Below are 72,089 nucleotides of genomic sequence, written 5' to 3' on the forward strand. Positions count from 1 at the left end.
GCTCATCGGAACAGACTCTTGAGCACAGTGGAACCAAATTCAGCTCTACTCCTAGAGGCCACATCCAATTTATAATGTGAAATGAAGGTATGAGGGGTGGCCCATGTGGCCACCGCACAAATGGCTTCCATTGGTAGTCTTTCTTGAAAGGCTACCGATGTAGCTAAAGCCCTAGTAGAGTGGCCTTTAGGTTTAGCAGGGAGTTCTTTAATCCTCAACTGATAAATAAGGGTAATAATTGAGGACAACCACCTGGATAAAGCTACTTTAGACACTGGTCAACCCTGCTTGCCCTTCACATAGGACAGGAAGAGTTGGTCTGATTTCCTTATTTGCTCAGTCCTATGCAAATAGAAACGTAATTGCCTATGAACGTCCAACTGGTGTAATTTGTGTTCAGCTTTGTTGGAATAATTTGGAAAAAAGACTGGTAGATCAATGGATTGATTCAAATTATTTTTGGAGGTGACCTTAGGAAGGAACGAAGGATTAGTCCTGAGTGAAACCCTATCCTTATGGAAAATTAGGTAAGGAGGACAAACACATAGGGCTTGAAGTTCAGAAACTCTCCTCGCTGAAGTAATGGCCACCAAAAAGAGGGTCTTCCAAGAAAGCAATTTCAAGGAACAGGAAGCTGCCGGTTCAAAAGGAGGCAGTATCAAGGAAGTTAGTATCAAATTCAAGTCCCACGGGGGTGGAGGATCTCTCACTGGAGGCCTGAGCAAGATTGTTCCTTTAAGAAAGGCTTTGCAAAGTTTATGGGACATGATGTTGGTTTCTGACAGGCCCGTATGGAAATTTGAGATTGCCGCTAACTGAACTCTAATGGTGGCAGAAGAGGAGCCCGTTTGAAAAAGTTCTGCTAAAAAGTCTAGGACGTTATGGACAGGGGATGTAAAAGGATCTATATTTCTAGCCTCTGCCCAGAAAGAGAAACGTTTCCACTTACTAGCATAAGTCTTCCTGGTTGTAGGTTTGTGCGAAGAAAGGATAATCTCACACACTGAATGGGAAATACTGGGAAGCCTGGCTAAGGTTGGAAGTGGAGCAACCAAGCAGTGAGGTTGAGAGACTGAAGAGATTGATGCAGCCAGCCCGACTGATGGATCAAGAGGTCCGGAACTGGGTCCAGATTCCAAGGCTGCTCTAGAAGGTGATGGTGCAGGAAAGGGAACCAGATTTGTCGAGGCCAGTAGGGGGCAATGAGGATCATCCTGCACCCCAGCACAGTAGCTTTCTGAATTAGTTTGGGAATTAGGGGAAAGGGTGGGAAAGGGTGGGAATGCATACAGAAGTCCCTGGGGCCAATCATGAACTAGAGCGTCTCTGGGGGAGTGTCCGGGAAGAGGGAAGAGAGTGAAGAAACTGTCGCACTTGCTGTTGAGAGGAGTTGCGAACAGGTCGCAGCAAGGCTGACCCCATTTGCGGAAGATTTTGTCCGCTACTGTCTGATTGAGAGACCTCTCGTGAGGCATGAGAATAGCTCTGCTTAGCCTGTCCGCTATGACGTTGGACTTCCCAGGGATGTGCGTTGCTGTCAGAAACTGTTGAGAGGAGATCACCCACTGCCATAGTCTGAGTGCTTCTTGACATAAGGGATAGGACTTGGTTCCACCCTGCTTGTTGATGTACCACACTACAGACATATTGTCTGTCTGAATTGCAATGGTCCCAGTGGGTAGAGAGTTCTGAAGAGCTTGCAACACTAAAAGCACCGCCCTCATCTCCAAGACATTTATGTGCAAGTGGTACTCGTGGGGTTGCCAGGTGCCCTGGACAGTCCTGCTCTGAAAATGCTCCCCCCACCTGATCAGGGAGGCATCTGTGGTCACCGTGGCAACTGGAGGAGGAAGGACAAATGGTCTGCCCTGGGGTACTGATGGGGAGACCATCCACCAAGTCAAGTGGTCTTTGCATGACTGTGTGATTATTATCTTGTGAGACATAGGGAGTTGTTGAAAGGACCATTGGGTGAAAAGCATCCACTGGAGAATCCTCATGTGAAAGCGAGCCAGGGGAACTAATATGATTGCTGCTGCTATGAGACCCAAGGTTTTTAGGATGAATCTGGCCTGAATCTTTCTGCATCCTAATAATACCTGTACGTGTCGGCGAATGTCTGCCACTCTGTCTATTGGAAGTCTTGCGGACAGATCTTTCATATTTAATCTTGCGCCTATAAAGGTTAAAGACTGACAAGGTGACAATGCAGACTTTTTGAAATTTATTGAGATACCTAGGTTGGAGCATGTTTGGATGGTATAATCCCTGGCTCTCAGCAATTGATGTCTGGTGGTAGCAGTAAGGAGCCAGTCGTCTAGATATGGAAACACCTGGAATCCTTGCCGTCTCAGGTGAGTGGTAACCACTGCCATACATTTGGTGAACACCCTGGGGACTGTGGTGAGACCAAAGGGCAGGGCTCTGAACTGGTAATGACTGGCTCCCAGCCGGAAGTGGAGAAACCTTCTGGAATGCCTGTCCATTTTGATATGGTAGTACGCATTCTGAAGATCTATGGAGCACATCCAATTGTCCTGACCCAAAAAGGGTAGAATGGACTGAAGCATGACTATCCGGAACTTCATTCTTTGAACAGACTTGTTTAGTCTGCTGAGATCCAAAATGCGTCTCCAGTCCCCTGTCTTTTTTGGTACCAAAAAGAACTTTGAGTAAATTCCGGATCCTTGCTGGTCTGCTGGGACTTGTTGGATGGCCCGTTTTTTTAGCAGTTTTGAAATTTTTTGTACTGCTTGTTCCCTTTGACCAGGTGGAACATCTGGGATAGGCTTGTTTGCTCTTAAGGGGGTGTGGACAAAAGGGATTTTGTAACCTCTGGATATGATAGACCGTACCCATCTGTCTCATGTGATGAGACGCCAGGCTTCTGGGTACAGAGACAATCTTCCCCCGACTGCCTCCAAAGGCTGACAGCCGGGCAGCCCCTCAGGGGTCCTGGAAGGGCTTGTCAGAGAAAGATTCTCTGCTGCCCTAATTCTGCGGACCCCCTCTGCCCTGCGGGCGGTGTCTATTGTTGTTCTCTCCTCTGTCTCTGGAGGGAAACTCGCCACGTGTGTCAGGCATGGCTCCCTGGGGTTTCTGGAACCACATCTTTCCACTCTTCTGACCTTTAGGGTATGGTCTAGAGGGAGTGGAAAAACGGACTCCCACGGCAGAGAGAGTCTTGCCTTCCTGCTCACACCTGGTAAGGGTATCTTTCACTTGTGGTCCAAACAAAGCCGAACCATCGAAAGGGGTATTGGTGAAAGATGCCTTGAAGGGATCAGCAAAGTTACATAACCACATTCAGGCATGTCTTCTCAAAGCCACGCCTGTGCCTGCGGCCCTACTCGCCCCATCAGCCACATACGAAAAGAGCTGCATGGAGGAGTTGACGATTGAATTAAGAGTCACCAGCTGGGAGTTAATCTTGTCTTGAGTCCCCGCAGCTGATGAATCTTGAAGGGTATCTCTTATTTCCTTGAGGAGATCCCTCTGGAGACGGGTGAAGTGGCACAAGTAATTCAGCGACTGCATGAAGGTCGCTGAAGAAAACATCCGCTTCCCGTATCTGTCCATCGTCCTAGAATCTTTATTAGGGGGATGGACAGGTACAGAAGTGTCAGCCAACTCCTTTTTCGTGGCCGCTGCTACCACCATGGCATCAACAGGGACACCCTTTGTCAAAAACCGTTTATCTTGAGGGGCCGTAATAAACTTAGTGGGCCTGTGGGGGGGTTGGTTCCAGTGTGTCCAGGGCTGACCACGCCTTCCGAGCCACCACTTCCATCAATGGATCGAAAGGCGGAGACACCCAGGAGGTGGAGGGGCGAGAACCAAATGCGTCCAGGAATACCGACTCGTCCTCAGAAGGGTTAAGGGCAGTCCAGTACCCCCCCTGCCTAAGGATCTCAAGGATGTCTGAGAAAGAGATATCTTCAGAGGGGGATCTTGGGGACCCTTTCCGAATCCTCCAAGTCGGTATCTGATGTGACAGACTTGGGGGAGTCAACATGTTTCCTCCTACATTTCCTCTTTCGAGGGGGCTACTCTGAAATTTCAGGGGAGGCCTCGGAAGAGGAAGATACACCCAGTGGGGTGACCTGGAGCATTTGATCCCCTCGCTTGGGGTCTGGAGGAGGGGCAGTGACTGATGTAGGCACCCTGGGGGGAGGAGCCGAAGGGGTTGATCGAGGTGCAGACTCAGAAGTCAGCATGCTCCTCATGACCTCGAAGGCGCTCCTGTCTGGCAGAGAAGAGGGTCTCTGCTCCGAAAAGATGGGAATCCTCCCCGGCACCGAAAGGGACGGCTCCGAGGCCGATGTAGGAGCCGAGCTTACCTGCGCCGAGGCTCCGAGAGGGAGAACAGGGTCGGACAAGGGTCCGATGCCACTCACCCCCTTGGAGCCGACGAGGGAGTCCCGGCGCCCAGATCCCTCCAAGGACGGAACCATTGAAGAAATCGGAGCAGACAACAGAGCCGAAAGGGGAAGCATCGGCGTCATTTCCAAGATCCGAGCCCCAACAAACTCCGGCTCCGAACTGACAGGAGGAGTTGGAGGAATAACTACTTCAGAAACATGAAGAGCCACAGCCCGATGAGGAGGGCTAGTTAACATTTTAGCCAGGGCCTGCGATTTGAGGAGTCTACTAACCACCCTCTCCAAGTCATGATCGGATAGCCTCGAGGACCGAGAAGAGTGGGACCGATGGCTCCATTCAGATTGTAGTAAAGGCGACCCTGGAGCCGAGCGAATCGACTCTAGGTATGGAGACAGAGATCGCTTACGGCTTCCTGACGGTTCTGACACCAAGGTTGGAGCCGAGCGAGATTCAGATACTTCGGTTCCGGCCGAAACAGAAATGGAAGCAGACGCTCCACCTGGCAACGGCTCCATACTGGGAGCCGACGGCTTGGTGGGCTTAGGGGTTTTCGCTGGCTGAGGTTTCGCCGGAGACCCCTCGAGTTTTAGTAACCCTCTAAGAATCAACTTGTTCCTATGCTCCTGCAGGACTCTCGGACTAAAGGCATGACATACCGAGAAAGAGTCCTGCAGGTGTAGGGCGCCCAAACATTAAACACAAGAAGTGTGACCGTCTGTCAGAGACATTTTCTGACAGCACGAGTCACACTTCTTGAACCCTGGTACCTTGGTATCTTTTGATATGCTCAAGAAAAAGGGATACCAACAAAAGTATACTAGACTAGTGTAAAGAAAAACACACACACACATACACACACACACACACTAGTCCCACACATTCACACAAAAAATTTAAAGAGAGTAACAATACTAGAAAAATAAACAAGAAATTTATCTTTAACTACAAAGGCTAAACACTACTTTTTATAAAAGGGAAGGGGTTAGCCGCTAATTAAAACGACTAGTTTAAGGGAGATTGGGGGGGAGAGAAACTCTCTAAGCAAAAACGAGTTTCCTAAAGGAAGAAAACACAGGGATTAAAGATAAAGAGGGTACTAACTAATCTAATGGAAATACACTACTAAAAAAGCTTTAAAAATATACTAAATTCTGACAACTAAGTATCACAAAAAAGTTAAATCCGACCTGAGCCAGTAAAGCGCAACCTCGTAGCTAAAGCGGCAAACGAGATCTAGGAATCTAGCGCCAGGCATTGTGGGATATAGGGAGGCCTCGAGCCAGTAAATAGCTCTCGAGCTTTAGAAAATGGCCGAGTCGGAGCCGAAGATCGTCTCCGAACCCAACCAGCAAGAATGAATGTGAGAGAGACAACTTAACATTCAACGTTATCTGAGGCACAGTTGTCAGCTCCACGATCCGATGGGCTGGGCTCGACAGGGCTCGGGTCCGGAGCAACCTCTTCACGACCTGCTCCATGTCATCATCTGATAACTTGGAGGATCGAGAGGAATGGCTTGACAAATTGTGGCTACCTGCCACAGACTGTAACAAAGAAGATTGCGGCACCAAATGAACAGGCTCCAAGGATGGTGACCGACTCCTTTTTTGGCTCTGCAACAGTTCCGAGGAGACAGATCGAACTGATGGAGGACCAAATTTGTCGGAATCGATAACTTTCAGATTTGAGGATGCTGTATCTTTGAAACTGCTTGACGGCTCAGACACAGGAGCCAACAAAGCTGCCTTTTTCGACTTATCTAGTTTTGAGGTCTGATTAGCTTCAACTTTCAACAAGCCCCTTAAATTGAGCTTATTTTTTCTCTCCTGTAAGACCCTTGCACTGAAACTATGACAAATGGAGCAAGAGTCTTGGAGATGGACTGGTCCTAGACAGTAGACACAACTTGTGTGTCTGTCTGTTACAGACATTTTCTGGGTGCATGAATCGCACTTTTTAAACCCAGATAGTTTGTGCTCCTTAACAGATTCTTTAGACATGTTAACGGTCAAAAAATAACACAAGAGTAATTTAAAATTACAACCAATATAAAAAGAAGAAGCAAGACAGAGAAGTTTTTTTTTTTTTTTTTTTTAACTAGAAAAACAGAAAGGATAGGGAGGAAGAGAAGTCTCTAAATTAAATGACAATCTCCTCCAACCCGAGGAGATGACTCTAATTTAAATGGTGACTCGTTAAGGGAGGAAAAGAAGCCCTAAGGAAAAAAACGGGCTAAGGGGAAAGAATCCTCCAACTGAAACAGATTATTTAACTAGATAAGGGGAAGAGAAAAAAACAAGGCCCAAAGACAGCTGCAAAAAAAATAAATAAATAAAAACAGCCAAGAATAATACAATCACAGAAAAAAGCACTGTACTACAACTGGGAAAGGTAAACTAAAATGTGATAGTAAGTTTTAGGAGAAGTTATCCAAAAAGAGAGTATAATACGAAAAATTACTAGCCTGAGCCAGCGAAGACAATCCCAAAGCTTCAAGTGCCAAACAAGATCTGGGGAACAGCCGCTAAACACCATGGGATAGGTTGTAGCCTCGAGCCAGTGGAAGCTCTCAAGATTTGGTATGCGGCCGAGTTGGAGACGAGTTTCGGCTCCGAACACAACCAGCAAGAATGAAGGCGAGACGGGACAACATAACGTTATATCTTAATAATAACATGATGTACCTTTCAAGCTAAGGTATCTTAGACTGCTAACAGTTACAGTGAGCAACTGGGATGGTCTCAATTTTGATTTTGCAAGGTTTATAGCTGTACCCAGTGAGTGGAATAAAGCAGAGACTCCTAAGGTGAAGCCAGGTTTTAAACAGATGGAATAGTCAGGAGACAGTCATTCACACAAGGTAAATTTTGTTTCCTGGATGGTTTCCACAACAGGTGTGCACTTGGGTAAACAACCAGGGGTTAAGGTAAGGTCATATGCAAGAGCCCTAAACTGGTAATGACTGGTTCTCACCTGGAGCTGCAGAAACCTCCAGGACTCCTTGGTGATTCTGATGTGGAAAGCATACTTTAAGTCAAAATTCACATTCAACTGCCTTCAGGTAGGTATGAGGGGATGGACTGCACCATAACCATTCAAAAATTTTGGGGGGGATAATGGTGTGTAGGACACTTATAAATACATTGCAAGGTGAGGTCCTAAGTCTTTTTGTCACTGAAAAAACCTGGAACAGGATGCATGCTGGTGTCCAACCATAATACACAGACAAATTTATGCATGCATGTTTTTTTTGAGAAGGCAAGGCACACACAAGTTTATGTGCAACCATGAAGTACAGCAAGAAACTGGATAACACTCACACCACATATATATATATATATATATATATATATATATATATATATATACATACATACACTGTGAAACCAGTGCTCTGTGCTCCTGCTCCAAGCAGCTGACACACACACTTTGAGATTTGATTTTCACACACACACACACACACAAGGTAGTTACTGCCACCAGACACTCTAAAACCAGCTACTTTAAAGCTCTTACAAGGGTACTCAATTATACTGAGTGAAATTAATACTAATACAAATTACAGTGTTTGACCAATGCAGTAAGGCTTTCAGGAGTGGCCACAGTGTTACCAAATAAATATAAGTACTCTCAAAGGTTGAAACATTCTCTAAAAGACCAGTCACAATGAAATGTTTAAATATATTTAATAATAAATAATAAAAGAACAAGAAAATACTAATTATCTATTTACAATAAACACCAGAGTTTCATTCACAGGAAATATTAAAATAGCAAAGATGTAGAGATTCACACAGATACAGAAAAATGGTACTTAATTAATTTTAATATATTTTCCTGACTGATCTAAAGAATTACTATTCCCTGGTTACTTACTAAAGCAAGGCAAGATGAAGTCGGTGAGTGATCCATCTATGTCAGGTTACAAAAACATACAGCTCTGAGACTTCTGTCTCATCTGGTATTAAAATATCATTTTAGTCCTTGACTACAGAATGACATCACATACATCTGGTCATCTGACTCTGGTTTTCATATGACCCCCTTTCTTAGCAACTGAACCAGAATCTAGCACATACGTGTCACTAATACACACACATAGAGCCTTGCTAAGATGTGTTGCAGCTTCTGGAAATCATAAAACAATTTCAAAATTCCACCCTTCCACAGTAGCAATTAGTTCATCCCCAAGGATAATACAGAAGGCTTCCGAGTACAGACTTTTTGCCTTAGGCTGCACTGAGACTGTGAGATACAATATTTGTGTGTTATACCAAGTAATTTAATTTCAAACTATTTTTCAAAGTTAGCTGTACTGAGATTAACCTCTTCTCTTCTAGTATCCTCTGTTACAATGCATTCATTTCAATAGTTTCCATACAGTCTGACATACAGGTATACTTTTTCTGTCCAGCAGGACCCACTGTTGGTACATTTTTTAACACAAGTATCTTTACAAATACATTTTCAACACAAGCATTTGTACAAATCAGTTTGATATACAAATGACACATAATTATTTACAAAACTCCAGCTACCTATATTGGCATATATTATACATCCACTGCCCTACTTCACCTGGCACAGCTGACAATACCTCATATCATCACTGGGAACATTATACTCTATTACTGGCCTGAAGAGGGAAGGGTACAAGGGGATTATAACCTCCTTTTTTCCTGGAAGCAATGCTCTTACTTATGAGGTGAGCAACACAGAATGCCCTTCTTACTACTGTGGAGACATGGTGATCAAAGGTAAAGTTGCTATCAACCTGTGTGCCCAGGTCTGTCACCAGTGACTGAGTGATTAAAGTAATGCTATTTATGGAGTAGTTTGTAGGAACATCACCCTTGCCAAAGGGACTGATCATGATTTTTTTTGCATTGAGTGTAGCTCCATGACTTTGGCACCAATCATTAGTCTAAGTTCTTCTTGCAGGATAGAGACATCATTAGGAGACAGAATGACCACTCCTAGTTTGCAGTCATCAGCAAAATGTCAGCCAAAGACCTTTAGTTTTTGTCTGTATTTCAGAGAAGTATATTCTGAATAGTAGGGGCCCCAAAACAGACCCCTGTGGTACACCACTGGTTACTGGTCTGCCGGAGGTAGATTCTCCTATTTTGACTGTATGAGTTCTAATGGTGAGCCAGTTTGCAACCCACCTAACAATATATGGTTTGATGGCCAGCTGCATGAGTTTATCAATAATGCCTGAGTGAGGGATGGTATCAAGGGCCTTAGCTAAGTCCAGGTACACAGTATGCACAGTTTTACCTTCTTCATGGGCTTTAGTGATTATCTCAAAGAAGTCCACCAAGTTTAACAGACATGATCTCCCTTTGACAAAGCCAAACTGGGTAAAGTCAAATGTTTGTAGATTACCCATATATATGTTGATAAGGTTCATGATGATACACTCCATGGCCTTGCAAATAAGGCTGATTAGGCTTATGGGTCTATAGTTCCTGGGGTCCATGGATGTATCCCCTTTATGCAAAGGGATGATGGTAGCTGTTCTCCATTTAGCAGGGATGAAACCCATACTAAGGCTGTCATTGAACAAGGTACCCAGTAGTGTTGTTAATTCCTGTTTTAATCTACTGAGAATGCAGCCTGGGATGTTGTCTGGTCCCATGTGTTTTTAGCCTTGGAGAGGGCATTTAAGAGTTGCACCTTGGAATTGGGGACAGGTGGTAGGGATGCTTTGTATTATATGTAGCAGGGGCAAGGGATTGAAGTTTGCACTGAACCGGTCAGCCAGAAGGTTGGCTATATCCAGCAGTTCTGTATACGTAGTACCATTAACTACAAGTTCTGTGCAAATCGGGATTTTTCCTTTGAGGTTTCAAATGTAGCTGAAGAACGCCTTATGGTTATCCTTAGCTAGGGATGCTAATCTGGATTCATAAGTAGCTTTAAATGACTTTACAAGATGTCTTATTTGCCTATTTAAGTTGAGGCGGGAGTGCTTCCAGGTTTGAGACCATAATGTCCTATTCTTAGAAGGCAATTTCAATCTCTTATTGTATAGCCTGTTAATGGCTGATGTCTACCAGGTGGGTTTGTTCTTCCTTGAGGATCTTCTTTTGGTCGTATCAGGTACGGCAGAGTTAATACAATTTTATAGCTGTTCATATAAAGCAGTAGTGTATATCCCAGCATAAGTAACCTCTCCATCAGTGGGTATGAAGCTGTTTATGCCACCATGTAAAAGGTTGTAATTGGCCTTGATGAAGTTTTCCAGTCTATTTGCTACTGGGGGGGGGGGGGTCTGGTATTACTTTTACCTCCAACGAGACTGATTTGTGGACAGACATCACCAGGGAGGGAAGCACACTTTGGGTGGTACAACGATCCTCCATGATAGTGAGCATCAGATCAAGAATGTTTGAGCCCCTCGTGGGGGTGTCAACCAGCTGGTCCCGGGCACTGGAGTTAAGTCCAGGAACCTTTGTGTGAACGGCTTAGTACAAGTATAATTAACCCAGTCAATGGATGGGTAATTAAAGTCACCCAAAACCAGAGTGTTTGGTTGTATTTTGATCAACTCAAGTAGATCCAGGTAGGCTGAGTGGGTGTCCTGGTTCATGGAGGGAGTCCTACAGCTGCCAATGATTTTAAAGAGGGGTCTTACCAACAGTTAATTGCACCTGGATTAATTCATGGGAGTCGCTCTGTTTAACCAATCTTGAGATGAATTTGTCTTTTATGAATACTGATAGACCGCCTTCCTTAGTTCTCACACCTTCAGTTTGAGGTCTGAACGTGTAGAAGGAATTGTAACATGGTATGGTTGGGATGCTTTCTACAGCCGTAAACCAGGTCTCTGAGATTGCACAGATGTCAGCATCTTCCGGAGTAAGGACTGCTTCCAGTGAGTGCAGTTTCAGATTTAGACTCCTAGCATTGAGCAGAATAACCCTGAGGTTGTTTTTATATGGTATTATTATTTTGGGAGTTTTGTCCTTGTGACACTGCCTAAAAAAGGCATAATGGGGGTGGCAAGAGCTTAGCCTGTAACCAAAATCCCAGAGGTGGCAGATTAAGACCATCTCTGGCAAAGCACTGAGGTCTGTCGATCATGTCATTCCAGGCTGACAGGTACCGGATCCCCTTAGAATGACACCAGAAACTAAACCAATTACCGAAGTCCATCATTTTTTGTGTGAAATGAGGCATCATCCTAGGTAAATGTAAAATGCTGCTTAAGGCTTGGGACATATGCCTGGGACACATAATTAGAGAGCTCAGTGATCTCTCTTTTCATATAGTCCAGTGAGGTATACCTCAAGTCATTCACACCAACACTATGGACTATGATTGAGTCGTAACAGTACCTGCTGTTGAGTGCATGTGATGTGGTGGATCCTCGCACCTGACAGACACCTGTGATCTTTTTCTTATCCAACCTGGTGAGTGGGGCATCTGTATGTCTCACAGTGGATTTGCCTATTACTATGATGTTTGGTTTTGTGTTCTGCCTGTGGGAATTGTCTGGAGAGACACTGGCGAGTGACCTATTATATGTACTGTGCTTCAGAGGAAGTATTATGTGAAGCATGCTTGTGTTTGGGAGGTCTCTGATGTTTAGGTAGGTTTCTGATGAGGACCTCTGCAAATGTAGGTATGTGTATTGTTGGGTTTGGGTGGTGACGGAGGTGAGGTGTGCATCCTGATAACCTGCTCGATGTCAAATGTACTGACTGCTGTGTGGGACAGCATGGATTCTAGGTTCTTAATATAGATGCATCTCTCACATATTGAATTTGTGTGAACTAGAATAAGAGAGTTGTCAGTGTACATGAGGCAATTGCTACACTGCCTCAGGATGCCCTTGTCAACCAAGCTGGCTGGAGAAACTGTGGGAAATTGTCTGTCCATAGTACAAGATAAATCAATGTAGTCAGAACAGGAAGAGGACAGGAAGGACAGGTTAAGGTAGATGGACAGGAGAAGTCTAAATAAGGAGGGGGTAGTGGGTGGGACTTGTGATGGTACCTCAGCGGCTGCACCTAGTGTTCCACCTGACAGTGGAATTAACACTGGGCTAAAGGAAATTTAACAAGCAAGTAGTCTATGCGTATAACCGCCAATGGTACCCACCCCTACGCAGAGGTGCACTACATGCAAATAAGAGCAAAGCAGCCAATGCAAGGAAACCAATGAAAACGCTCATGAAACACACACAAAAAAATCTCCAACCATTCAGCGAACTAAAACTGTGTTGCAATGGACAGAATTGGAAAATCATGCTAACAGACAAATCAAGTCTGAAAATTGGAATATACTGCCAAAATAGTTGCAGTTGAGAAGTATGTCTTGAGGTGTTACTAATGGATGGCAAGTGTATAGAAAACAATATCAATGCAAAGAGGAAAACTGTAACATGTAGAGATGATAGAGAAACCAACACTGTATACTTTTTCCGTGCAGGAAAATACGCATGCAATAGAAATACGTTTTTCAGATAACTGATGCACAAATTCAAATGAACACAAGCTGAATAAAATGAAACTCTTACACAACACAAGTTAAATACATCTTGAGTATAACAGCGTTTTCAGTAAACAATGCAATGTTTCTAGCAGCTGTGGACTTAAGTATCAAAAGTGTTAAATGGGAAAAACCTGAAGAGACCAAGCAGGGTTAATATTAAAATGTATGTACAAGGAACAAAAGTAGATCGATCAACTGAGCATACATTTACAACTGTATGTAGAAATTAATGTGCTTTAGTCAGTATCTAGCTCCCATATCACTTTGCCTTCTATGGATGCTCAAACCTACTACAGCTTGCACTGTGTATGGGTCTTAGATTCAAATCACTAATCAGCAAAGCACAGAATACACAGCATTAGAAGCACACAAAAGTGACAGGAAGATATACTTCTCTTTTAATTTCCTAAAGGATACAACTCAAATGGCAGAAATGTCTCTTTCCATAGATTCATGGGTAATACTAGGCTATCTGTCCTTGCAGGCCATTTGAACCTAGCCATTTTTCCCTTTTAGCACTTCCTATCCCATTTGGTGTTAGACTGGACTTGCCATTCTAAGGTTGATAATTATGCATCACTTCTAGTCAGATTAACTGGGATCATACCATGGGTAATTTCAGAGGACCCATGTGTGGGATAAAGCATTTAGGATCTGCCTTTCTTCATCCTGTTTTAACAGCTTGTTGCGGGAAATGCGTACAGATACCACACCACCTTACTCCATAACTTAATGATGTCATGCCAACTATTCAGAGATAGGAATTACACACATATTCTCAGACCATCGCTCCCAACTACTAAACCCAGACTCCTGGACTTTCATGAGCAATTGGGTAAAAGCAGGGCCACAGTTTAGCACCTTATGCCTGCAGTACAGTGGAAAGGTACAGTTCTCTTTTTTTGAAAGGTGCAGATTTTATGAAAAACTATAGTAATGGAATCTCTCTCTCTCTCTGCACACTGGTGTACCCAGTCTTCAATCTTCACCAAGTTATTACACATTGGAAAGCAAGCACTGCCAGTGATATTCCTATATCAAAAAAATCTGAACAGTGCCTATGCAAATGTAGCTTACTGTTTTGAGAATCTTTCTGCACAGAGACAGACAAGAGGCAAATATGAAGACTTGTAGTTTAGTTTTATGCCACAGACCAATTATCAATGTGTTAAAAGTGTAGTTCTTTAAAGAACATGATTATTGAATGTGAGTAAATATCTGCTTGAACTGGCTGGACAAGTAAATTGTATTAAACTACACTCTGCAACCATTCATTGTTCTAATGAGAAAAGGCAGATTTATACTACAGTTGTCAGTGCGTTCATTTCTGTTTTACTCATTACAAAGAATCAGACATAAAAAGAAAAACTGCAAGCCTCATTGGGCAGTCTGTCGTACCGTCTGCACTATGAAGGAATAAGGGTATTAAAGGTTACATGAAGAATATACCTTATGTAGATCATCAAAGCAAAGAAATTAAAAACACATCTCTTCTGGTGAAAGCTAGAGAATCATCTGTTTTTGTTTCTTTTCTAATCAGTTAACGTAACAGAAGTCAAGGAAATGAATTTGCCTCAGAGCTAACAAGCAATACCTGACACTCATCAATCAAAACTAAACTCCCTCATAACAAATGTCAATTACAAGGCAAATATCCACAGACATGGATAGCATAAGCCATAGAATAACTTCCTTCCAAGAAAATCAATGCCTAGCAAAACATGAAGGCAGTATAAACTACTCAGTCTGCCCTACAAGAAGATCAGGCTTGAACAACTTTTTTTTTTTAACTTATAAGCATAGCTCTTTACCACACCAAATTTAGTTTAGGGTTATACAAATTCCTTCACAATTTGTAAAGAAATATAACATAACATTTTAAAAGCCAGGACATGCCCATAATGTATACACAGTTCCTGAGTTCCGCCGTAAGCAAGTCTTTTTACTAATTCAATCATGCTCAGATTTCATCCCTTTTAAAGATCATGCTCCAAAATATTTTCATTCTATGTAGTACACACATCTATACACTTTCTTCCTGCAATACTATGTGTATATAAAATACATGATTTTTACACTACTCTCATTAAAATGACAGTATTATTTAAATGTGAATCATGTTATAACTTTAAAATGAAATATCTTCACTTGTGTGTACTTCGCAAAATGCACTCCTGCGTAAATCTGCAGTGGTACACTACAGAAGGGAATGAGATACTCAAGGAAAAGTACAAGGACACACAGTATATACCTATGGTATCTGCTGGATGCATATTCAAATGGCTAAAGCTAACCATACAAAAAGTTTATTCGAAGATTTAGTTCAATTAAGCTTGAAATACTGCACAACAGCAGTCCATGCAATCCCACATTACAGCACTGTTCACAGCAGGGGAGGAACATTAATGAAATATTCATCACTATAAAGGCTGTGCGTAATACAAATACATGACTTATTTGCTACTTAATATATCTATAACACTGAACAAACATTATTTATAGTTCAAGAATGTCACTTTAGTTGCAGCAACCAGGTTAAGTTTTAAATACTTGCATTTATCAATAAGGGTATTAGGTAGTGGCTCAGAAATTTGGCAGCCATGCAATTCAGGCGCATTAGATTTTTAGCAGTTACAAAACAAACTGAAGAGCTTAAAATGGGCAGCAACTACAGAACACACCTTAGGTACTCAAACCATTACATTAGTAGGTTTTCAGAACACATAGTCAAAATATGTAATTACTCTATTTGTGTTCCTGAGTAATCTGGTCAAAACTAAGCACGACTGAAGACAAATGGGACAAAATATTGCATAAATAATTAAATTATACTTTGTAAAATAGTTTGAGCTATATTTTCAAAGTCTAAATATAAAATTTACTAGTAGTACAATAAGAATATTTTCTTTAACTTTGGTTTTGGTTACACAATCAATACATCAAAATATGCGCTATTAAATTTACTTGCTGTACACTTTTTATGGCTATATGTGGGTAAATAAAGGGTAGAAATAATATGCATGTGAATCTCTTATTTCAAATTAGCATTACAATTTTTTTTTCAGGAGTACACTCTAGTCACAAATCAATGACTTGTCCTGGTGTAACAGCATCTTGAACCTTGAAAGCTTACATTCATTTAACTTGTGTATCAATACTGTACAATGACAGATTTAATTAGTTTCCTGGCTTAAAAATCTTTTTTTTTTCATAAAAACCGATAATAAAATTATCGGTTAGGCTATGCCAGTGTCTTACTAACTGACTTCTAATGTGACATCTTCCATTACAAAGGTTGGTTCACGCTATACTTATTTATTTCCATCCTGCCTAAAATTATGATGAATGGCCTGAGCTCCATTCAATTATTTAAAATGTGCAAAGAAACAGAAACAATGAAACTGGCAAACTATTCTGCATTCTTAGGAACAATTTAGGCTAATTAGCATCAACTTCTCTCCCATTCATCATACTCCTTAAGAAATATAAACAAACTGTCAACTCTAACGTAACAAACAGATCACTGAGCTACTTAACACAAATTATTCTTACATGAAAAGCTCCTTCTCAGGCAATATTCCCCTCTAGGGCATCTGGGGAACTGCATTATTAAAATTGAAGACATATGTTTGAGTCAAACTTAACTCCCACAATGTAATGAACACTGTTGTGACAGTTTTTATTCAGCATGCATGATGTTGGCAGCCACTGTAATTTAAACTCACATCAGCAAGACTGGACTGATTAATATTATCACACAAAAATAGAAATAGATACATTACTTTTGTAGAGTTAAAATAAATTAGTGTATTCATTACTGGCATTAGATGGTATTACAAAACTAAATAAGCACCCACATGTTAGAGGCCCTTTTTACAGGGAAGCCCATCCAAGGGTGTCACTAAAACAATAAGACGGCAATATGCAAACAACAATGCCTAACAGGTTGGGCATTACAGGAAAATAATAGGCCATCCATGACTACTGTGAGGACCAAAACTGTAGACAAAAGGCCTCCACACCAGTGGAAAGTCCATTATTTCCCTGTAATGCCCAACCTAGAGGGCATTACTGACTTTGAAAAACGGGTGATCTGTTAAGCTATTTTGTATTTGTTTTCTCTCTCTACACACACACACACACACACACACACACACACACACACACACATGCATGCATATATACTTTTTATGTAAAATAGTAATTCCAGCAAATACAGGATATGTAATTGTTGTTGAAGTAAGTATTTTACATCCAAACTATAAAAGTAAGGTAAGCATTTAACATAGATCTACACACACACACGTACGCAGACAGATATTAAAGCATGACTCCATGGGTATATCAGGATTTGGTTTAATCATGAGGGTGAATCTGAGTTATTAAACAAAGCCAACCATGGGTAAATCCTGATATAACCACAAACAGGAGTGGAATATTGCTTTTATACAATAACATTACTTAAGAAAGAAATTACTTACCTTTATTAAATAATATGATTTTATACGGAGGTTTCTGTTTTCTTCCGCATTGTCTTTGCTATTCTGATATACTGCGCATGCGTATGGGACTTCTGTTCCTACACTGGCACAGTACATCAGTGCAAGCGAAGTGACAGAGAATACAGAATCTCAATTGCTGGTTTTTTTTTTTTATTTTTTTAACTCTTGAAAAACAAAGAATTATAGAGATACAGTAAAAATATGAGGAAAATCAGGTATGTTTCTGTTTTAGTTTTGCAGAACGTACCTGATTTTTCTCGTATTTTGGTGTGTCCTCCAGTATATACCAACAGAAAACACTCAGTGGTACTCCACCACCTGGACTTTTTTCTACTCATACATGCTCGATTTACAGCGGGCATGTTGGCTGGGCTGTCCAGTCAGTATGCTCATTTTTGAACAGCAATGAGTCGTTACTGTAAAAACATGCATATATATATATATATATATATATATATACACATACACACACATACACACACACAAACAAATGCAAAGGCACATACACAAAGTCTCACACACACATACAGAAACTGAAACACACAAAAATATGGAAGAACATACTTACACATACAAAGATGTATGTGCGCATACACACACATGCAAAGGCACAGACATACTGACACATACAAACATAGAAACACATGCAGAGGTGCCTACCAATCACAACCACTTTGTGCAAACCTCAGACGTCTGATTATAAACAAAGAATGAACAGATGCAAAATAGCCTCAGTAAAATTTTTACTTGATGCTGTCAAACACGTACAGTGCAAACCATTACAAGTCACCTCAATGCACATACATGTGCATGTGTAGCAATTTTGCTCACTGTTTAAACCTCAGTTGTCTAACTGGGAGCAAACGAATGAATACACAAACAAGAACAATAATGTATTTTGGCTTGCATACACTGCAAACAATTACATCCTCTTCCCTGGATGCGTGTGTGACACAAACACACACAAGGATGTCACAGCAATTGCAAAGTCAGTGTTTTCACTATCTCCAAGCAGCTGGTATTTGTAACAACTACTGCTGTTGTACTTGCTTCCAAGACTGCTGACTTTCTGCTCACTAACTCCTACTTGGAAAAAAAAAAAGGAAAAAGAAAAAAAAAAAACAGAATTGAAATGGAACATTGTAATCAGAGGAGAGGTAAGTCTCTATCTGTCCTCTGCTCGTACTTTTCCATTTTGGTCTCATTTCTGTTTTTAAAGCTGAGGTTATTGAGCAAAAAACAGATGGGGTGGGATGAAAAAGTATCGGTCATGGTAGTGGGCTTTTGGGCTGTGAACACACACACTTGTTTTTGTCTCAACTGTTTGACAGATTCGTTTCAGAATGCTGAGTGCCCAACTGGCATTTAGAGTGATACAATCCCATTTTTCTAAAGCCAAGTAAAACATGCAAATAACACAAAAACTGGATGTGCTGACCTAGTACTAACTAGAGCTTTTTGTACTGAACACTCCATAACTAAAAAAAAACAAGCTATCTTCCACAAACGAAAACTTCTTAGAAAGAATCTGACAATTAAAATGAGCAACTAAAATTAATATGGCATAGTCATAATAATTCCTAAATGATTAAACTGCTACTTTTGTTAGGGTACTTGATAAAAAAAAAAAAAAAAAAAGTTAGGTACTCACCAAAACGTTCCATCTGTGTTGCCCATTTTCGTTATTCCTCAAAAGATGGGCTTGGATTCTATCCCTCAGATCAGACTCGGCCACTGCCACAGCTCGTGGCCACTAAGAACTCTCGATGTCTTCCCTTACCCACAAAGCACCAACCCCAATTACCTCAGATCTTGTCTGCTGACTTTAGTAGAAATGAAATATTGTTATCCTGAGAAGGAGGAGGAAAAGAAGGCTAAATCTGGAGATAAAAATACAGGGCAGAAAAGACCTGTAACCACTCATTCTTCCAGAAGCATTCAAGGATGGGGGTTGGTAGAAGGCAGTTGATATGAAAATGGGCAATACAAGTGGAACATTATGGTGATTACATAACTTCATCTGATGTTGTCAATTTTCATTCTATCTTTAACAGATGGGACAAAGTTCCCAAATACCTAAAATCCAGGGTGGACTCTAAGGAAGGATATTCCTGAGAACCATTGAGCTAAATGATGCTCTACCTCTGGAGACCAGATCCAGCATGTAATCAGTAAGAAAGGTATGGGGAGTAGCCCAAGTTGCTGCTGCGCATGTATCAACCATGGACATTTTAGATTTAAAAGGTGAGGAAGTAGCCATGGATCCAGTGGAATGGGCCTCTAATGATTTTGGTAGAGTAATGCCCAATTTGTTATAAACAAATAAAATACAATCAATCAGTAAGCCATCTAGATAAAGTAACTCTCGTAACCAGTTTTCCCAATTTGATTTCTGTAAATGAAACAAACAATTGGTCAGTATTTCTGATGTCTTTTGTTCTATGTAGGTAAAAACGTAATTTCCTATGGACATCCAATAAATGTAACATGTATTTACCCTTGTTAGCAAATTTAGGAAAGAATACTGGCAAATTAATGGACTGGTTTCTATTACATTTTGACACCACCTTAGGAAGGAAGGATTCATTAGTACATAATGTAACTCTATCCTTGTGAAAAATCAAATATGGTGGTTCAGAGGACAAAGCTTGAATCTCAGAAATTTGTCTGGCAGAGGTGATAGCTACCAGAAAAATTGTCTTCAAAGAAAATATTTAAGGTCACATGTAGCTGCTGGTTCAAAGGGGGATTGACTAAGAGTCTGCGGTACCAGATTCAGATCCCATGGGGGAGTAGGATCTTTGAAAGGGCATTTCAGCAGAAGAGCACTTTTCAAGAAGGCTTTACTCAATTTATGAGATGCCACAGAAGAACCATCAAAACTAATATGAACATTTGATATGCCTGCTTATTGAACTTTAATGGTTGATGAACTAGTTCCTTCTTTAAAAAGATGGGTCAAAAATTCAAGGATGCTATGCATGGGGACTGACAAAGGTTCAACATTATTTTGATGAGCCCAGTGAACAAACCTCTTCCGTTTTCTAGAATAGACTTTTCTGGTAGAAGGTTTATGGGAAGACAAAAGTATCTGATGGACAAGAGAAGACAGCATAGGTTGTCAGAAGTCTGATCCGGAATCCAAAGATGGTGAAGCAAGTGAGGCCAAAGGAAGGGGAACCAAATTTGTCAAGGCCAGTAAGGTGCAATCAGGATGACTTTCCTTTTTAACATCACAGCTTTCTGTAGGAATTTCAAAATGAGCAGAATGGGTGGATGAGTGCAAAGTAGACCGCGGGGCCAATCATGAAGTGGAGCATTCCTCAGTGATTCTCCCTATAGGGGGATTAGGGCAAAGCATCTGCTGCATTTGTTGTTTAGGGAAGAAAAAGAAATAAAGACTGCAGCAAGGCTGCTCCACTGACAGAAAATCAATTCTGTGACATTCATGTTGAGGGACCATTCATGAGGTGAAGAATGCACTTGCTCAGTTTGTCTGCTATCACACTGAACTTCCTCGGTATGTGCTTTACTATAAGAAAGCTGTTGGATGAGATCACTCATTACCACACTCTGACAACTTCTCAGCATAAGGGGTAAAACCTGATCCCTCCTTGTTTGTTGATGTACCAAACTACTAACATGTTGTCCATCTGAACAGCAATCATCTCCAGAGGGAGAGTATCCTGGAAGGTTTGCAATGCTAAAAGCAATACTCTCTTCTCTAGGACATTGATATGCAAGTTGGCCTCTTCGGAGGAACAAAGTGCCTTGGACTGTTTTTCCCAGAAAATCCCCCCCACACACACACACTCCAACTGGGAAGTATCCATGGTCACTATGGCCTTGAGCTGAGGGGGACTAAATAAACGGCCTTGTAGAACCTGGTCTGATTGAATCCACCATCTGTGATCTCTCCTGCATATCTGAGTGATTCAAATCAAATAAGACACGGACTGGTGAAGCACTGACCATTGTGTGGCTAGCATCCATTGAAGAATTTTCATGTAAAATCTGGCTAAAGGTACTAATGAAATTGCTGCTACCATTCAGCCTAGAGCCTTAAGGAGCAGATGGGCTGAAATTTTGATACTGCAGATTATCTTTCTGACCTGTGATCTTATGGTCTGAACTCTTGAAAAAGGTAATGAAGCTATGGTTGACTTTGTGTTGAGAATTACTCCAATGAACTCTACAGTCTGAGCTGGCTGAAGTTGAGAGCTCTTGAAGTTTATGGCTATCCCCAGAAGAAAGCATGTCTGAAGAACCCGATGCCTTGCCCTTATCAGTTGATGCCTGGTCAGAGTGGAAATAAACCAGTCTAAATATGGAAACTGCAGTCTCAAGTGAGCTGCCACAACTGCCATGCACTTGGTAAACACCTTTGGGGCTGTGGTGAGACCAAAGGGCAGACCTCTGAACTGGTAATGACTGGCTCCCTGCCAGAAGCATAAATACCTTCTGGATAGTTTGTTCATCTTTATGTGATAGTATCCATCCTGAAGGTCTACAGAGCACATTCAGTTGTCCTTGCCCAGAAATGGGAGAATGGACTGGACCATGACCATCCAAAACTTGGTACACTGAACTGAACTAAGTTGCTGACATCCAAAATTGGTCTTCAGCCCCCGTTTTCTTTGGCACTAAAAAGAACCTTGAGTAAGTTCTGGACCCTAACTGGTCTGCCAGGACCTCTTCGATGAACATTTTTTTCTAATTACCTTTGTATTTGAATTGCTGCTTGTTCCCTCTGACTGGGCAGAACATTGGGGATATTTCTTGATATTGGAGAAGGAAGGGAAAATGGAATTATATAACCTCTGGATATAATACTCTGCACCCAAGTATCATTTGCTAATTCTAGCCAGGCTCGCTTGTGCAGAGAAAATTGACCTCTGATTGCCTCCAGAGGTAGACAATCTGCCCTCCTTTCAGGAAAGAATCTCTGGAGCCTGTTTTTGTGGGTCACCTCTGCTGCAGGGGCATCGTTGTCCATTCAAGTTCCCTCCTCTGCTTGCAGGGGACTTTCTTCCAAGTGTCCTCAAATGGACCCTGAGACTTCTTGAACCACATCTTATGACCACCTCATTGATTCCTAGTAAAGGATCTTTGAGGGGTCGATAAACATATGCCCACAGCAGACAGGGTCCTTCCATCCTATTTACACCTGAATATTGTGGCCTTAGCTTTGGGGCCTAACAGACACATGCTGCCAAAGGGGGCATTGACAATTGATGAACTGAAGGGCTCCACATAATCACATAAGCACATCCAGACATGCATCCTAATGGAAATGCCTGTACCAGCTGCCCTTGAGGTTCCTTCGGCTACATGCAAAACTAACGTCATGGAAGAATTAGAAATGGACTGCAGGGTAGCCAACTGAGAAGCCATAGATGACTGAACTTCTTCAGGAACAGATCCTAACAGGGTAGTTGACAGCTCTTAATAAAATCCCTCTGAAGTCTTGTGAAATATGCCAAATAATTCAGTGACCTTAAAGTGAAGGTCGCTGAAGCACAGACACACTTCCCAAATCTGTCCATCGTGAGAGACTCCCTGTTGGGGAGATGGACTGTGGAACTTTCCTCAGCAAGTTCCTTCTTTGTGGCCACTGCTATGACCATGGCATCAATGGGCACCCTTTTTCTCCAAAACTGTCTGTCCACAGGTGGTACCATAATCTAATGTGGTCTCTGAGGTATGGGTTCAATGGTGTCAGGTTCCTTTGATGCTCACTGAGAGATCAACTCAATGAGCACATCCTCAGGCGGAATCACACAGATGGTAGATGGTCCAGTACCAAAAGCCTTCATGAATATGGACTCCTAAGCAGATGGGTTGCTGGGTGTCCAGACACCTCTCTGCATAAGGATTTCTAGGATGTCTCCAAACAAGACATATTCAGGAGGTGAACATGGGAACCCTTTACCTTTATCGAAATCCATATCTTCTGTGATAAACTCCTCTGGAGAGTCTAGATGATTCCTCTTGTACATCTTCTTCTTAGGGACCCGCTCAGTGGGATGCTCTGGAGAGGTGTCAGAAGAAGAAATCAAGATTCCCTGTGTGGAAGCCTGGGGTCTTGGTACTGGCTTTCCTTGTGGAAAGAGTTGGTGAGGCTCCGAGCAGACAAACATCAAGGCTGTAGATTTTGGATTAGGGGGATGGATCCATTCATCCTGCAAACGCAGAAAAAAACTCTCTTCACAGCCTTGAAGGCAGACTGCCCTGGAGAAAAGGAAGAGCTTGGATCTGAAAAAGTCAGCTTTTGGACTGGAGCCTTACCCCGCTTTAAGGGCAAAATGCTAAGGTGGAAGCTTGAGCCGAGCTATCCAGTGCCAAGGCTCCAAGGTGCAGAGATGGCTCTGAAAGCTTTTGAGCTGACCTCAACACCTCAGATCTGACGGGGAAGCTACGCCTCCAAGAGCTCTTTGGATTTAATGGGATTGGAGCATGCAGAGCAAACTTCAGATCTGAGGAGCAAGAGACAGCCAGACAACTAGGATTCAGGGACTCTGAAACCACAGAGTGAGTCAGAGGAGGAATTTGTAGTGAAAGTATAGCAGAAAAACAGACCTCCTGACCCAGAAGGGTAACAGCTAAAGGAACACCCATCTGTCCCTATGTCAAGAGAATCTTCTTCACCACATCCTCTTCTGTGAGACTTCTGGAAGAGAGTTTGGAAAGGACTGAAGGAGAACTAGGTCTCTCCAGAAAAGGAAAAGGAATCCTAAAGTGTACTAGATCATACAACCATGAATACTGAGTCCTCGGAAAACCACTTACTGAAGAAGGTCCACAACCTGTCTGATCCAACTTGGATTGCGTTGGGGCTGAAACGGTTGGGTCTGGTCATTTTGATTTGCTTAGATCTGAAGTAGACAGATCAGACAGCTTTGATTTCTTTGGCTCTGAGGTTGAAGTTGGATTCTGATGAGGTCTTTTCTTTGAGGAATCTGAAGCAGATGAGGATAAGAAAGGCCCCGGATACATTGTTTTAGAAGATTTTGCTTATGTTTTGGTTTTGGGAGATTTATCTCCTGGTATAGCCTCTCCAAAGTAAGATGGCAAAGGCCTTTGATGATCAATTTGTTTTTGCATTCTACTAATGCTCTGGGATTAAACCCATGGCAGACTGAACAGTCTTCCTGCAAGTGAAGCAGCCCTAAATAGTGGACACGCAGTGCGTGCGGGCATCTGAAAATGGTAGCTTATGCCCACATTTAGTACACTTCTTAAATCCCTGCCATTCTGCACCACAAAAATACAAAAGGAAAACACTAAAATGAACACTACTTCAAACAATTTTTTTTAAACAAGATAACATCAAGAGAAAAAGAGAGAGAAGAGAAAGTACCAGCAATGGTATTAAGGACTACACCAAACTGCAGAATTACAGAAAAGATACTAATAATAGTATAGAGTGGTACACAAGTACAGGAAAGCAGAAGGATGTCAACTAGTGTGATAGGTAAGGGAGAATCTATATAACCAAAAATAAAACAGAATGAATAAGACATTGAAGAAATATTAATAACACTTAATCTTACAAAAAATGCTTGAGAGTGTTGGCAACCACATCTTTCACTAAAAGAGGCAAACGAGATCTGAGGTAATTGGGATTGGTGCACTAAGGGTAAGGGAAGAGCTCAAGAGTTCTTGGTGGCCACAAGCTTTAGCAACGGCCAGGTTGGATCCGAGGGATCGGATCTAAACTCATCTGTTGAGGATAGAATGAAAATTGACAACATCAGATCAAAAGTTATGTACTTGCCATAATAACAGATCCTTTTATTCTAGTTTGTCTGATTTGCTGTGTGTATCCTTGAGCAGCTTGTCAATTCCGACTTAGCAGGATCAGTGCTCAAGCCCCTTAAAAATTTTCTTTTCCATAATGCTCCCTTCCCCTTGTTACCTCAGATGCTGTTTGAAATCTTAAGAGCTAGGTACAACTATTCTGTGCCAATAAGGACCCAATGGACTGTAACCGGAGGATCACTCAAGCTTTATAGAATAGGGAAGGGGGAAAGTGAGTGAATTGTTATACTGACTAGACTAAAATGGAAGGATCTATCCCTATAATAAGCATTTAAGTTTTGTATTTTATTAATTCGGTAAATCCCATCAGACGCACATGATGGAATCCCAGGCTATGGAGACCCCAAGGTGGCCTCACTCAGGATGGCAGCACCAAATTACAGTTTAGCTATGGAGGTATAGTCTAACTTATAATGTTTGATGAAAGTGTACATGGATGTCCAGGTTGAAGCATCACAAATATCACCTAGTGAATAGACTCTGAAAAAGGCTGTAGAAGTTGCCATGGCTCTAGTAGAATGATCTCCTGGCTTAATAGGAAGAGTTTTTTTATTTCTAAGTGTATGACTGAATGTGAAAAGCATTCCAATAACCATCTTGAAAGTGATACCTTACACTCCTTTTTTCCCCAAATCAGTTTTGAGTAAATGAAAAGAAAAGCTGCTCATCTTTTTTGAATTGTTCTGTTCTGTGAAGGCAGAAATGCAACTGAGTACATCCAATGTATGCAGTATGTATTCTTCTTTGTATCCTTAATTTGGAAAAAGACAAATAGGTGAATGCGTTGTGAAATATTTGACCTGAAAGATACTTTGGAAATAAAGGATGGATTTGTTCTTAGACATACTCTGTCCATCTGAAAATCAAATAAGGAGGAGAGCAGGACAAAGCTTGGAGTTCTGAAAGTCTTGTTGCTAAAGTAATGGCTACTAGAAAATAGTTTCCCCAAGAGAGGTATTTAAGTTTTAAGATGCTGGCTCAAAAGGGCTTTGTGAACGCCTCCCCATAAACAGTTCTGGTCACAAGGAGGAACTGGATCTCTAATCAACTTTCTTAATAAAAAAAATGTTCCTTTAAGAAATACTTTGCATAGTTTGTGTAAGGTTAGAGAAAGTTCCTGAACCCCAATGTGAAAACTAAAAATTACTGCCAAGTGGGTCTTATTGGTGGAAAAACTAGAGCTTGAATTGAAAAAAAAGATGCAAGAAAGCTTAGGATTCTGATACAGAAGTTGAGAAAGGATCAATGTTTTGTGGGCAAGCCCAAGACACCAATCTTTCCCATTTGCTACGGTAGATTTTTTAAGTGAATGTTTTCTGGGGAGCTGTTAGAAATTTGAATACTTCCATGGGAAAAGAATAATCTTTAGCCATCAGTGAAACTGGAGAAACCAAGAGATTAGATTCAAACTGTGCAGGTCCTGCTGAGGCTTCCCAAGGTGAGAGAACAGATCCAGAATGGAATGATCCAGGAGTCAAGGAGGCTCTATCAAGTGAGGCCTAAGAAGGGGAAACCAAAACTGCTGCCTTGCAACTCCAAGCCTTCTTCAGAAATTTGGACATTAGGGAAGAGGTGGGTAAGCACAAAGTAGCCTGGAGAGGGCACTGCTGAGTCAGAGAATCCCTTGTTGGTTGTCCTGGATGGGGGATCATGGCCAAATAGCTGCTGCATTTGGTGTTGTGTGTGGAGGCAGACTGCAGCAGGGAGTGCCACAATAAGTGATTATCTTCTTGGCTGTTGTTCGATTGGGGGGGCACTTGTAAGGCATTAGGAGACCCCTGCTGAACCTGTTCACAAGGCAGCTGAGTACCCCTGGGATGTGCATGTGTTGCAACCAGAAAGTGGTGGGAGGCTATTGCCCATTGCCAGACCCTCATAGCTTCCTGATATAAAGGCTAAGATCTGGATCCCCCTTGTTTGTTGATGTGTCAAACTAACATAATGTTGTCCAATTAGATGGAAATCATGCCCAGTGGAAGGTGTCCTGAAGACTCTGCAATATTAAGAGGAAAGCCCTCAACTCCAAGACATGTAGGTGAAGATTGGTCTCGTTGTCCGTCCACAGACCTTGAACCATCCTCCCTTGATAATGCCCCCCCCCCCCCACACACACACACACAGACACAGACACAAGAGAAGATGTGTCCGTGGTTACTGTTGCTACTGGAAGTACTGCATGAAAATGTATTCCTACCTGAATTGTTTAGAATTGTAACAACTGCTAACAATGCCTTTTGGATGATTATGTAATGATTTACAGAGTAACCATTTGAAATGCTGAGACCTGCTAGACACGGTCTCAAAACACAGAAACTGAATGGCTGAAAGATTTGACTTATACATACTAAGTCCAAGATGCCATTTCTTGGAATATTTTGTTTTCTTTGGGGTATAGCAATCTCAGAGTTGGTGTACATAAGTTCAGGGTGTGGGGGGTGCAGGGGGTGCTAAGGAGAAGAACGATGTTTAAGATCTGCTTTTCTCCTGTGTTTCCAGTTTCTTTTTTCAGCTTTCCGGCACTTGGCATTTCGAGTTCCATCATTTCAACCGGGAGCTAATTACCAATTTTCGTCTCTTAAATCTCATTCCTCATCCAAAACATTTGTTCTACATGTATTGCTCCCACAACTCCATTTTTATATGTAATTTACTATTACCATTTTCTAAAGATCCCACTTCCTATTCTTTTATCTCTGTTAACAATATTCACTTATTTAAGTATAGTTGGTTTAGATTTTCATTTCCATTTTCTAATAACCTTTCTGGCAGCCACCAGAATTCAACTTAACAAGGCCTTACTAGACAATTCAGATCCGTATCCCAGCTCAAAAAAATAATTACCTTAGTTACACTCATTTGCTCACCCAGTATTCCTGACAGAGTACTCTGTAGGGAATTTTTAGAGTGCCAACTCACTACACTACCAAAACATATGTTCCCAGTTACCATTTTCTTCCCCATCACACCTCCAACATTTGTCATCTATGTCAGGACAAATTATTTGCAATCTGCTTGGGTATAAAAGTATCTATGCAAACATTTCCAGACAAAAATCCTAAATCTTCTAGACTTTGTTGCATATTTGGAAGCAATACATATGCTCTCCCATTGTTTCTTTGTGAATTGCATATCTAATCTCTCTTTCCATTTTTTTCTGCTCTCTTTTGGTTGATTCCTATAGTTATTGTGCAATATTTTGCATGCCCTACTAATTTTTCCTGCAGCTTCTGTTCTTAATTCAATTAAAGTGTAGGTCTTTCATTAAGGATTCCCCTATCCTTTCCTTTGTGTCTCTATTCTGATATCAGTCTTTGATAAGGAAGGCAATCACTAGCTTGCAATCCAAATGTTTTCTTGGCCTCTTCCCATTCTATTACCTTTCCTTCTCTAATTATTTATTTCCAATACCTTAGTTCCTTTGCTAGCTTCCTCTTATCTATTCTCTGTACCCCTAATTGTAGTCATCCCTACTGGCAGAATCTTCTTTCTCCATTCCCATGTTGGCTTAGTTTCTTTTTGCTGCTTTATGAACAGAATATTCTGTAAGACTTTTGAGTCCAAAATCCCATTCTTTTTTTTATTTCTTGTATTACCCCCTGCTTCATTATCTCTTTCCACTTTGAATTGCAGCTTTCTGTTTGCATTATATACAAGAGCCTTAACTGTGTACCTCTTAAATATCCCTTCAAATCAGATAATACTAAACCTCCTTGTTGTGTTGGGAGGATCAACTTATCCCACTTGACTCTTGCTCTCTTCCCCTCCCAAATAAAATCCTTCAACTCTTTATTAATAACATTTTCCAACTCAGTTGGTAAAATATGGAATCAACTACCTCAAGACCTCACAACTCTAACATCTCTCCCACTATTTAAAACTAAACTAAAACTCTTCTTTTCCAACCACTGGCTTTGCTCTTGCAATAACCCAGACTAACCATTCTTTTATCTCCTTGCTATTTGTCTCCTTACATCCACTCTTTTTCTTATATCTAACACTCTAAATTATCCTCTATAAAACTGTTTCTGTTACTTATTTTCTAACAAAGGCATATAATCACTACTTTTCAACTTCTTACAAAGAAGTAATAGGGTAACTAAGTAGGTACTTTACTTGTAGTTTTCTACTTTACTAAACCTCTTATTGTACTCAAATGTTTTTACTTCCTGCTGTAGGTTTAATGTACATGTTTTTAGATTTTATTTGTATATGTTGATATATTATTGTTCATTTTTTGTTTATTCTTACTATAGTAGTATTGTAGAGGAGCTTTTCTCCCCGGGCCTCCACTGAAAATGGGCATGTATCCAGTTGGACTAGCCCGGTAAACAAATGTAAAATAAATAAATAAAAATAAAATAACTGTCCATAATTTCTCCTCTGGTTAATAAGAATATGCCTGACCTGTGTATACAACTAGAGAGTCTAAAACCATTTTTACTGTTTGTATTTTACATGCAAGAACTTCCAGTATCGCAGTTTTTGTAATCTTTTGTTTAGTCTCTTCCCACATACCCTTAGCTGCCATAACCAAATCCTTTTTAATCCATACTCCTAAATTCTTCATTTTATCATGTCCCCATAAATATTGGTATTGCTGGACCAATTTATGTGTGGGTACATCATTTATAGCCATAGCCTTTGTTTTATCTTCCTTAATTTTATATCTCGAAAAAGCCCGGAATTGTCTCCAAATATTCCACTTCACTGAGATGTCCTTTTCTGTTTCCACCAAGTACAAAATAATATCATCTGCAAATAATGCCAACTTTTCTTGAACACCATGCCAATTATATCCTTGAATTTCTAAGTCCCTTACTTACTTTGCCAGTGCTTCTAAATATAAAGCAAATAAAGGGAAAATATGACACCCTTGCCTAGTTCCTCTGTTCAGACACAACTTATCAGAGAGGAATCCTCCCACTTTGATTCTTGCCTCTGGTCTCTCATATATCCTTCTAATTAACCTTATTATTGCATCAGGAAATGCAAATGCTTCCATTCCCCTACTCATAAGATCCCAGCTTACTCCGTTGAATGCTTTCTCTGCAGCAAGACCTACTAATAACAGCAGTATTTTCTTACATTCTGCTTCCCTCTGGATCATCATTGTTCTATTAATCTTGTCAAATGTTTGCCTCCCCTCCACAAAAAGTACAGTTTTGTACCTACCATAAATGTAGATGTTCGAGTGTTCACACTGCTGCAGTCATCACACTTGGGTTTTCCTGCCGTCAGGCAGTCCCGCAGTCGGCCAGAGTTCCAATGTCTTGGTCTGGTGTTGGTTGCTGTCGTTTCTTCCCTGACATCAGTACGCCAGGGGTATATAATATGCATCCGACGCCATTTTCTTCGTTTTTTCTTGCCCCAGATGTCAGGTGCCCCCAAGTGGGTAGGCAATACGTATTGCTAATCAAAAATATACATATAAAATAAAAACAATACCTTCAGTTACCAGCAAATACACCCCAAAGGTTGTATAGGATAGAAGGGTATAGATAAGTCCAGCTAGTTCAGAGGGGATGGAGGGAGGGTAACATGGACTGCAGCAGTGTGAACACTCGAACATCTACATTTATGGTAGGTACAAAACTGTACTATGTTCATCGTGTTACACTGCTGCAGTCATCACACTTGGGTTGAATCCCAAAGTTAAGTTTGGGTGGCTGGTCTATAAAGAATTAGGATTGGCTAAGAGGCCCTGCAGAACTGCAGTGGCAAAACCTGCTCTGGATTTAGAGTAAAGAGGCAGGTGGTAATGCTTGGTGAAGGTGTGCACTGAACTCCAAGTTGCAGCCTCCAAAATTTCCATGGTAGGTACTCCTCTGACAAAGGCTGGGGAAGTGGCTGTTGCCTTGGTGGAATAAGGCCTAATGTTATTAGGGACTGATTTTCCATGCTGTGTGTAGCAGTACCGAATACAGTGTCCTATCAATTTGGATATAGTCTGCTTTGAGATAGCCTTGCCTTGTGATCCTGCAGCATATGCTACAAACAGCTGTATTGGCTGGCTCAAAAGGTGGTAGGGTCAGTTTTTCCAAAACGAAATTGAGGTCCCAAGTTGGTGTTGGTGCTCTCCAGGGCGGTCTTATGTTTTTAGCCCCTCTGAGGTACTGCTTTAGCAAGGGATGAGAGAATAAAGGAGGATCCGTGTTGTAATGTGCAGAAATGGCAGAGGCGTGAATCTTAATTGATGAAAAGGATAGGCCTCTGTCCAGCATCTCAGTTAAGTATTGTAAAATCTGAGGAATGTTTGGAACAAGAGGGTCAAGGCTGTGAGCTTGGTTCCAGGTGCAGAAACTCTTCCATTTTTCTGAGTAAGCTTTCCTGGTGCTAGGCCTCCTGGCCTCCAAAATGACATCCATAACAGCTTTAGAGAGAGGTGTTGCCCATTTGACTAAAGTATCTGCCATGCAGCCAGGTTTAGGGTTTTGAGCTGACCGTGCAGGATCTGATTGTTTTGTTGAGTCAGAAGGTGTGGAATTTGGGGCAAAATCCATGGTGGGCCCCGAGCCAAGTTCCTTAAGATAGGGTACCAGTGCTGGCATGGCCAGTCTGGAGCAACCAGGATCATCTGTGGTTTTTCTTGTCTGGCTTTTAGAAGTACCTTTGAAAGGAGAGGCAGTGGTGGGAAGGCAAAGACTTTTAGGTTTTTCCAGCTGAACAGAAGAGCTTCCACTTTCCATGCTTGTTTGTGATAAGTCCTTGTGCAGAATTTTTGTAGTTGGCAATTCAGAGGGGAGGCAAAAAGATCTATGTCTGGGCATCCCCATTTTTGTGTTACCATGCTGAAGATTTGTGGATTCAATTTCCATTTGTGAGGGTCCATGATATTTCTGCTTAGGTCGTCTGCCAGAGTATTTTTCTTTCCTGGCAGGAATTGTGCTTGCAGGTGAACTTGGTACGTTAGAGTTGTGCTCCACAAGGTCATGGCTTGCCTGCATAGGGGATAAGAATGAGTGCCCTCGTGTTTGTTTATGTAACACATTACTGTGGTGTTGTCTGTCTTTAGTAATAGTTGTCCTGGATGTAGACAGGCGCAGTAGATAAGCCAAAGGGCAGTGCAGAGAATTTTTAGTGCATTGTACCAGCTTTGAATCGGAGGTATCTTCTGCAATTTTGTCTGATAGGGACATGCAGGTATGCCTCTTTGAGACACAGAGTAACAAGCCAAGCCTTCTTGCCCAGCATGGGTAGAAGCTGCTGTAATGTCAACATTTTGAATTTCGGAATATCCAGGTAAGTATTCAGAATTGAAAGGTCCAGTATAGGCCTCCAGGCTTTGTCCTTTCTGGGGACCAGAAAGAGTCTTGAGTAAAATCCTTGTCCTTGTTCCTGTTGTGGTACTTTTTGTATAGCTCTCATGTCCATGAGGGCTGAAATTTGTTTTTGTGCCTCTGCCCATTGATTTTGTGGCAGGTCTGGCATTCCTTTTAGCTTTGGTAAAATATGAAAGTGGAATCTGTAACCTTGAGACACAATATTCAGGACCCATTTGTCTTGGGTGATTGTTTGCCAGTTTTGAGAAAAAAGTGCTAGTTTTTCTCCTAAGGGGGCTTCCAGAAGGGACGTGCTTGGCGTACGCAAAGGAAAGCCATTGTGACTGTTTCCTGTAAGGATGAAACTTGTCCTCACCTCCTTTTGGGGTTGAGGTGCCCCACTATCTTTGTCTGTTTGAACCTTGGGGTTGAGATCTGCCTCTTGGGCGTCTGTATCTGCCTCTCTGTGGCCTGTCTGACACTGGAAAGGACCAATTTTTTGTTGGCCAATTTCTGCTAAACCGAGGTGGCTGTACGTGTAAGAAATCCTTGACTGTTTGCATAGATTTAGCTTTATCCTCCATTTTCTTTAACACCTCTTCTGCCTTAACACCAAACAAGGTATCATGTTGTAAAGGAGCATCCAATAACTTTGCCTTAACATGATCAGGTAAACTCTGTTCTTTTAACCAAGCATGTCTTCGAATAACAGAAACAGTTAACTGTGGCTCTACAAGAGGCCTCTAAAGAATCAAAACCACATTGCAGAGTATGTTTTCCCACCTGTTCAACTGCATGCAATAAATCCTGCATTTCTTTACAATCAGGAGCTTCTGAGCTAGCAAGCATTTTCTGTTTTAACTGAGCCATTAAATATTGTTGGTACTTAAGCATGTGAAACTGGCAATTTAATGTTCTTACTGCTGAAGTTGCAGACGTGTATACTTTCTTCCCCCATCTATCCAAAGCTCTGGAATCTCTGTCAGAGGGTACTGGATTTTTTGCAATGGAAGCCTTAACCCCTTTTGGACCCTGGGAAATAGTTTCTGGATCAGCAGAAGGGTTTTTGTAAAGAAACTTGTGAGAGTCAGGGACTCTATAATACCTATCTGGCTTGGCTGGAGCAGGGGGCAAAGAGTCAGGAGATGAGCTGGATTCAGAGAACGCATCACTCACAATGTCTAGCACAGGCGGAATAGCCAGGGGCCTGTGCTGAGGCAATAAGAGGAAATACCTGAGCCTTTTCTTGGATTCTGAGTATTCCTGACTTTCCCAATGGAAATGTTCCCTCATGGTATGTAAAGTTTCCCCAAAAGAGTAATCCTCAGGAGGAGAGGCTGAAGGGAAAGATTCCTCAGCATCAGAGTCCTCATAGGGGGGGGTAAAGAGTATCCCTGGTCTGAAGAGGAATCAGAGGAAATGGAAACCTGATCAGAGGAGTCATAGTCTGTATCCTACCTAGGCCTTTTCTCAGGAGGGGGATGGGAACCCCTGATTAGAGTAATGAGGTCTTCGGCCATTTTAAGCATCTGTTTCTTAGGCATGGAGGACTGTCCAGGAGAATGCTGTACTTGTTTCTTTGTCTTTAATGGTACCTTTGTCTTGGCTGTTGTTTTAATGGTAAGTTGTGAAGGCTGAAAACACCCTCAGAAGCCGGTGCCTGCTCAGCGGCTCCGGACCCATCTGAGGGATTAGTTTCCGTAGGCCCAATACCTTGAGTTTCCAGAGGCCTAGATGACTCCACGTGGGAGTCGGAAAAGGCTTGTGGCTCTGAGGTAGCGGGTGTCAGGGGCTGCAAAAGAGCCTCATTGAGAACTGGTGAACCGGCGACTGGCCTAGAGGAGGTTTCGTTGTCGGTTTTGGACCTCAGATGTTTGTCTTTATCCTTGTCTTTGCTTTTTTCATTATTGAGGTCATCAGCTGATCGACAGCATGGTATAATTGAACCTTCGGCCAAAGTAGTGTAAAGCAAAATCAAAACGTCTCTTTATAGTGTGTTTGTTGAATCTAGCACAAAACCGACAACTAGTGACGTCGTGATCAGGGCCTAGGCATGGAATACAGTAAGAGTGGAAGTCCTTATGAGGTATTTGCTTCCCACAAGAAATACAATTATTAACTTTTTCTGACATCGGTCTGAGGCAAGAAAAAGGTTTCCCCAACAGGGTACTTAGCTTTATTGAAGACTTCGGATCTGAAATTCGACTTCGGATCTGAAATTCGACTTCGAAAATCTCAGGAGTCGGCCGACCGGCACTTGCGAACTGCTTCTGCTACGGGCACCGCGCGGCAAGAAAGATTGTAGAAAATGGCGTCGGATGCATATTATATACCCCTGGCGCACTGACGTCAGGGAAGAAGTGACAGCAACCGACGCCGGACCAAGACTTTGGAACTCTGGCCGACTGCGGGACCGCCTGACGGCAAGATAACCCACGTGTGATGACTGCAGCAGTGTAACACGATGAACATCCACATTGGTCCCTGTCAATTTTGGCATCACCTTTGCCATTGTTTTAGCCATTATAGATATAAACAGTTTATAATTATGGTTTAGAATTGAGATGGGCTTATATGAAGCTGGATCAGATGGGTCTTTGTCATTTTAGGAATTACAGCCACTAATGCTTTTTTTTTTCAGGTCAGGTTTTACTTTAGGGTGCATTTGAATTGTTGCAGGTTATTTAAAAGCTTGATGTGGTTTGGAAGTTTGTTCCATGCCATGGAGACAGTGACAGGGAATAGTGAGTCACTATTGTAATTATTAGATTTATTAGCAAAAGTTAGTTTAAGTACTGAGGATCTTAGGGTTCTATTTGGTACATGCCATTAGATGAGATTTGACAATGAGTGTGTTTTAAGTAGATGGTGAAGTATTTTGTGTGCTGTGAGTATCTGGGAAAGGGTGATATGTTGAGGAAGTTCAAGCCATTTGAGGGTATTGAGCACTGTGCAGTGATGGGAGCGGTTTAAGAGGCTGCAGGCAGATTTGCTAATTTTTCTGTAGATTTGCTTTCTACTTTGTGTTTGATGGAAGAGTTGAGATTTGTGATTATTGTTGAGGCATACAGGAGGGTAGGAAAGAGAAGTAAGGTGGCAGCTTTTTTAATATGATCACTTAGCAGGTTCTCTACTCTGTAAAGAAAGACTAGTTTGCAGTGTGTCTTTTTGACTGCAGTGTCAATGTTCAGATCAAATTTTAACTTGATAGCACCTAGCAATTTTGTGTACTTGTGACACTTTTATTTTTTGTTTTGTTTGATGAATAATTTTAAGGTCAGTGTTGTTTTGATTTATGTTTTTAGGAAGGAATAGGAATAATTTGCATTTGTTGGAGTTTAAGAGCAATTGATATTTATTTAACCAGTTTTCTATGGAGGTGAAAGCTTCCTGTGTAATGGTTTCTGATGTGGGAAGATTTGGGGCTGAGCAAACTACAGTTGAGTCATCAACATAGTGTATTACAGTGGTGAGTTTTGTTTCCTTGTGCGTGTCATTAATGAAGATTTTGAAAAAAACTGACCAAAGTATAGAACCTTCCGATTGGAAGGAATGTAGGTTGGAATTCATTCCATTTTACAGACTGAGAGGGATTGTTTAGGTAGCTGGTGAACCAGCAAGTTGAGGGAATTGTGAAGCCTGTAAGATTTAGTCCTTGGAGGAGAAGTTGATGTGAGACCATGTCAAAGGGTTTTGACAAGTCCAGCAAAAAGATGCAGAGAAAATAACCTGAGTTTTTACTTTGATTAATGGTATCTAAGAAATGTAGCTGGGTAGTTTTGGTGCTGTGGTGGGGTCAAAAGCCATTTTGGTAGGAGAAAGTAATTGGTTATCAAGTAGAAAGGCTAGGAATGCTGATGCATGCAGTTTTCAAGTACCTTGGAGAGAAAAGAAAGGATTGCTTTAGGGTGATAGCTTGACAGTTTGGTGGATGTGAGACCTTCGCATAATGATATTACAAAGGAAGCTTTCCACAGGGCTGTAATGTAGTGTTCTGTAAATGGATCGATTAATTAGAACAGATACATGGTAGCAAATGCTGTCAGCGGCTTTACAGAGGTATCTGGATGGCAAGTTGTCAAAAGCTATTGTTGTGGGTTTCAGTTTTTTTAGTGTATTCTCTTTTGGTATTTGTCTGGATGGTTGATAGGTTGAGTTGGGTTGTGGAGCTATGGTCAGGGGCAGTTAGGTGTTGTGGGTGTAGGTTGTTATTGTTTTGAGTTAAGCAGAATACTGGATATGAAGTGTTTGTTGAATATTATCTGCAGGGTCCCTGATGGTTTCACATGTAAAATGATTTGGGATGGGTTTTCTGACTGGTTTTAGGAGGTTGCTTACATTTTGCCATTTGTATATCATAACAAACATGTGCCTTTGTGTTGTTTCTGAGGTACTGATATCAGTCTAGACAGGATTGGGTTCTAGTTTTGTGCCATGGTTCACTCATGTTTCAGTGGGGCTTGTTGGTTTAGTATAGTTAAGAAGGTGTTATGAAGTAACAGGCTGCCTCATCTAGATGCAGATATTTGGGGGGTTCCCAGTCACATTGTTTAAGTGCGTCATTAAATATGGATTTATCAAAATTCGTTAAGTTTCTCACAGAGTTGATGTATAGGGGTTTGGGGTGTCTTTTGGTATTCTTTGTTAATGTAGATGGGGTGATTGCTGAGTGAGTCTGGGGGGGGTGCTGGCTAGTTTGATTTTTTCAGGGTTGTTTGAAAATATGCAGTCTAGTATGATTTGTTTTTATACTTTGTCATATCAAGTTGGTTGTTAGATCAGTTGAGTGAAATAACAGAGGCTAATATTACAGGGGAGGGGGTTAGGGCTGTTTTTTTTAGATGCCCCATCTATGTTAAGGTCACTGAGTAAGACAGCTTTTTGGTTGCAAGTAGATAAGTAGCCAAGTATGTTTTCAGTAGTCTTTGTATGTTGGGGAGCAGGGATGTAGGCAGCTACAATGATTATGGATTTCTGACTGTTTAGATGGAGTTTGGCTATTAGTAATTCTTCACTGCTGTATTGCAGAATACTTGGTAGGTGGGTATGGATTTATAAGGTGGCTTGAAAGATGATGGCCACACCCCAGCTTGTTTACCAATTCGGTATTTCCTAATGATGGTGTAACCTGGAAGAATGATTTCTTCATCTTTAATTTCAGGTCTTAACCTTGTTTCAGTTATAAAGTACAGTTGTGTACACTTACCATAAATGTAGAAGTTCGAGGGTATTCACTGTTGCAGTCATCATACTTGGGTTATCCTGTCAGGGGTAGCCCTCAGTCAGCCCGAATACCAGAGGCTTAGTATTTCTGCATCGGTTGCTGTCGCTTCAGTACTGACGTTGGTATAAAAACAGGCATCCAATGCCATAACATCGGTTTTTCTTGCCCCAAATGTCAGGAGCCCCTAAATAGGGAGCTAAGTTATGGTGGAAAAACACCACCAGTAAAAAGTAAATACCAATAGCCCTGTAAGGCGTGAGGAAGAGAGAGAGTGAGATACAAGAGGGCTGGAGTGTGGTAAACCAGGACTGCAACAGTGAATACACTTGAACATCTATATTTATGGTAAGTGTACACAACTGTACTATGTCTTCATGTTTCACTGTTGCAGTCATCACACTTGGGTTGATTCACGAAGCTGAAGAATTGGTGGAGACATTCAAGAAGAGCTGGGGCTGGCTAGTATGCCCTGCAGGACCGCTGTTGCAAAGCCCACCTTGGATTTGGAAAAGATAGGCAGGTGGTAATGCTTGGTGAAGGTATGAACAGAACTCCAAGTAGCAGCTTCCAGAATGTCCCTGGTAGGGACTCCTCTGAGAAAAGTTGTTGAGGTTGAAGTTGCCCTAGTGGAATGCATTCTGGCACCCTGAGGGGGTGGTTTCCCATGGTGTTTGTAACAGAAATGGATACAGTGTGCTATCCATTTGGAGATGGTTTGTTTTGATATGGCCTTGCCCTCTGCCCCTGGTGCAAAGCTGACTAGTAACTGGTCAGATTTCCTAAAGGGTTTAGTCCTATCAAGGTAGAATCTGAGCTGTATGTGCACATCTAAAGAGCACAGGATCCTTTCCTCCTTATTTTGAGGATTAGGGAAGAAGGTGGGTAAATGGACAGATTGGTTGAGAGCCACACTGGACACCACTATAAGCATGAAAGTTGGGTTAGTCCTGAGGGAGACCCTGTCAGCATGAAAAATAATGAAGGGTTCCACAGCCATAAGTGCTTGTAGCTCAGATACTCTTCTAGCTGAAGTGATGGCCAGAAGCAAGGCTGTTTTCCAAGAGAGGAATTTTAACTCTGCTTACGCTGCAGGCTCAAAGGGGGATAGTGTGAGCTTTTCCAACACAAAGTTAAGGTCCCAAGCAGGGGTGGGGGCTCTTCTTGGTGGCCTTAAGTTGTTAGCTCCTCTCAGGAACTGTTTGATAAGAGGGTGAGAGAAGAGAGGTGGCTCAGTGCTGTAATGAGCAGAGATGGCAGAAGCATATGGAGGAGGAGGAAGAGAGGCCTCTGTGAAGTAAATCTGCTAGGTAGTCCTCGATGAGAGGCAAGGAGGGCTGTGCTGTATCTGCTCCTTTAGTGTGAATCCAGGAACAATACCTTTTCCACTTGTCAGCATAGGATTTCCTTGTACTGGGTCGTCTGGCTTCACGTATGACATCCAGTGCCTGCTTGCTTAGGCTGGCCACTGGAGGAGAAATCAAGGGATAAGCCAGGCTGCAAGGTTCAGCATTTGCAACTGAGGATGCAAGAACTGTCCCTCCTGCTGAGTCAGGAGAGTAGGGATTAGGAGTAGTAGGTGCCATGGAGGCAATACTGACAGACTGCACAGTAGTGGGTACTAGTGTTGGCGTGGCCAGTCAGGGTCAATCAGGATTGCCCTTGGTCTTTCCTCCCTTATCTTGAGTAATACTCTTGTAAGAAGAGGTACAGGGGGAAATGCATAGATTGAGAGGTTTGCCCACTGGAAGGATAGGGCATCCACTTTCCAGGTCTTGTTGTGAGGTACCCTGGTGCAGAATTTGCTGAGCTGGTGGTTGTAGGGGGAGGCAAATAGGTCCACCTTTGGAGTACCCCATTTTTGGGTCACAAGGCTGAAGGTGTGGTTTAATTGCCACTCGTGTGGGTCTAGGAGATTTCTGCTTAAGCTGTCTGCCAGAGAGTTTTGGTTGCCTGGCAGGAATTGAGCTTGCAGGTGAATATGCATGGCTGAGGCCGTGTTCCACAGGGTCATGGCTAGCCTGCAGAATGGGTATGAGTGCACCCCAGGCATAATCTGATGCGTCTGTGGTTAGGGGGGTTATTCTGATGGCATATTGTACGAAAAACCAGCCCCAAAAAATTCCTCTGCAAACTCCGCCCGACATCTAAGAGTGCGTCGGTTGAAGGAAGCACAGGCTGAACAGGTCGAGACGTTGTGGTCTGGGCCTAGGCAGGGGAGGCAGTAAGAGTGGAAATCCTTATGAGGTATTTGTTTCCCACAAGTTAAGCAATTATTAACTTTATCTGACATCGGCTGAGGCAAGAAAGAGTCCCCAACGGGGTACTTAGCTTTTGAAGTCTTCGGTAGCTGAATTACAGGAGCTGGCCGACCAGGACTTGCGAACTGCTTCTGCTTCGGCACCACGCGGCAAGAAAGACTGAGGAAGATGGCGTCGGCTGACGCTTTTATACCCCAGGCGCTCTGATGTCGGGGAAAGGGCGACATCAGCCGACGCCGGACCCAGACTTTGGAATCCGGACGACCGAAGGGCTGCCTGAGGCAGGACAACCCATATGTGATGACTGCAGACGCATCCTTGAAGGACATCCCACATTTCAGGGTATGCTTGCTGACTTGCCTTGCAGAATGCATAAGCTCCTGTAATTCTTTATTTTCTGCACAGTTAGGAACGGTAGATAACTTTTGCTTAATAAGTTCCATAGTATGTTGCTGGTATTTCAGCATGTGGAACTGGCAGTTTTAATGCTCTAATGGTGAGAATTGCAGAGGTGTATATTTTTTTACCCCATCTGTCTAAAGCTCGGGAATCCCTGTCCGAGGGGGTGGGATTCTTAGCTGTAGTTGCTTTTATTCCTTTAGGTCCTTGGGAGGTGACCTCTGGGTCAGTAGTAGGATTTTTGATGAGAAATTTGTGAGAGTCAGGGACTCTGTAGTACCTGTCAGGTTTCCTTGGAGCAGGGGGTAAAGTATCAGGAATTAGACTGGATTCCATAAAGACATCATCCACAACATCCAGAACAGGAGGGATAGCTAAGGGTCTGTGCTGTGGTAGATCTAAAAATTCCCTGAGTCTCTTTGGACTGAGGATAATCCTGGCATTCCCAATGGAAATGCTCTCTCAAAGCATGTAAGGTTTCACCAAAAGAAAAATCCTCTGGAGGAGAGGCATCTGCATCTGAATCCTCATAGGCAGATAAAGGCATGTCTTCATAATCAGAAACCTCAGAGTCGTTGGGAGTCTTGGTCAGATAAAGCTGCTGGAGACAAGTCTCTCTTTCTTTTGGCAGGAGACAGCTGGCTTCCCCTAATCAGCATGATCAGGTCTTCTGCCATTTTAAGCATCTGAAATTGTGGCAAGGAAGCAGGTGCTTGAGATTGGATTGTCGGTTTTTTTAGACGTAGCTCGGACTCTTGGTCTTAGAAACTCAGTAGTTTTAGAAAGAACTGAAGACGTGAAAGAAGTTGTCGGTTTGTGTCGAATATCGGTAGTGTGAAGAGCTTCCTCAAAAGCCGGTGCCTGCACAGCAGCCCTGGACCCATCCATGGTATAGACATCTGCAGGTTCCGTAGTCAAAGAAGAGTTTCACGGCATACCGGACTCTGAACGGTTCTCTGTAGCGGCCTGCGAATCCATTAAAGCGGGCATTAGGGGCTGCGAAAGCGCCTCACTGTGTAACAGTGAAAATTTTGGACCTGTGTGGTCTGTCTCTGTCTTTATCCTTACATTTTTTTGGGAAGATCGATAGTTGGATGGCTTACCGAAGCCATTTCAGAATACGGAGACTGAAAACAAAAGTATTTAGCTACAATAAGGGCCCGATGATGAATAGTTCGGGCATTGAACAAAGCACAAACCGACAGCGAGGCACGTCATGGTCTGGGCCTAAACAGGTGACGCAGTAAGAATGGAAATCTCAGTGTGGTATTTGCTTTCCACAGGTAAGACAATTGTTAACTTATTCTGGCATCAGTTAGAGCAAAAAAAAAAAAAAAAAAAGGATCCCCAACGGGGTACTTAGCTTTAGAAGACTTCAATATGATTCAATTTCGGAAGCGAAAACTCAGGTAGCGGCCGACCGGCAATCATGCGAACTGCTTCTGCTTCGGGCTCCTTAGCAAGAAAGACTGATGTAATAGCGTCGGCTGCCTGTTTTTATACATCTGACCACCTGATCTCAGTACTGAAACGACAGCAACTGACGCAGAAATACTACACCTCTGGTATTCAGGCCCACTAAGGGCTACCCCTGGCAGGATAACCCAAGTATGATGACTGCAACAGTGAAACACGAAGAACATCTAGGATGTGGGGGTTGATGGAATTCAATTCATGCATGAAGGTCTGATAGCTTATTGCAGATGATTTGGGCGCTGAGGTTGTATATTTTTTGGCTGCACGAAGAAACTGGGATTTGTTGTGTTTTACAAGATTGTGGAGAGAGGAGTATTTATGCAGGGGAGGTTGGGCGCGTTGGGTTTGTTTAGGTGTGGCTAGTTTTGGGTCACGATTGGGGTCTATATCTTCACCCTCAATTAGTTTATTGGGGTGGGTGAAAGAGCTTTTGAGGTTATGGAGAAGTAGTTTTGGTACTTGTTTGCACTGGAGTGTGGTGTTTTACATTTGCTGTAGGTTAGTAATGTACATTTTTTGAAATTTGTCTATGTTTAATAGGGATTGCCAATTAAGGAGTTGTACCTGTGGACAGGGTGTAAGTAGCCTTGAAGGCTTAGTATAAGTCGAGGCACCAGAGTGTTTTATAATAAAACAGGATAAACTTGACTACGAGTTGTTTTTGATCAGGTTTTTGTGCAGGACATGTTTTGACTGTAGGTACAGCATAATTCATAAATAGTTACTTGGCTTAGTATAGTTAGAGCTCCTATTGGGGAAGTAGACATACACTGCAAGATGAGAGGTTTGAAACAGCTGTATAGAAAGGACACTGAAGGAAGAAAACTACAAACAATATTAGGATGCACCTATTGGGTAGTGGGTTGATAAGAGAAGGAGGGGTAAAGACAGTTGTTTCTCTGATTTGTAATTAATTGTTTGGCTATATTGGCTGGTATGGGTAGTGAAGAGTCAGGTGATATGTTTTGGCCAAGAGAGTCAATGATAAGAGGGTACGGTGGGTCAGGTGATATGCTTTGGTCTATAAGTTTACTGATACTGGGGTGTATGGGGAATATACTGAAACTACTTGTAGCGTGGCTGAGCAAAACAGGGCTAGTTCCCACAGAAGATTCAGGTCCTGAGCTATTGTAATATACAAAAAAAAAAAATACAGCTGTGTAAAATCTTAACAGCTGATGTGCTTCTCTTCACTGCTGTAGCATTCTTTATATAAGGGCTCTCGAGCCAAGGATAGCCCAATGTTCATACAGGACACCAAAACCTTTCGATTTTATAGGCACTGTATGACACAAGTATGCTCCCCACGTAAGGAGTAGGACATAAAGGTGACGTATGGATGCAACCACTCAGAACTGAATTGCCCCAGGAGGAAAGGAATACCCTCAGAGGCAAAGGAGAATATTTACATCCAGAAGAAAAAAGGGCAGAAGGAAAAAGGAAGCAATGGCCCCATGGCCAGGATGGCAGCAAAAGCAAAGGGAGAAGAGCTAGGAAAGAGGGGGAAGGAGGGAGGGACCGAATACTGCAACAGTGATGAGAAATACATCAATTGTTATGGTAAGATTTTACACAACTGTACTCTGCCTCTCCACATCATTGTTGCAGTACCTTTACATAAGGGAGAGTACAAAAGCTAAGAAGAAAGCTGGGAGGAAGAAGACATAGAACAGCCCTCGCAAAACTCATGTAAAATATCCCTGGCAAAACCTGCCCTGACCCTGGAAACAACATCCAAATTATAATGTTTATTGAACGTATGAACAGAGGACCAAGCAGCAGCCTCAAGGATGGAACTGCTGTCCAAAGCCCTTGAAAAAGGCACCAAAAGATGCAGCCACCCTAGAAGAATGTGCCTTTACAGAGGAAGAAAGGCACTTGCCATGAAAGGGATAACAAAAAGAAATGCCCTTAGAAATCCAGGATGAGATAGTTTGCTTGTAAACAAGAAAATGCAAAGACCAGGGATGAAAAGAAACAAAAAGCTGCTCAAACTTATGAAGTGCCTTCATTTTATCCAAATAATAACAGAGCTGTCTATGCAGATCCAAGGTGTGAAGAACCTTCTCATTAGTAGTCTGTGGAGAAGGAAAAAGGAAGGAAGGTGAATAGACAGATTCAGGAACTCATTAACCACCTTCGGCTTAAAATAATGATTTGTCTGAAGAAACATCCTGTCTCTGAAAAACTGAAAAAGGAGGAATAGCCGTGAGAGGACTGGAATTGTAGTCTGGAAGGGAAGTCTTGGATTCAGAGAGAGTTGTTGAATCTATCACTGAAATTTGAGTTTGACATTAGGAAAAAGAGGAACAGGGGATTCCAGAGGGTGGCAATGTTGAAGACACACTGATCTGTTGTACCACTGTAGCTTCTTCATAACCAGTTAAGACAAGAAGTGTCACTGTTAGAGGAGTAAAAAAGAGGGAATAGATAAACAAAATTACTCAGAAAGCTAGACATGATAAAAGCAATAGGCAATATTATAACGGATTAGGATCTATCATGCAGTATCGCAAATAATAAACTAAAAACAGCACAGGCAGAACAACTTAGAAGATACACAGATACATATAAAGGAAAAGTACAAAATAAGAAATTTATTGATGATCCCAAAAGGTTTTATAGAGAACTGAGAAACAAGGTAAAAGGAACTGAAAGACCACCCAAAAATGAAGAAATAGATACATTTTGGAGAAGTATTTATTAAGACTCTGTGGAACATAAAGATGCTAAATGAATAGAAGAAGAAAAAGAAAGTATAAGAAGTTCAAAGGTACAAGATATGAAATGGGATAAAGTAACAGTCAGAGAGATTGAAACAAAGTTAGAAAAGCCTCTAATTGGAAAACACCGGGCCCAGATGCAGTACCTAACTTCTGGTTAAAAGTATTAACATATTTTTATGAAGATTTAGCCATGAGTAAGAACTACTTATATGCACACTCTGAACAGATACCAACTTGACTAACAACAGGAACAAAATGCTCCTACTTAAGAGTGAACCTGCAAGTTACACTAAAAATTATAGACCAATAAGATGGCGTCCAACTACATATAAAGTATACATCGGAACTGATGCCGACAAAGTTTTTAGTCATTTAGAAGAAAACTCAATCATGACAGTAAAACAAAAGGGCAATAAAAGAAAGTCATATGAAACAAAGGATCATATGTTGCTAAATAAAGTCATAAAATGGAGAACTGTAAAAAATGCAAGAATCTAAGTATGGCATGGATTGACTATAAAAAAGCATTTCATAGTATCTCGCATTCATGGATAAATGAATGCTTAAAAATGTATAAGATACATCCTACACTGATCGACTACATTACAGTGATAGACCACTTTGCAATTAAGCCATGATAAATGACAAATAATTATTCCAAGGATAAAAATCCAAAGGGGATATTCCAGAGTGACTTCCTGTCACCTCTGCTATTCTGTCTTGCCCTTAAACCATTAAGCTGTCTACTTAACAAATTATGCCATGTCTATAATTTGGTTCCTAGAAAACAGCAAAGCGTAAAGATTTCTCATCTTCTCTTTGTCGATCATTTAAAACTGTATAGCTCATCAGATGAGGAACTGAAAGCACAACTGCAAGTACTCAAAACTTTTTCAGATGATATAAAAATGTCATTTGGTCTTGATAAGTGTGAAAAAGCAACCTTTGAAGCAGGAAAACTGCAGCACCAAGAAAATATCAGTTTGGGAAAAGGATGTCATATAAAAAAACTTGAGCAAGAGGGAGTGTATAAGTATTTGGGAACTGATAAAGGAGCAATAATAAAACACAAATGTGAACAAAACTTAGGAATATTTTAAAAGACTTAAATTAATCCTGAAAACAGCGTTGACATCTGGGAAAAAATTCAAGCTATAAACCAATATGTTTACAGTTTTGGAGTGATTGACTGGGATAGATTAGATAGAAAAACAAGGATGCTTCATGCTCACCAAGTGATTAGTGCACACCAAGATTATATATTCCTCATTCCAAAGAAGGTATGGGCCTACTTAAAACTGATTACATGTATAGATCTGCAATTGTAGGACTGTGCACATATCTGCTCTCCTCACAGGATCCAAATGTAGTGAAAGTTTTGAAACATGAGGAGAATAAATATAAGATGACTTCCCCCTGCTTAGTCTACCAGAAGCATATAGACATCAAGCAGGAATGGAAATCAAACCAGAAATAGATAAAAATCAGGTGGCAACTGAATGTGCCAAAAAGCAAAAGAAGGAATATAAGGTGAAGGATCAGATGAGAAGGCAAGGAATGTGGAAAATGCATAAATATACTTGCAAGTATGGAAAACGTCTGGAACAACCTCATGTTGATCAGGATCAAATGTAGGAATGGTTAAGGAGAGGTAAATTCAAACCAAAAGATGAAAGGTTAATATTGGCAGCCTAAGACAGTGGGCTACGCACACGTTGGTTTACAAAATCCATTGAACATGTGGGAGAAAGACAAATGCAGGTTTTCTAAAACAGAATTGGAAACAGTCACACACCTCATTGCTGGTTGAGATATATTAATGGCAGAAGGAATGTATAGTGAAATGTATAATAATGTGGCATGACTGTTGCACTACGGATTGTGTAAACATTATGGTATTGAAGTAGCTGAAAAACTCTGGAAATGTGAGCCACACAGCATCAGAGAAAATGATGAAGTCTACTTCACATGGGATCACCCATTACTGACAGTTCAAAAGACAGATGCCAGAAAACCAGATATAGCTGTCCGTGAAAAGAAGACAAAAGTAGCATTGATCATTGAAATCGCTACACCCAGTGACTACAGTGTCTTGCGTACAGAGAGAGAGAGAGAGAGAAAGTCATAAAATATCAGGATTTGCATTCAGAAATGAGAGCAATATGGAAGAAATATATCCAGACAGTTCCAATAGTACTAAGAGCAACAGGTCATATAAAAAAGAATCTACAATCGTATTTAGATATGTTACCAATACATGTAACGCCATACGAATTAAAGAAGATGTCTGTACTGGACACATTACGGGTGCTACGAAGAGTACTGCTGGCTGACATCAAAGACTGAAAGAATACTAATTTCATGAACTTTAATCATACTTTGACTTAGGAATGGGGTTTATTCCCATCATGGTTAATAGAAACCCAAAAGACTTGGAGAAATTAAAAAGTGAAGGAAGAGAAATATTTGCAAAGTGAAGGATTCAGTGTAGAAAGTCTAACACAGGTTATATCACAGCATGAGTGAACAACTAGTCCCCAAAGTAAGGAGAAACAAGAGGAACAGGAAGCATCTGAAGAAGAAGTATGGACATGAGAATGGGAAAAGAGATTTGATATGGTGCAATATTTATGCAAATGAATAGAAATAATAATCAACACAAAAAGAGCAGCACCAAAGATATTTGAAGAGAAATACAGGCAAAGACATCTGGATATGGAAAATTTTACAATACAAAAAAATAAGAAAACAAAGAGGAAAAGTAGAAAAGAGGATTAGTAATGGAGAAGTTAAAGCGATAGAAACTGAGGTTTTGGATTACCTACAAAGTGAAGGATTTAGTATAGAAAATTTAACTCAGATAACAACACAACAGGATAGAGCAGTGGAGACCCAAATTAAGGAGAAACCAGTGGAGCAGGAAGCATCTAATCAGTTAACATATGACAACACTTTGCAGCCTCCCATAGAAAAACAGTACAACATCCAGTTGGACCTACACAGCAAGGGAAAGAACAGGAAACTGTGGTAGCTCTGACACAGTCAATGTCATGGAGTGATAAGCCACTGAGTTCCCATATGAAAGAGCAATGGATGACACAGGGTGAAACTGAAGAAAACGAGGCACAGGAAGATGCTCTAGAACTTTCTACAGAATGGCCACAGGAAATGCAGAACAAAGGATGTGCCCTCAGTTTAGAAGAAAATCATCTAAGAGAAGAGTAGCTTGATTTAACAGAGATGTATAGACTTAAGATCAATGAAAGAAATAGACTGCAGAAGGTCAATACAACCCAAAAAGTTAGAAGTTTGTTAAAACAAATGAACACAATAATTAGGACTGTCCACAGAGGTTCATGCGATATAACAGAAGTAAATAGGATACATTACTGTGCAGCCAAATTAATAACAGAAAAGTGCTACCACAAGAACACATGGTAGTAAAGGAAAGGACGGGGAGAAATTGAATGCCATCATGGAAGTACGAATAGAGAAAACAATAAAGCAATTAAGACAAGAAGTGTTACTTTTAGAAGAGTATAGAAGAGGGAACAGATCAACAAAAATACTCTGAAGGATAGATGTGATAAAAGCAATGCATAATATTATAATGGGTCAGGATTTATCGTGCACTATCGCAAATAATAAACTAAAAATATCAGCACAGGCAGAAAAACTTAAAAGATATTCTGATTTGGGATTTTAGAACAGGTAAAGGTGGATTTAAGGGGAGGAAATGTTAAGGTCAAATTAGCAGAAAAAAGAGGTCAAATGGCAACTCAGGCTTAATGCAACCAAAGAACCTGGGTTGAATGACCATATTCCCACTAAACCAATCTTGGATGCAAGGATATGAATGACATGTTGCAGTAGGGTATATGTATGCACAGAATAAAGTTAGAAACAATTGAATAGAAAAATATAAATGAAAGCTGGTGCAATAAGAAAGGAGGCAACAAGTCAGGGTATAATGTCCACATAACTAAAGAGTAATATTGAGTGTTAAAGATGTATATGCTTTTTAACATAGTATAAATGAGTATCAATATATTTTTTTAACAAAAGTGCAATATTGCATTCTTAAGAAGTACATATATTTTTAACATAACAAATTATTTAAAAATGTATAAATGTGTTTTTATACCAAAATGTGATATACATATATATATATATATATATGTGATTGTTTTATAGGTATATTTAGAAACTGTACGGTAACAGGGTGTAATACAAAACTGTGTAAGCTGAATGAGCAGAATTAATGAATATTCATAAGGTTATGTTTTATTCATGAGAAGGTTAATTGATTGAACATTCCCATTGGATCTTGATTTTTTTTTGAAAATGTATTATATAGGAGGGGAGAAACACACATTTCATTGTTCTGATGAAGTCTGCAGTTAGCAGATGAAGCGCTTAAACCTGTGTGCAAAATAGTTTTAACCCTCAGGGGTTCATTTTTATTTGTTTTTTTATTAAAAGTGATTTTTGAAAGTAAGCATTTGCAGTGAGCTACAGTCTTTCTTAGTGTATATTTGGTATATATTTTTGGTTATTTGGTCACATAGACACTTACAACTTCATATTAAATATAAAAGAGAAGTACAAAATAACAATTTATTAATAACCCCAAAAAGTTTTATACAGAATTGAAAAACAAGGTAAAAGGAATTCAAAGGCCACCAGAAAAATGAAGAAATGTATAAATTTTGGGAAATATTTATGAAGATTCTGTGAACATAAAGATGCTAATTGGACAGAAGAAGTTAAACAAAGATTAAGTTCAAGTGTACAGGATATGAAATGGGATGAAGTAATGGCCAGAGAGATTGAAACAAAGTTAAGAAAAGCCTCTAAATGGAAAACCCCAGGACTAGATGCAGTACCTAACATCTGGCTAAAAGTATTAACATCTTTGCATGAAGACTTAGCCATGAGTAAGAACTATTTATATGCACACCCCAAACACACACCAGCCTAGCTAACAACAGGAAGAACAATGCTCCTACTTAAGAGTGAACCTGCAAGCCACCCTAAAAACTATAGACCAATAACTTGCCTTCTGACAACGTATAAACTATACACTGAAACTGATGCAGACAGAGTTTATAGTCATTTAGAAGAAAACTCGATTATGCCAATAAAACAAAAAGGTATTAAAGAAAGTCATATGTAACAAAGGAAAATTTGTTGTTAAATAAAGTCATAGGGGAGAATTGTAAAAGAAGAGAAAAATCTAAGTATGGTATGGTATGGGCAGACTACAAAAAAGCATTTGACAGTATCCCACATTCATGGATAAAAGAGTGCTTAAAAAATTTATAAGATACACCCTGCACTGATCAATTACATTACAGAAACCATGAAACAGTGGCAAACCACTTTGTTGTTAAGCCATGATAAAGGACAAATTATTATTCCAGAGATAAAAATTCAAAGGGGGATATTCCATGGTAACTCTGTCACTGCTGCTCTTTTGGCTTGGCCTTAACCTATTAAGCTGTCTGCTTAACAGATTAAGTTATGGCGATAATTTGGCTTCCAGAAAGCAACAAAGTGTAAAGACTTGTCATCTTCTCTTTGTTGATGATTTAAAACTGTATAGCTCATCAGATGAGGTACTGAAAGCACAAGTGCAAGTAGTCAAAACTTTTTCAGATGATACAAGAATGTCATTTGGTCTTGACAAATGTGCAAAAGCAACATTTAAAGCAGGAAAGCTGCAGCAACAAGAAAACCTCAGTTTGGGACAAGAATGTGATATAAATGAACTTGAGCAAAAGGGAGTGTATAAATATTTGGGAATTGGAGTGTACACAGTAAAATAGAGCTTTTGAGTCAAAAGACCCTTCTTGAATGCATAACATACAGTGTAATAAAGTGTTCTTATATACAAGTACACCAGCCAATAAGAAATGGACCAAACCATGTGATGCAGACATATGATCCAAAACACACGACTACATAGAATATTCATAAACTACAAATACAACAGTAAATTACAAAAGTGTCACGTTTCATTTTTAATGCTGGTTTCAAACTATCACATGAATTCAGGCCAGGTATCTCAGGATTTACATGGAGGGTGATTTGGTGAACAAGACCGAATATCTAGAATATAAATGGATAAACTTTTTTGGGACGATAAACCCCCTGACTACTGTGGAAAATGCATAAATATAGCTGAAAGTAAAGAAAACTCCTGGAACAACCTCATGTTGATCAGGATCGAATGCAGGAATGGTTAAGAAGAGGCAAATTCAAACCAAAAGATGAAAGGTTAATATTGGTGGCCCAAGATAGGGGACTATGTACACATTGGTTTACAAAGTCCATTGAACATGTGGGAGAAACAGACAAATGTAGGTTTTGTATAACAGAACTGGAAATAGTTGCACACCTTGTTGCTGGTTGCGACATACTAATGGCAGAAGGACTGTATACTGAAATGCATAATAATGTGGCAAGACTGTAGCACTGGGGATTGTGCAAACATTATAATACTGAAGTAGCTGAAAAACACTGGAAACATGAGGCACAAAGCATCACAGAAAATAATGAAGCCTACATCACATAGGATCACCCACTAAAAACTGTTCAAAAGACAGATGCGAGAAAACCAGTGCAGTGGTCCATGAAAAGAAGACGAAAGTAGCACTGATAATTGAAATTGCCACATCTAGTGACTACTGTGTCTTGTGACTACTGTGTCTTGTGTGTAGAGAGACAAAGTCGTAAAATATCAAGATTTGCAGACAGAAACAAGAGCAATGTGGAAGAAAGATACCCAGACAGTTTCAAAACTAGCAGGAGCAACGGTTCTTATAAAAAAGAATCTACTATCATATTTAGATATGTCACCAATACATGTCACTCCATATGAACTGCTGAAGGAGTTATTACTGGGCACATTGTGGGTACTGCGAAGAACACTTCTGGCTAGCATCAAAGACTGAAACAATACTAATTTCATGAACTTTTACTTTGACTTAGGAAAGGGGTCCATTCCCGTCATGGTATTAGAAACCCAAAAGACTTCGAGAAATTAAAGAAAAGGAAGCCTGGAAGAGGAAGCATGGGAATAGTGGAGGCCATAAATCCTAGAACCTGGAGATATTTCCTGGTCATAAGAGAGGACAAAGGAAGGAGAGACTGTAAAAAGGCTGTCAGAAACAAAACCTTTGAAGGAGTATGAAAAGCCAATGTGGAAAAAATATGAACCTGGATATAGGGGTTGAGAATCAGGAACCATAGAGGCAGCAGAAAAGGTGTGCAAAAGGACTGCCAAAACGGGAAGAACAGCAGATGGCATAGGAGACTCCATCTGTAAAATCTCATATCTTTTTTGAATGTCATACACCTGGGAGCAATCCTATCTGAGGTACTCTATCATACGAGCAATATTATCCCCAAAGGATAATCCTTCCAAAGGCGAGTCTGGGCACAAAGAATCCTCTTCCTCAGAACCATAGTCTAGAGGGAAAGGAATTTAAGAGGAGTAAGACAGGAATTCCTCCCCAGAGTCTAAGTCCTCAGCTGAGGAATCCAGTTTCCTCGAACTCTTAACAGGGGTGGAAGACCAGGGAGGAGAAGGGACATACACCCCTTGAGGAGGCTTCAAAGTCATTAAAGCATTGAACAGATCCTGAGTAAAATTGTGCCATTCACATTGGGGATCTTTAACAACAGGGGTAATGTGTTTGCTTTTCTTGTTTTTACTTGAGTGGGACATCTGTTCGACAGACTCTCAGCAGTTCAGATCCTTAGTGAAATTTGATAATCATAGTTAGAATCTCTTGCCTTACAAAAATTTGAGAAATATCCCTCGGCCCCTCAGAAATAATACGCTCCTAATAATAAGTTCTTCCTCAATGTATGGAATGGACGTAGGAAAAGCCTTTGAGGATGTGCGAGAATTCAGATCCTTGCTGGCCTCCAATGTGGTCACAGAAGAGGAATCCAAGGCAAGAACTGGACAGTCTTCAGAGCCTTTACTAGCTTCTAGAGAGATGTCTGGGAAAGCTGGACAACAACCAGATCAGGCCTAGAATTTTTGGCCTTCTTTTTGGAAGATGTCTGACCTTCAGGATGGGAGGATTCCGCCATAGCACCCTGGGCCATCTGCTTAATCACTGGTTCTCAATGTATATGAATAAGGAAGATAAGTTACCACGAAGGGTCTTAGGGGCAAACACTTGACAGATGGAGCACTGTGTATAGTCGTGGCAAGTGTCTAAACAAAAAAAAGACACTGGTCATGATGGTCGTTATGGAGAATATGCCTCCCACACAAACATTTCCCTTCCTGGATGACATGAACAGAAGTATTATACAATAAAGAAAAAAGGTAGAAAAGAACCCTCAACGAGGCACTCATCTGAAAATGGCTCGGTAACCAGCACAGTAGAAAGGCATACAGACCAATGTTCAACAATGGTGTTTCCACTGGCGGGAAAGAAGTTTGGAGTGTTTGCGTCCATATGTCACCTTTATGCCCTATGTCTTATGTGGGGAACATAAGTGTGATGTAAAGCACCTATAAAATCTAAAGGCTTTGATATACTGGCCAGACGTTGGGCTATCCTTGCGAGGAGACTCCTTATGTAGAGAACACTACAATGGTGACATGGAAGGGCATTTTCTGTTTATTCATCATCATCAGTGTAATCAAAATCTAATGTTAGACATTTTTGATTCTATGGGTTGTTTTATCAGACAGGTTACAGGGTTGCTGCTTGCTATGTTTCTACAGAGCTGATTAATTTTAGGCAGAAAAAGATTGAAATCCAGTATATGTTTCAAGGGTGACTAGCGAGACTAGCTGTAGGATGACAGATGCAAAAATGAAGACAGGACAACTTATTACAAGTTACAGCAGAAACGGTGCATTTAATGTACTGTTCAGCAGTTAGAAAAGTCTAACAGAGTATGGGAGAAACCGTCTCTACTGGCATACCTAACAGCAGTTGGACATAAGCTAGTATTTTCTTACTCTATTAATCTTTTCTCTTGTAAAGGCTAAGTTTTAACAGGAAGGAGAAAAAAATCAATGGCAGTAGAATGCCAAGAATAAGGGAAGAGTTTGGGAACTGTAAAGAAAGCTAGATATTATATGGAAAACACAACCTCAAAAACAAGCAGCATACTACTAATAGCAGGATAATATATCTATATAAGAATTGGAGAAAAAGAAAAAATAAGGTGGAACACTCAGCTGCAAGTGACACCCCTTCATATTGCAAAGGCAGCAAACAAGATCTGGAGTAACTAGGGGACAGGTGCATTATGAGAAGGAAAATTCATAAAAGGGGCTTGAGGATATAGTACTAATACTGCAAAGTTGGAGCCAACAAGTGGCTCAAGACACATGTTAGAGTGGATGGATTGAAAAGGATCATTTTTATTTACCAAGCCATATATGCAGTTACTTTTGGCATATGTAGTCACAAAAAATGAAGGTGTACCAAGTCCACCAAATGATGCAGAATATCCTACATCATGGGAAAACAATTAACTTTTCAGAGTCATGAATCCATCCAGAAAACACTGTATTTAGCAAGTGGGCTAATGAAATTCTGCACCTCTATGTCATTGGTTAGGGGAAAGGCATGTATAATTAGCACTAAATGGGGGGGGGGGGTACCTTGAAGCCATCACTGAGTATTTGTGATAAAAGTTCAAAGACAGAGTAAAATAAAAACATTCCACCAAGAAAGTGCAGCTAAATGCCCTGAATCACAGACTTTTTTGAAATCAAGAATTAGCAACATTACTATGACAGTAAAAACTGCGGTGGTGGTGCTGCGGTAGCATTGTCGCCTCACAGTAAGACGTTGTCCTGTTCGATTCTCAGCTAGAGTGTCTTCTGTGTGGAGACATGTGTGAAAGGGCGTACCTTCGTTGAAGGTTGTGCGCCAGAACTGGCAACTCAGCATGTAAAAATCTACTGCCAATCATTAGCGGACCGGAGTTCCGCTGTGGATACCCCTAACCGGGAAAAGCCGAAAGACACAACAACAACAACTATGAGAGAAAAATAAAGAAATATTTTCTCTCTCGTTCTAGTTGCTTCAAGAAGGATATCAATCCATGTCGTTCATTTCGCAACAATTGTAGCTACTATAAAAACAAATCTATTGTTTTACTTACTTTAAAGATATTTGAATGACTAAACCTAGGAATATTCATACAAAAAGAATCTTTTACAAAACGGAATATAATGCATTATCATCAGAATTATACATATTAGCACAGCAATTTAAAAATATTTTTAAAGTATAGTAAGCCTTCCGTTACGGAAGCCGCAGTGGTGCAGCTGTTAGCATTGTCACCTCACAGCAAGAGGCTCTCTGGTTCAATCCTCGGCTGGGGTGCCTTCTGTGCAGAGTCTGCATGCCCTCCTTGTGGTCGCTTGGGTTTCCTCCCACATCCCAAAGACATGCTGTAGGTGGATCGGACACTCCAAATTGGCCCTAGGTGTGACTGGGTGCATGTGTGTGCCTTCTGTGGAAGGTTGGGCGCCGAGCTGGCAACTCCACACTGTAAAACTCCACTGCCAATTATGAGTGGACTGGTGATCCACTGTGGTGACCCCTAACTGGGAAAAGCCAGAAGAAGAAGAAGTAAGCCTTCCATTAAAAATGAGAAATCTGCAGCAAAAATGCGAAAAAAGGCACTCAGACTTCGAAAACAAATGAATAAATACTGAGCTACCTGTGGCTGCACCAAAATTGTAAGTCAGTCCAATTGTATAGTATAACAGAAAGGAACACCAAACTTCCAAAAGGATCCAAACAGCTTCCAGCTTATTTAGCACTTTCGTCTCTGAAAATTCTGAGACTTCATCAGAATAAACCATAATCACATGCCTTAGGTTATATAATACTATAAATCAACAATTAAACGCATTTAAAGAAAAAAGACATTTTTTAAAAAACTTGGAAGAAAAACATACAGCTCCATAAAAAATATTTTCAGAAGCCAGAACCATATCTACCTAACCAAAGCCTTTGTTTTTAATATTGGTAAAACTGAAATGTTTTCATTAATGCCAGGTTCTACAGTCACATTTAATTCAAGTTGCCATCTGAGTTCAGTACGTTCTATTTAAAGTTCCCACCATCCCTCTCTAGTAGTCGTTTGGATAAGTTCAAGTTTGGAATTTTGAAAGTTAACAAACTGCCTGCATTTAACTGAATGTTTATATAATGCATTATTTTCATTATGACTCCTAATTTCAAAAGTATGTTCATAGATGCGTTTTCTCAATGATCTTTCTGTTTTACCAACATTGTAAAAATTGCAGGATGGACACAATGCCAAGTATACTAGTTCTTTTGTAGCACAATTACCTTGATGAAATATAATAGGTTTCATGATAGAAGGTAAAACACACAATGGTCCTTCAAAAATATAATTACATTGTGCACATTTGCCACATTTACTAGTGACCCTGTTGTTGAATGTTTGAATGCAGGTAGGGTGTTCAAATATTTTACATTTTTCCCCATCTTGTAAACAAATTGTGGCTGTCCACCTAACGCTCTTAACAGGTCACTATTAGTAGTAAAAAATTATCCAGTTTCTCTTCATAATGTCCTTGATTTCTTTGAAACCTTCACCATATGGTAAAATCATAGAGTGACCGTGGCTCTCATCTCCTTGTGGTTTAAAAAAATTAGCATTTTCTTTACCTATACCTAGAACAGGTTTAAATCTTGCACCCCATTCATGTGCTACCTCAAGGCTAGTGTTCAATATTAAGTCTCTAGCGTAGCCGCTTTCCCCCAAAAAATGAAATAATGTTAAACATTTTGTTCTTGAAAAACTCCCAACTAGAACTCATATGGGCTGCCCTTACTAACTTGCCCTTAATAATCTTCTTTTTTGTGTGTTTGGAGTGGTGGCTCTGGTAATCCAAATAATTATTTGAAAAGGTTTCCTTCCTAAATATTTTGGAAACAAAAGAATGACTTACAAGATCCTTAGCTAAAGTGACATTTAGGAAGTTAATAACAGAATCTGAGAAGGAATTTGTGAATTTAAGGAAGCTGGAAATATTTTCCAAATATTCCCTAAATTCATTCATGTCAGTCACATTGTCTTTCCACAGAATGAAAATGTCATCCAAAAAATGTAAGTATATAACCCACTTATTTTGAAATCTAGGAATAAAAATGTTTTACGTTCCCATTTGTACATTACCAGATCGGCATAAATGGGGGCACAGCTGGCCCCCATAGCCACACCCTTTATCTGTTTAAAGAAGGCACCTTCAAAAATAAAATAGTTATTATCCAGTATTAATTCCATAATTTCAACTGAAAAGTTTACCATATTGTTGCTTAAACTAGTAAGCTATGTTATGGCTTCCCTAAAAAGTTCAAGCCCCTCACTGTGGGGAACAGATGTAAAAAGGTCCACCACATCAAAGTTGAGAAAAAAAAATGTATCACTGAACATTTCTTGTTTAATTCTGGATAAGAAATCCCATGAATCTTTAAATATAAATTCAAAGTGACTGTAGAACCTGGCATTAATTTAGGGATTCTAGTTGGGAGATTTTCAAGAACGAAATGTTTAACATTATTTTATTTTTTTTGGAAAGAGGCTACCCTAGAGATTTAATATTGAATACTAGCCTTGAGGTAGCACATGAATGGGTGCAAGATTCAAACCTATTCTAGGTATAGGTAAAGAAAACACAAATTTTTTAAACCACAAGGAGATAACAGCCACGGTCACTCTATGATTTTATCATATGGTGAAGGTTTCAAAGAAATCAAGGACATTATGAAGAGAAACTGGGTAATTTTTACTACTAATAATGACCTGTTAAGAGCGTTAGGTGGACAGCCACAATTTGTTTACAATGAACACCCTACCCACATTCAAACATTAAACAACAGGGGCACTAGTAAATGTGGCAAATGTGCACAATGTAATTATATTTTTGAAGGACCATTGTGTGTTTTACCTTCTATCATGAAACCTATTATATTTCATCAAGGTAATTGTGCTACAAAAGGACTAGTATACTTAACAGTATGTACATCCTGCAACTTTTACTATCTTGGCAAAACAGAAAGATCATTGAGAAAATGCATCTATGAACAAACTTACACTATTAAGAGTTGTAATGAAAACAATGCATTATATAAACATTCAGTTAAATGGAGGTAGTTTGTTAAGTTCAAGTTTGGAATTTTAACAGTTATCCAAAAGATCACTGGAGGGGAATGGTGGGGACTTCAAATAGAGCGTAGTGAACTCAAATGGCAACCTGAATTAAATGTGACTGTAGAACCTGGCATTAATGAAAACATTTCAATTTTACCAATATTAAAAACAAAAGCTTTGGTTAGGTAGATACGGCTCTGCCTTCTGAAAATATTTTTTATGGAACTGTATATATTTTTCTTCAAGGTTTTTTTTTTTTAAAAATGTCTTATTACTTTAAATGTGTTTGTTTGATTAATAGTATTATATAACCATAGGCATGTGGTTATGGTTTACTCGGATGAAGTCTCAGAACTTTCAGAGACAAAAGCACTAAATAAACTGGAACTGTGTTTAATTGTTTGATTAATAGTATTATATAACTACAGACGTGTGGTTATGGTTTATTCTGATGAAATCTCAGAACTTTCAGAGACGAAAGCGCTAAATCAGGGGTGTCCAACCTTTTGGCTTGCTGGGGCTGCACTGAGTGAACAGAAATTGTCTTGGGGCCGCATAAAAAATATATCATATAGTTAACTCTTTCGCTGCTGCGGGTGACCAAAGTCAACCTCCTGGCTGTACTGTAGGTGCATTCGAAAAATGAATGAATGTAATAAATGCCTAATATTTGCCTTAAAATTCTAATTCTCATTCTAATTCTCTAATCTAACAGTTAACTCTAACATCTTAGTTTATATATATATATATATATATATATATATATATATATATATATATATTTTTTTTTTTTTTAAACAAATAAACAGATATTCACTACAGCACTAGCATTTCACACTGGAAAAAACACTCCAACAGTCCATCTAAGTAAAATGTCAGCATTAGCAGTCCTACAATACTATAATCCACAAAAATAAGCCAACAAATTTACAATAAAGTAAAAAATTCACATTACTGACTTAATAAATCTATTCTAAATAAGCTACAAGAGGGTCTCACCCAAACAAATGACTGGTGCCAAAAACATGGCCTCAAGCTAAATGCCAAAAATGCATCATCATCCCCTTTGCGGAAAGTGATGTCCCCACAAATTATCACATTAATAACAATGTTGTAAATACGCAATCAGTCATGAGGTGCTTGGGCACCCAGGTTGACAGAAACCTGACTTTTGACCACCATGTTTTCTCCATTGTACGAAAAGCTTTTTACATGGCCCACCTCATTAGTAAGGGTATCTCATCTAGAGACAAGGAGGTCATAACATCCCTGTATTCTTCCTTTATAAGAGCCATTACTGAGTGCAAAGCCCCTTTTGGCATGTGCCTCAGCAAATCACCCTGCCAAAAGAAGGACTACAACCATTTCTGACAAGAAAGGTTAAAGGACTAAGTTCACTAGGTTATCCAAACAGAGTAAAAAGCTTCTTGCTTTCCTCTGTCTCTCACTGGTCCCTATAAATTTCATCACTGGCTTGCTTTCCAGGCTAAGAAAGATCCGGCCTTAAGAGACTTCCTCCACCTCAGAAATACTGGTTATACTTAAAACGCTCACTACAAAGACAACAGCCTTCACGGCAGCATAAACAAGCCACTCTGTATGAACAGGTTCTTGATACAAAAAATTCAAATTCTGTAAAAAGCTCCTCTCATTATCAAACAATGTAGTTCAGCAACAAATGGATGGATAGTCATAAATGTACTCTTTGAGTAAGTAGCATAGCCTTCATCAAAACGGATGGAAAATTCAGATACTAAACTTTCCTAGCTGGATGGCCAAGATCTAATATTGGTTACTCAAGTCTACTTTCCCAAAAAGAGGGGCCTATTTAACTAAGGATTCCATTTGCAAAAATATATTCAGTATACATATTAAATGTCTCTCTTTCACACACACACACACACACACACACACACACACACACACACACACACACACACACACACACACACACACACTCTCTCTCATAAAAGGAGCCCCTAGTTCTAAAATAGGCAACCTCAGTAATCACATGACACACTCACTGAATGAAATTGTCTGGAAGTAAAAAATATCTGAAAAAAAATCAAACTAGAGATGGACTCATCCATCCAATTTCCCACCACCAAAAGAACCATCAATAAATTAGCAAACAACTGCTCAGCAAAAAGTAAATCAATAAGAAATCCATAAACTATCTAAGATCATACTACATACTGGAGTAAACATATAACTTGCCTCCAATCTAAAGCCATTTGACATTCAGACATTTTAATTTGTGCAGACGTTATTCACAGACTTACAGTTTACTGAGCTGTCACATTAGCTCTCTATGCTTACGTCCAGACCAATGAAGCAGTCAATTCCAAAAGAATTAAAGTAGCTTAATAAGGTTACCTGCAAGGTTACATGGGAGTTTATATTGGAAATAAGCAAAGATATTAATAAGGCTCTGTTTCTCATAATTATGCTGAGAAGTCTTCCAAGGTAAACACAACCTTCTGATTTAGTATGGAACCATACCTCTCAAACTTAGAGCAATAAATCTGGAGAAAGAGAAAAATAAAAGTGGGACACAGGCCCAAAAATAGTTATGCATCACAGACACCATTGAAACAACTGTAGCTACAAACATTATACATCACTTATAATCTTTCTATCCCATCATTGTCAGTTAAGCATTATATGGCTCATTCAATCCTGCCTTCTTCTGCAACAAAGAAAACCATGCTTTGGAATGACAAATGCATTAAAAATAATAAATACAACACATTGCATCCACATACTGCAACTTCCTACCTGCAAACAACCACAGAGCTTTCACCGAAACTAGGGCTGCTTATTTCCCAGGAATGATAGCTCTCCCTAATTAAGTCTAATGGGATACAATCTACCAGGATCTGGACTACCTGAAATAAATTAAATTATGGCCTGCAAATTGCAAGTGCACTTTGTTTAATTAAACTATATTTCAAAGCCCACTTTCTGTATTTTTTCAGTAACACCCCAATATCCATTTCCAAGTCACTTTACAGGACACTGGCAGTAGTAGACTTGGCATCTTCCAGATCCCTACAAGACCACACTCATACTGCTAGCTAGCAATGTCCATTAAATGTAAATATCCATCCACTGCGAATGGCAAGAAGCTATGTCTTATAAAATCTACTTTTGGCATGCCTAGTACCAAAGTATAAGGTTTTGAAACAAAGAAACATTCTCCACAGTCCATTAAGTCTCTGTCTTTAATAATCATCTACTGTTGCAGCCCTCCTAACACACACACACTAAAACCCACAACATTTAAAAAATGACATTGTGCCCACCTGATTTGCCAGTATTGATGATCCACCAAAGCTATACTTACTGTTGTTCAATCTGCCACTGCTTAGAACCCACCAGTGACAAAACAGTACTGGATGCTTTTTTGTCAGAAAAAACAATTCAGCTTTATATGGTACAGTCCCACAAAGTCAATCTACTACTGACCCATTAACCCTAGGCTGCTGTCTCATTCTTACTCCCTGGAACTGCATTACCTTGGATGACTAATTTTATTTCCTACACAAAAGACACAAATTGGAAGATGAAGCGAAAATCCATACAGTTGAAAGGTATGATTTCATATTCAATACAACACTCTCTCTGTCATGAAAGCCACAATTTAATAAAAGTGTACTTTTAATGTATGATATATTTGTGGGAGAACTTATTTGTGTTCAGCAGGTAGATTGATAGTCATTAGCCTCTTTGTGCATGTATCTCTCAGTCATGCGCGCGCGCACACACACACACACACACACACACACACACACACACACACACACACACACACACACACTCTTCTTCTACTTTCACATATACAAACATTCTGCTTTCATGCATGTACTCACTCACTCCGTACTTGCCTATTAAGACAGGTAAGTGTTGTCCCTTTCAAACGGAATAGCGGCAAATCCATACACAAAGTCCCTTTTCAGAGAGAACATACACACACACTGATTCTTTGGCGCAAAATAATGGCGGGAGCACACAGATCCTTCTTTGGTGCAAAAAAATCAAAACTAGAAAGGTGCTTTGGTGCATGCGCACACCGACAGAGTTATAGGTCACGGGCGTGAAAAACACAAAACAAAAAAAGTGTTTTAGGGCATGCATATATCGATGTTGCAGTTAGAGGTTGGGGGCCGCAGGGAAGAGCTCTGAGGGCCGCATGCGGTCCATAGGTTGGACATGTCTGCGCCAAATAAACTGGAAGTGGTTTTGTATCCTTGTTGGAAGTTTGGTGTTCCTTTTTGTTATACTTACAATTGGACTGGCTTACAATTCTGCTGCAGCCACAGGTAGCTCAGTATTTATTCAAAAATTAGAAATTTAAAATTCGGTAGGTCCTCCTGAAAATCTGATACTGTACGAACCTCCTAAATAAAGACTCAGACTTACACACCTGAATCCAGGAAGTTATCTCATTTCACTGAACCAAAGCAGGTTAACTAAAACAAATGCTATTAAATTTCTGAAGTCAAATCCTCCATACAGCCAGCCAGCCCTCACTGGATGACCTTAACCACCTAGAAAGGAAGCAACAGTTAATGCAAATAACAAAGATCCAGTCTGTGTGTGGCATGGAAGGTTACCTGGTCACAATCAGCAGCCAGCACAAATATGGCAGCACAGGTCTGATGTGATACGTCCTTATTTTATACTCACTACAGGTGTGTTTTAGTACTGTCTCAAAGAACAAAAATACATGGCATTGCATTAACAGAGGCAAAGCAGAACCAGAGCAAGAATCAGTGTTCCAAAAGTCCATAGATGAAATACAGTCTCTTATCCAGGCTAAATTCTTAAAGTGGAAATAAGTTGTCCTGACAACGGCCAACATCTGATTCTTCAAAATAAACATGTCATTAGGTCTCACATTGGCGATATGAGAAACAAACTGCAGCTAACTCCACCTGTATACAAATAAAGAAGAGAGCAAAGGAAGATGAGATGGGGGGACAAATGGTGACATCTTTCAGCACAGTTTCGATCTTAGCCAGATGTAGTTTCAGAAGGGTTCAAGAATCAAACCCAAGCAGTCCTACATGGTTGGAGAATCAGGTACTCTCTCCAGAGAAAATGAGAGGTACAGCTGATTATCATCAACATAACTGGCAGAGTAGACATCTCCAACCTTTCTTTGTAACAACATGTACTTGGTGAACTTCAGGCAAGGCAAAACTGAGAAATAGAACACTGTATTTCAGTAAGTCGGAACCCAAGTAATTTAAGCCAAATACAACTTCCTGAGTATAATCAGATATTTAAGAAGCAAATCATCCCAGGACAGTAACAGATAACTCACAGTGCAGCATCAAATGCTTAATAAGGATCCCATTGTCTACTGTGCCAAAACACTACAAGAAATCACATAAGACAATGGTTTTAATCCTTACATGAAACTTTCGTCATCCAGAAATCAATCTAATATAATCATAGCTGTCTCCATGCTGTGCTCTAATTCAAAGTCAAACTGACAAAGATCTATTAAATCAACGGATAAGAAACATGAATGGATCTTTATGTAGAACACATTCTACACAATCTTTCAAATAATGTGACCATGTACAAATCCTATGCAAAATTTTCAAAAATACAAAAGTATAACAGACCTGACAGTAATTTACTTAATGTCTTTCACAATTTTTAACCTTCTGAACTGAAAAAAAAAAAGTATTTCTGAGAAGTTCACTTAACTGATGTTTCTAATTTATATCTGTATATCTACACACCCAGACATATATAAATACACATATGTGTGTGTGTGTGTGTGTGTGTGTGTGTGTGTGTGTGTGTGTGTGTGTGTGTGTCTGAGTGCCTGACGCAATGAAGGATTTTGCAGATGCTGTGCAGATTACTAAAAACATTAATCACTTCTCTTCATACTGCATGGCCTTAAATGGGTATTTGAAAATTCTGCATCAAAATAATGGAATATCAAAATGTACAATATTTAGAAAAAAAAATTTGAGTTTTCATTAATTACTTCTACTCATTCTGCAGGGCCTTAATGAGATGCTTTAAAATATGCATAAAAATGGGAAATCAAAGAGCATACACTACAAGTCCTAATCTCTTCATACGGATAATTTTTTAACATTTGAAATCTGCATAAAAAAGTAGTGGCACAGCAAAAGGCAAAGACAGAGTTCTCATCTCTTCAAAGGGCTCATATTTAACAATGATGACTAGAACCAGTTTTTGTTAAGCACCTCTCATAAATCATAGGAGTTACAAGGCAAATGAACCTTGATGCCATGTCTGACTTGCCAGTACCCATCTTTAGGCCTTGCCTCTCTCATTTCACTGAGGATCAGGACACATTTACATTAACTGTAACGTGAACACTCTCAAAGGCATCTTGTCAAGGATAATGCCATGCAAGACCATATCTTAATTTAAAATAACATAGTTATAATCATCAAGACTCCAATAAGATCAACACTATGCAGCCTAGAGCAATAAAAAAGTTTTAACAGAAGAATTGCTGAATTCTATTGAACAGTTACAGTGTTCTCACTCACAGTGTGCCACCACTGTAGGCAATGTGATTGAAAACTTAGAACACAAACATACATAAGAATACAGTCAAGATCCAGAGGTGTGGAGAGGCCTTATGCAGTTAACACTTTCCTTAGATATTTTTGATGATATCAGCCCCCAGGAAAACCTGCTACCTTTTAGAAACAATACATTTACTGCACGCATTTACTTTTATTATTCTCAACCTCAAACATTAGGCATAAAGCAGGTGATACTGTCCAGATCTCCTTTGACTACCAAACATTCATTAAAATTCATCTTTAATTGCCTTCTATACTATAAGGTTACCCAATATCGTTCTGACACTCCGTGTACAACCCAAAATATTTCAGTATGTCTCTGAATAGCAAAGGGCATACCTAATATCTTTTTTTACTTGGAAATTCCTGTGCTACTTCTAACATCCTCTTCCAATTACATGGGCACCAGACTTTGAATATGTACTCCAAAACTGACTCCACTAAGCTAATGAACATAAATGTCATAACCTAAGCCATACTGTGGAAGTTAATATGCTTACGCTGGATACCAGTTATCCAGTAAATCTTTCTACCTAAATTATTTTTATCCAAGAAAAATGTCACAGGATACCTTCTCCTTCAAAAGAACCAGACACCAGGCAGGGTAAGGTTATAAGTGCTTTCGTTACCTTTATTCACATTCAGTACAAACAGAACTTCATCGGATACAAAACCTTACACACTTCCACCCTTTTTTATATACAATTCAATGAATTAATCACAATAAATTAACTTAAATGAATTAATTAGTTAAGTGTGTGCTCTCAAGTTAAAAACACATTAATATGCTCTTTCTTTAAAAATATATAGCTATGTATAATACATGAATAGTTCTTCTATAAAAAACACATATATAATAAACATTTCATATATTAAGAAAATATATTTATAAATAACAATACATATATTAGATACTAACTTAATTGCTTCTATTTTCAACCACTTATACCACTGTTATCTAATCTCACTTGCCTTTAAATGAAGCAAGCTCCTTAGAGAAATCCTGTCACTGATACCAGAAAAAACTATGGCATTCAACAAAACTTGCCAGTGTGTTTCCCTATTCTAAAAAAAAAACAAGACCAGTTACCCCCCCCACCCCGTCTACCTACCTTTTCCAATACACAAAAGAGGATTTTTTTAAATCCTTACAGTTTATGCTGTGTCTAAATAAGGCATTTGTTTTGTCTTGTCGCTTAATTGCATAAATGTGTTGGTAAATTCACTTTTTTAACTTGTTTTCTGTTTTTCCTATATAATATGCATAGCCACGACTGGTACAAGGCCACGTAAACAACTCCTTTTGTATTACAGTTATAATTCCCTGTCACTGGAATTATTCTATTGTGACCCTCTATCGCTATATTCCTGCATTCATAGATGTACCTACATTCCCTGCAGCCATTGCATTTCCTCATATTACCTAATGGAATCCAATCTTTGTCTTTCTTCCTTTTAGATAGGTTTTTAATGTTGGGTCCTCATCTGAAAACTATTTTTGGTTTATTACCCAGTTTTTCAGTTAATCCATATGCCCCATAAACACAATTCCAGTTCTTTACCACGATTTTACGGACCTCTACACTATCCTCATTATATGTTAGCACACAGCAAGTAGTTACCTCTTCTGTCTTAACATTCAACAAACTCTGTTTTTTTTCAATAATGGGGGATAAAAAAATCTTCTCTCCTGCTTGTTACATAACTCTCCTGTCCCTGCAGACTAGTTGGGTAACCCCTTATTCCCAGCATAGTCTTTAACTCTACCATTTGTTCTTTAAACCTATTGTCATCTGTTGTTAATCTTGATATTCTAATCATTTGGCCCTTTACCAAATTTCTTTTTTGCCAAAAGGGGAGGTCACTCTCAAAGTGCAGATAACTATTCAAGTGGGTGGGCATCCTATATATACATGATTCATAACATCCATCCCTTCTATTTTTGTATAGATGAATGTCCAGATAATGAACTGCTTCTTTTTCAATTTTACTGGTAAAGCTCAAAAAATCAGTAGTGGCATTGATATAGTTCAAAAAATCATCTGCCTCATCAAGCCCCCTTTCCCATAATATTAGAATATCGTGCAAAAATCTATAATATCCAAATATATTTTTCCTGAGCATTGAATTTAACACAAATTTGGTTTCCCAATATCAAAGAACGATATTAGCAAATATTGGGGCTACTGCTGTACCCATTGCTACAACTCGGGTTTGCTTGAAGTGTTCCCCCTTCCCCCTGAAACCATACAAAATAATTTTTCAGAACCAATTCCATGAGAGTAGCTAAGACATGCACCGTATCCCTTGAAAATCTAGTTCCTTCCCTTAGTGCTTCCTGGAAATATTCCATTCCTTCTTCATGTGGGATACGAAGAAAAAGGGCCTTAATATCAATAATCAAGAAAATAACTTCTTCTTTGAACTCATTCTTTGCCATGCACTGTAATAAATGCCAAGAGTCCTTTCAAGACATGTTTTTTATCCTCAAAAAATCCTTTTAAATGGAAATCTAACATTTTTGATAAAGGTTCTGTTTTACTCCCACCTCCTGCCATTATGGGTCTCATCAGTGGATCCCCTAATGATTTATGAATTTTGGGGATCCCAAAGAAGGCTGGGGTTACAGGATTGTTCACCTATATCACCTCATCTTCATTGAAGGTATATTCCTGGAAGAGTTCTTCCAAAATCATGTCTAATCTAGCATTAAAGATGTTAACCTCATTCAGTGATGTTGCACTAAAGTAGGAACTGTCATTAAAATATTTCATCATTCTGGTGGTGTAGTCATAATGTTCCATTACAACTACCCCTCCCCCCTTATTGGGTTTCATGATTCTTAATTATTGGTTCCTCATTAACTCTGTCAATGCCTGTTGTTCCTCTTTTGTTAAATTTTGGTTAATCCGGCTAGTCTTATTCCCTGTTAAATTCCTGTATTCTATTTTGTTCAATCTTTCTAAAAGGGCCACTGGTGGTAATAGGGGGCTATAATACTTTTTCTTTTTAGGGTTACTCTGGTTGCATCACTCTCCTTCCCATTCTGCATTACCAACTTTAAATGTATGGCCCTTGCAAACATCTTCAAATCTAAATTGGTATTAACCACATAATTCTGTTTCTTAGGGATACAACTAAACCCTTTTGCAAATAGTTCTGCATGGGTGTTATTTAATATGATTCCACTGTAGTTATAAATCTTAAGGCCCTTATATTCCAGAATACAAACATTTCCATTTTTGTTCCCTGTATTATTACTATTGTCATTATGCATAGCTTCAATAGAGACATTATTAAACTCAAAATCATGCTGTAAAAATATATCATTTCCTTCACTGGTTATGTTCAATACATCTAGATTTTTGTTTGTTCCCCAAAGATTCATCACAATATATCCTGTGTAATTTCAACACAATGATTTTCCATGTTTGCATCAAAATCATTATACAGTTCCTTAAGACATGCTTCATTAGATAAATCATTACATTCTGCAGCATATTGTAACAGTGAGGCATTATTGCTAAAATTTTCCTTTATAGTATTCAGTCCATTTCCAGTGTCCCAAGTATCAGCAACAGGCTCTTGAAACACCATAGTACAAGGAAAGTCAGTATAACACTCAGTGCTATAATTTCTACCAAACACAGGTGACCTTTCATTTGTTTTATTCTGGATTCTTGTATAATCAGTCTTCCCCATAAATTTATCATCAACAATCTTATGCATCACCTCAGTACTAGAACAGTTAGAAAAATACTTCAAGTTGTCATTAACAACAAACTGAGATGGCCTTACCACTGGGAGAATGATTGTGGTGGTGGTGGTCTCCCCTTCCTTCTCTTTTGGCTCCCTTGTTGCCCACGATAGTCTCTACAATACTGTTTTATTGTTGTTGTTTCTGGGTGTCCAGGAACCATACTTGTTTTTCAGCCATGCAGACCTCCTTGGCAGTGGTTGAAAATCCTGCTCTAAACCAGTCCTTTCCTCACCAAACACCTCCGGTTCATCAACCTCATCTCCTGGCAAAATTTCACAACTTCAACAGTTTCTACAAATGAAACTCTTGGCCGACCTTCTGCACCTGGAATCTGGTATGCCCTCTTCTGCTCATATTCTTCCTGGTCTCTTCAGCTTCTTCTCTATTTTTCTTTTTAATGTTGTTTTCATGCTGCTCAACTCTTGGGAAGATGGTGGAATAAACCCCTTTATTTGTCTCAAAGAGGCTATCAGCAGTTACTTCTCTTTGTAATGTCACAATTTCATCTTTCAAACTGCACATTATTCTAGCATTGTCTTTAATTAGTAGCCACATAAAGTCAATGCCTGTTCGGTCAAACAGTTCTAAAGGTTCCCGGTGTAGGACCAAACCAATCAATGTTATTAGGGAACTTACAGATTCTTAGCCCCTTTGGTACTTTTCCCAGGCATATACAGTCTTCAAAAAACATATTGTCAAGCTGTAATCCCCTGAATTTATTTCAGGGTTTTTTCCAATTTGTAGATTTTAGGCTTGTAATTGGAAACAGGATCACCACCTTCTCTTGGCTGGACCCCGAATCCATCCCATGACGGTATCGGTTCCCTGTTTAGCCAGGAGAGGAATTCTCCATCACCGATTGGTTGCAAGCCTTTTCCATTCACTTTGCCTACTCCAATGGCGTTCGCATCTCTCCGTACCGCCCCCAAGTAGGATGTTCTAGCTTCCCGCAGCTCACCGGGAGACATTTCAATGGCAATACAGTTATTAACATTCATTTCTTTAGCAGTATGAATTTCTTTTGCTCTACCAGAGCATACTAAATCAACTTTAGTATTAATTTGGGATATTAAAGCCAAAATCTGTGCAAGACTTACACTGTCATCATTGCTAATATTGCCCACAGACTTATCCATTGCCAGGAACTTGTCAGTAAACACTGGTCAGTCTATGATTCACAAAAAATACTTGCTTGTAGTTTCTCTCTTCAGAACCAACTTCCAAAAAAGTGACAAAGTTTTTCCTTGATCAAGTATCCTATGTACCGATGTACACCAATATCACAATAATAAAACACATAAAAGCAAATAATCCAACAAAAATGTCACAGGATATCTTCTCCTTGAAAAGAACCAGACACCAGGCAGGGTAAGGTTATAAGCACTTTTGTTCCCTTTATTTACACTCAATACAAACGGAACTTCATCAACCTTACACACTTCCCCCCTTTTTTATATACAATACAATCAATTAATCACAATCAAAAAAACTGGGTAATAAACCAAAAACAGTTTTCAGAAGAGGACCCAACATTAAGAACCTATCTGAAAGGAAGAAAGACAAAGACAGGATTGAGAGAGAGTGTAATGCAGGGTTGTTACCAGCAGACACTTGGGTGGGGGTGGTGAGGAGCCAGTTGTCCAAATATGGAAACACTGTGAATAACTGTAGTCTCAAATGAGCTGTGACCACTGCCAAATGCTTCGTGAACACTCTGGGGGCTGTAGAGAGACCAAATGGCAGGGCGCAAAACTGACAGTCACTGGCTCCCAGCCAGAAGCGAAGCAGACTCCTGGAGCATTTGCCCATTTTGATGTGGTAATACACATCCCTGAGATCTATAGAACACATCCAGTCACCTTCCCTTAAAAAAAGGGAGAATGGACTGAACCACGACCATCCAGAATTTGGCTTAGTTGTCTTGCAGCTTCTCTGCCCAGTGCCCCAAGGAGGTGGTCTGTGGCAGCTGTAGCTCAGGGGCTGAGAAATGGGGTTCTGACATTGATGGACTGCTTCCAGAAGCAAGAGCCCTCTCCATCGTGTGGAAAGCAGGTCCGTCCAAAGAGGGATGGGAGCCTGGAACTGAGAAAGACAACCTCAGGACCAGGGTCATAACCTGCTCTGACAAACCCGCCCCTGCGGATGAAGCCTCAAGCAGGATCGGTGCAGACGAGACAACCGGCACTGAGGACAAACTGAAGGCACACCTGGAATCATGCCCCACACCGAGGAGCCTGCCTCCCAATCCCAAAATTGAGGAACGACCAGTTCCACGTGAACCAAGGACCAAAGGGGGAAACCCGGAGCCTGAGTAAGGTCCACTATAGGCGCTGAAGTGGTGGGTTCCAAGAAGGATGTCGGAGCAGAAAGTTTCGGAACTGGAATGGTCGAACGAGACTAAGATGGAGTCCATGGAGAAACCAACCCAAGTCCTGTAGGCGGATGGGTCTTAGAAGGTGTGGTAACCCCTGGTTGCCAACAGCTGGTCCACAAGATGCACCACATAGAGTTCTGCCAGGCTCCTGGTGGATCTAGTGGATACTCCGGACAGAAAGTCAGGTCGATCAATGAATGGGCTATACATCTGACCTAGGAACAGATCTATGGATGGAGAGTATCGGGTCCGTGGTACAAGGTCTGTCGGCACTGATGTCTCAAGTTTCGAGACTGGGGTTAAAGGTGTCAAATCCAGTTTAGTCAAAACAATGCTCAGTGCTGAAGGGGCAGTCTGAGCTGAAGCAGGGGGTACCAATGTCATATCAGAGGTAGGCACCAAAGTCGGGCACTGAACCAGAGTGATCACAGGTGCTGAAGTTGTAGCAGGCATGGTGAGGCCTATCATCGCTGCCAGAGGCAGAATCAGAGCCGAAGCCGCCGCCGATATTGTAAGTTTCGAAATGTTGGAGCTGACAAGGACAGTGCCAACAAGGCCGATTTATGCTCTGAGGACAACTTTGGAACTTTTGGTTTCACAGGCTTACCCTGATCACCTGACGGTGAGGAGGGAAATGAGTGGGACCTCTTTTTGTCTTTAGTAGGAGGGGTTGAGACCTCCATCACAGAAATGACCTCTGAAAAGGGAGACTTAAGTAACCCTTTCAGTATCAATTTATTCTTGCGCTCATTCAGAGTGTGTTGACTGAAACTTTGACAAATGCCACAGGGAGGTTGTACCGAAAGATGGGGCACCCCCAAACAATACACACAATCATCATGAGAGTCACTTTTAGGTAATTTGCCATTACACGAAGTACAATGCTTAAACCCCAAAGTACCCTTTTAATCAGATATCTTGAAAGAGAGACACAACAGGCAAGCACTTCAAAAACAAAATCAAAACAAGTCTGTTGTAGCAATTCAGACAGAGTTCAAAACCACACAGTATTATAGATATACATATAACAGAAACTTATTATTGAAAGGCACTAACAGGTTAGGAAGGAAAATAGGAATACCAACTATGGTATTGGAGGAATACCACAAGGGTAAGGAGAGAGGGCCATACCAACAATGGGACTTGAAAGTTTACCAACGGGTAGAGCAAGGAAGAAAAAGAGAACAAGATCTAACTGTAATTTAACACAAGAAAGACTAACGGTCAATAAAGGAAGACATCTCAATGAGTTTTTCACACAAAATATCAAAACAGTTGTCACTTAGCTGAGAGCTTGGCTGAAACGCGGCTATGTGGCAAACGAGATCTGAGGTAACAGAGAGAAGGGCATTCTGGGTAGAAGCTTAGCTCGAGAGTTTTTTTGGCTGGCGTGAGCTTGCTAATAGGCCGACTTGGTTCCGAGTGCTCAGAACCGAATCCATCAGTGATGAATGGAAGAAGACTAATAACATCAGATCATATATTGTCCTAGGTTTGAAAAATTCGGAAAGAAAACCGGTAACTGAATTGACTGGTTAAATGTTGGATTCTGTTGCTATTTTAGGTATAAAGGAAGGGTTAGTTCTTAAGAAAACTCTGTCTTTATGAAAAATTATCTAAGGGGGTTTTGGCTGTTAGG

This window comes from Protopterus annectens, chromosome 6.part0 (genome assembly GCF_019279795.1).
Source record: "Protopterus annectens isolate FY-2018-M chromosome 6.part0, PAN1.0, whole genome shotgun sequence".
NCBI classification, from domain to species: domain Eukaryota; kingdom Metazoa; phylum Chordata; order Ceratodontiformes; family Protopteridae; genus Protopterus; species Protopterus annectens.